Consider the following 72,089-nt stretch of genomic DNA (forward strand, 5'->3'; position numbering starts at 1 on the left):
ATAAATAAACCCAAATCCAAGGTTGAGGAACAAACCTCAACTCTCTACAAGCCAAAATTGCACTAGGAAATTCAAATTGGTTTTTGGCGGGAAACTCCAACTTTGAATTCCTATACTTCATAACTCAAATTGACACAATAAAATGGATCTCGATGGTCCCCTAAGACTTACATCAACCAAAAAAAAACTTGAACAACAAAATTACGAATCAAATGGGATGCTCCTGCATCGAGTTAGGACTTGAAAATGAGATCAAGGACATGAGGGATGAAGGGGAATGTCTCCAATGCACCCCAATCACTCTTGACGGGGATAAACAATATTCATGAATGACACCACCCCATGAGAGGTGTTGATTCACATAACCCAAGAATAGGAAAATGAATCTAACATACATTCTAATGATACCATAATTAATGTTCTCTATAACATTAAGTTCATTTATATCCCAAATCCAAAGTTTCTTTAAGTTTATTTTACTAACACATCAATAATGATGAAATATATATGAAATGACATGCATGTTTGACACTAGCGCCACTATGGAATAAAACAAATGATAATATTATTACCACTTACATAGGTGGTTTATAGTATATTCAATTGCAAGGTTTCAATGTAAAAATAGAAATACATGTAAAGACTTAAATGACATAATTTATACACCAAAGTAAAATAATCAGTGGTGATATGAAATATTTTCCATATTATTTTGATCCTATACCACTCTCATATATTTTATAGTCCCCAATGATGGTTGAGTGCCACCAAACTATGTGGCACTCATAGGTCCACCCCACTATGCTATAAGATAGTTGCATGTCGCAAGAAACACACTCACACAAAATAAGAGAGCATCATGGATTACACATAACACCAAACATTTTGCATACAGAACAAGTAAGAACACATGCAATCAAGGTCTCAACTAAACACAACATACATGGATAGAGATGGGTCTTATATTAGATACAAAGTCCAATAGTAATAAGGATGAGGATTCTAGAGTGAGGAAAATAGTGTCATCATAATAGCTCAAAGTAATTTTTTCATAGCCTTGGGTACACATCCTCATTTCAAGATGAAAGGTACCCAAGAGATATCCACCAACTCCTAGAGTGTGACATGTCCTTGATGTATCATATCGAGCCTATGGAAGTATTCTAAGTATGTTGTCAACTTAACATCTTGGTTTATTTTATTTAGATGATGAAGTTTAATTATCACTTAATTAATAGCTTCTATCCATTGTATCCATTATAGTCACTTTGGTACTCACCACAATGTCGAGAGCCACTCGTTCCTACACCTTATATCTCAAATCCTAGGTGCATCATAGCCAAACACTATTAGAGCATGGCATAAATATTAATACAAAAAATTAGGATAACAATTTATGTTGGCAATTAACACTCATTTGGTTGGTTTCATATGTTGTCATTGATGGCAACATGTTTTGGCTTCATTCTTTGGTTTGGTTGTTCATCGACACTGGTACCAACAAGTATCTTCACCAGTAGGAAGGATTATATGGGTACCGACATTGAAGGCCGACATGACTTACAATAGGGTATCGGTATAAGAGGCTAACATCATTTGGGAGATCTGGCAATCGATAATTCATTTTTATTTTTATGTGTATATGTAATGAGCTAACATATATATTCATTTTGTAATTATCTATGTAAGTCGTCATGAGTCATGAAGGATTGTCAAGGTATATAGGTTTGTTGATTAGATCATTTTGTGATATGAGAGAGAGAGATAATTGTAATGTGAGGAATGTTGATGTTGTGAGTAATGCAAAGATTATGTAAGAGGTTATTCCGGTAAGGGTTTAGGGTTTTCAAAACTGGAACAATCAGAGCTTAAACCGAAATTCAATCAGGCATAACAAATGCATTAAATGACTTCAGTTTTATGTTTTCTTATTCAAAGTGACTATAGTCAGTGAGACTCCTTTGTGTTGAGCAGTGTGCAATAGGTTGTAAGCCTTCCTGCATGTGCAGGCCCCCATATTATGTAATATCTTTTCATATGGCCACTGGATTGATATTGTGGGTCACAAATCCCACCGTATTTTTTCCTCTTTGAGGTTTTCCACGTATAGTTATCTATGTTATGGTATTCATTTGTGTGATTGGCTTATTGATTGCTTTACTTCTTTTATTTATATATGTACCAGTTTACCGGTTGATGAATGCATGTTATAATAAGGTTAAAATTGATTATTCTGGTAGAACACTGTTTCACCCCCCTCTCAGTGTTCTTGGATTTCAACAATTGGTATTAGAGCCTTGTGCCTTGGAGGACGTCTAACAGCTTGAGGGAGATCCTAAATCCAGAATCCATGGATATGAGTTTGGAGAAGCAACTTGAGGTAGCACTTGAAGATTATAATGGTGAAAGGATGAAGAACTTGAAGTTAAAAGATGAATTAGATTCAGCCAAGTAATTCATTCTTATCCTATAGGAGAGGCTACCATCTGTTCAAGCTAGGAGGAAGGAACTTTTGCAAAATCAGGATAATGAAGAGAAAGATGTCAAGCTGAGTCAGGAGAATATGGTCACGAGGAATGAAATGCAAGCCATAATTATGAGGATGTTAAAGGAGATTGAAGATCGGAAGATGAATGAAGAAAACCATGGGAGATCCCTGAAAGATAGATCTGAAGAGTGCATCTAGTTGGTTCATGAAAATGATATGTTGAGAACTGAATTAGTTTAATCCCAAATCAATGAACAAGAACTTGAAAGACAAATGATAATTCTAAGAGATGATCTGACTATCACAAGTGAGTACAAGGACAAATTCAAGGTTAGTTCGACACAACTTGATGAATAATTGAAAAGTCAAAGACATAACGGAGATTCCAGTGGACTTGGATTTGAACGAGGTCAAAGCTCTGGTACTGCAAATGAAGATCAAAACCAGAAGACGCCAGTAAGGCAGCTTAATGCTTATAAATTTAATGGTAGATGCTTTGTTTGTAATAAATTTGGTCACATGGCTAGGCAATGTAGAAATAGAGAAAATCAGAACTATAATTCTACTCCCGGTCAATGTTCTAAATGCAATAAGTATGGTCATAAGATAAAAGATTGCAGAATGAATGTTAAATGTCATGCATGTGGAAAATTTAGACATATGGCTAATCATTGCAGGTCAAGCAATTATACTGGTTATAACAAAGCAATTCAAAAGAACAATGTTACATGTTATGCATGCAACAAGATTGGACACATAGCTAAGTTTTGTAGAAGCAAAAATCCATTGGTTGGCAATGATGGATCAAATGATAAAGGGAAAGAGAAGGTCAATGAAATCCGACAAAGATCGTATCAAGTAATGGGTTAGGAAATCAGATGATCAATCAACATATGGGAATGCTCTAGTTAATCAACCAATAGAGGAGGTAACTCCTACACCGGTAGGAAGCTCGTCAGGTAACTAAGGTAGATGCCTTAGGGGTAGGCAAAATACATGAAAATACTGCTTAAGCCCCGGGAAGGAGTTTTGGAAGATGTTCTAGACATTGGATAATGTTTATCCAGCATGGAGATGTTCGACCGAGATCCAGTACGTTTCACCAGAAGTCATTCATATCAATGACGAATTAGGATTTCTTGAAGGTTAAAAGGTTGAATCCACTTCATCAATTTGCATTCAAAGCAATTAAGATCAAGTCTACGGTGATTCAGTGCAATCATATATCTTCTTCAACGAATCCACTAGTGATCAGAAGAGTTCTTTAGGGTTTCACCGACAACCATTTCCTAGGTACTTATTGAAATCATCTTTCATCATGGAAGCGTGATCATCCTCTGCACCTACTTTCATTGCAAATCCAACTTTTGTCGAGGTTAAGGGTCATCCTAGGCCAATTTTCAAGCAATGTCCGCATATTTCCACCTTGGATGATTCGATTGGTGCATTTTCTCGTGTTCCGGAAGGAGTTGTTTATGTGGAAGATGTCAGAGTATACATTCACCGCCACATTGAGGAACTGGGTACCGGTGACATCAAGATCATGTATTGAGCAGAGTTCATTTGGTTGGACAGATCTTATAAGATCACGAAGGAGGCCATTAGGGCCATCACCAATTTGTCACAGATTGGTCAACATTTGGAGAAAAGGGTTTCTAATGATCAGGTTAACAAACTCACCGGTGCAACTTCAGACTGACGATCGATGAGGTTCAACACTATCACTGATAGAGACATTAGATTTGACAACATGATCATTGGGTATAAGGGAACTCAATCCAATCGTCTCAATTCCGTTTCTACCTCCTGCATATATGCCGCACATAAGATAATGAGGGAAAATGAAAAGATAGATCTTTGTGGATGGATGTTAGATGAGTTGTTAATTAACCTTGGGAAGATTAAAGGAGAGAAAAAGGGGACATTCCAGTATGGGAATCTTATTGTCTGCTTGATGCAATTTCTCATCAATGAAACTCCTAGTTCTGGGAAGAGATAGTGGGCATTTGATATCCCAGTAGGAAGACAACTAAAACAATTTATTGCTAGTCTAGGTAGTCAGCAAGATGATAAGGTTTGGGGTTATTTCAAAGCATTCTAGAAGGCAATGAAATCTAGAGAGAGGGTTCCTAAATACATTGTTGAGAAATACTCAACCGAGATCTGCTTTATGGTAAAAAAGGATGAAGCCTTGATGGAAGCAGTTAAACCCCGGAAGATATGGATAGAGGAAATGGGTTATGAGGTTGATGCTCAGATTCTGGATGCTTATGCCAAGATGTTGATTGATGCACCTATTGATGAGGTTGAGAAATCCTTTGGTACTACAAAACAGAAGAAGCAAGAGGTTCAAACTGAATTCAACAGGAAGAAGAGGGAGAAACATCAAGGCAAGGCCAACAAATTTGTTGAACAAGTATCCCAAGGCATCAAGGCCTTAATGGATGTTGTTCCAGAAAAAGGAAGGAAGAGAAAAGAGCCTGAAATCTTCATTGAGCCTATTTCATCAGACTCTGGAACTGAAGATGACACACCTTTAGCATTCAAGAGGGTATTGAGGAAGAAAGGTGAGGAGTCTAAGGATGAAGCAAGGAAGAAACCGATAAGGAAGGTCACAATCAAGGTATTGGCAAAGAAAAGAGCTCCAAAAGAAATATCTCAAACACCTTCTACTCCATCCGGTACTGATAGAAGAAAGAAGATGGATGCCATATTTATTGCAATTGTATTTGGTAATGTAACTATTATTCCACCTAAGACTTGTGCAAAATTGCTAGATGAAATCACTAAGGATGGTATGTTGAAAAATGTACAATTCTATTATGAGCACTTAGATGATGATGAGCAGAAGAAATTGAGGAATAAATTTTATTATATCTGGATATATATATAAGAAAGCTTTGTTGGAAATTGAGAAGCAAATACCAGTACAACTATATGACAACCTAGATGTTAGGAGATTATCAGCTATGGAGGAGGACAAGCACATAAAGATTCAAGAGTTATTAACACTTGTGAATCCATTACTCCAAATGAGTTGGATATGACACTTGCATTTGTAGATAGAACAATCTTTCGAAGCAAGCACAAGATAGTTAGTCTTATGTTAGGAAGGGTTAATGAGATAATCAGTGAGACCCACAAGGCATGGGTTCAATTCTTTATTGACAACCTTGGTTTCTACACTTCACCGAAAGCTAAAACTGAGACTATTGACATCCCGATTGAAGGGAAAGGCAAAGGTATAGTAGGTACCCCACCTACAATTTTGAAAGATAATAAGGCATTGGATGTAAAGCCCCTAGTAGAATCTAATGTACAGGACACAAAGGTGATACTGGTAAGTGCAGATATATCGGTAGATTCACATAGTGTACATGTTACAAATGTTGAGGACAATAGTCCTCTAGATCAAAATGTATAGGTTGAGGATATAGTTCATAAGGAGGAAACGACAATAACTGATACTGCACCAAGTGGTGAAGCCACCGGTGCAAAAGAGGAAGTTATTAAAGTTAATAAACCATCAGAGGAGAAGGGAGAGGAATCCGACAGGGATTTGATAACAAGCACATCATTTTTGTCAATTGACACCACCCTGGTAGAGTAGAAAATCATAACTGAGATGAGTTCTACTGAGCTCATGATGATGGTTGCACAAAAGATGTTGAAGGAAGGATCAGTGGACAAAGGAATTATTGATCAATCAATCCCAATTTTGCATAGATTTGTCTTAGAGTGCCATTTTGACAAAGGAGCAAGCCCATCTGACAAGCTCAAAATAATCACATAGCACATTTCTAAGGATTTTCAATATCTGCAGCAGATATCTAACCAACATGCATTGGAGAGATTCACACAAGCTAAGAGAGCGACTTTTGATCAGATGATTGAATTAGAGAATAAAGAAATTATTGATAAATTGAAGTTGATTGATAATGCCTTAAGGCAATGTACTAATATTTACAGAGTATGCGGCAACACAGGTTTACTTACTCCAGATATAGATAAAGGGATTAAGGATTCACAAAGAAAATTGTAGGTATAGTCAATTCTTTTGATGGCTCCAATTCTTTGTCTACATCTATTGATGTTCAAATTTTGGTATTAGAAGCTCAAATTTCCACTCTTGAAAGGGATAAAGACAAAATCATAAGGAGAGCTAAAGGGCTCGGAGGATTGGTGAGTCCCCGGTTAGACTCCTTGAGTGTACATTAGAAGGAATGCATTGATATGGTTGGTAGAGATTAAGGAGAAAGAGTCCTATGCTCACATGCTTAATGGACTTTTATCTGTTTTCAGCACATTCAAATCCGATTGGGACACTTATCTAGAGCTTTTGGAGAAAGCCTATCCGAAAATTTTCAAGTATATTCAACTCCGGTAAGATATTTTGGGACACATTCTTTGTACATACTTTCATTCTTTGTCCCGGTTTTTGGTATTTTTTCTGGCATTGATGTCAAAGGGGGAGGTATAGGTGAAAAATATATTCTCGACATCAGGAGATATGGAGTATTTGTACAGATCATGATCTCAGATGGATATTCAGCTCAGGGGGAGCAGTCTCAGGGTGAAATCGATAGATGAAAATAATTATCATTTTTCACATGAGTGTTGCCATCAATGCCAAAGGGAGATATTGTTGGAAATTGCCACTCATTTGATTGGTTTCATATGTTGTCATTGATGGCAACATGTTCCGACTTCATTCTTTGGTTTGGTTGTTCACCGACACCAGCACCAACAGGTATCTTCACCGGTAGGAAGGATTCTATGGGTACCGATATTGAAGGTCGACATGACTTACAATAGGGTACCAGTACAGGAGTCCGTCATCATTTGGGAGATCCAGCAATCAACAATTCATTTTGATATTTATGTATATATATATAATGAGCCGACATGTATATTTATTTTATAATTATCTATGTAAGCCGACATGAGTCATGAAGGATTTTGTAAGGGTATATAGGTAAGTTGATTAGATCATTTTGTGATATGAGAGAGAGAGATAATTGTAATGTGTGGAATGTTGATGTTGTGAGTAATGCGAAGATTATGTAAGAGGTTATTCCAGTAAGGGTTTAGGGTTTTTAGAACCGGAACAATCAAAGCTTAAATTGGAACTCAATCAGGCATAGCAGATGCATTAAATGAGTTCATTTTTATGTTTTCTTATTCAAAGTGACTGTAGTCAGTGAGACTCCTTTGTGTCGAGTAGTGTGCTCTAGGCTGTAAGCCTTCCCGCATGTGTAGGCCCCCATATTATGCAATATATTTTTATATGGCCAGTGGATTGATATCGTGGGTCACAAATCCCACCATGGTTTTCCCTCTTTGAGGTTTTCCATGTATAATTATTTGTGTTATGGTATTCATCTGTGTGATTGACTTATTGATTGCTTTACTTCTTTCAATTATATATGTATCGGTTTACTGGTTGGTGAATGCATGTTATAATAAGGTTAAAATTAATTATTCCGGTAGAACACTGATTCACCCCCCCCTCTCAGTGTTCTTGGATTCCAACAATTTAAACATAGTTCAAAAATATTCTTAATGGAAAGTAATGAATGTAAAACCAAATAAAATCAAATGCCACCATTAATGAATGCTTAAAATTCAACTTTTTAATAAATAAGCATCCTTAAAAACTAATAATGCCCTTTTTATTCAAATATGAACATCCGCCTTTTGCATTAAAACTCACATTTCTATTTTCTTTAATTTATTTATAATTATAACTTAAAAATGAACATTTAAATTTTTTACAAAACAAATTAATTAAACAAAGAATTTAATATGAAATTAAGACCATATACTACCATTGGAGTGGGCATGACACATAAATTTATAGAACTCAAAAAAATTAAAATAAAATAATTTCAATTTTGATGCTCACATAGATAAAATTCATACAATTGATTTAAAATTTGATATACAAATTGACAATTATTGTAATCTCACATTCATTCCCTTTCCTTTAGTAGACATGATTTTGAAAGAATATTTTTGTACGAAAAAATGGAATAATGAAAAAATGTCATCTTCTTTTTCTTTTCTAACTTTTTAAATTTTAATTTTATATTTTATTTCTATTTTTTATATATTTTTATCAATTAACATTTATATATTATTAACTTAATGTTTAATTTCTTGAATTTAACTTTTAACCAATATAATATTTTAACTAATTAAAATAATTGACATATAATTTCCAATGTAATAAACTTTATGATTCTCCTTTTTTTTTCTTTCTTAGTTTCTTGATTTTTCTAAATGTATCAAACATCATTCGCACACACTGATTATTAAATTAAAATATAATTAAATGCAATGAAAGAATAAAACACAAATTTATGGTTTAACCAGAATACAAATGAACCCTGAAATCTGCACTAGTTAGGATCCACATTTGCATAGGATCTCATACAACATGTCTTAGGCTTGATTCAAGTATGATGGGGTTAGTAAACAAATTAGGCCCAATGCAACATATTTGATATAATTTGAAGAAATAACCCAAACTTGTAATACTTAGATGGAAAAATACAAGTCATATGTCAAACATAAATAGATAAGAATACAATGATTGTTAAACATCCAAAATGACAACATAATGATGTTAACACCCATCTATGAACAAGTATATATGTTTATATATTTATGAAGATAAAATAAAATATAAACACCCAAATCTCCACCGTCCCAAAATCCAAGACCAGAAAGCAGATATAAAAAAATCAAATATGATCAATCTACATCAACATATGACACATTTATGGTAGGCCTATATAAAATTAAAAGACATAGTTATCCAGTGATCTCCTCAAATGACAACATATTTCATCACGACGGAAACATCATACCCCTTCGAGAAGATTGCCGCTACCCTTCGAAATTCACAGTTATCCAGTATCCAAAACTGTACCGGGTCACTAGGGCTTTTTTTAACAGGGAAGTGGAGCAAATTGTACACAGTTTCTTTGAATTATGTAAAAATTGACCAGGGGCTTGAACCCTGCACCTCTTGATCTTCATTATATGAATTTCTCACCACATTTTGCAAGGTATCGTCCTCTACGTTTTGCCCTCTTATAGTTTCTGTTTTCAAATCCTTTTACAGAAAAGCTAAGGGTAATCAACCTAGTTAATATATATTTGTTCGAAAAAACATAGAGTCACAAGGTTAGGGAGCATTAGGTAAGTTTTAACGTTAGATTTGGTATATTTCATGATTTTCTTAAAGTAGCTATGGGTTTTGTTTTGTTATGGCGACCTCTAGAGTCGACTGATTTAAACAATACGTGGGTTAGAATATGTAGGATTGGCAATTTTGTCAGTTTTTCACTGGAAGTTGTGTGATGTAAAATCATAGTTTCTGGTAGAATGTTTGAGATTTATAGTAATAAATGATCTACTCTGAAATTTGCCTGATTGTAGGTAGTCAATTTTTTCTAAACGTTTTAGTTTATAATATTTTTTTTCCTTCAACGTTTTCAATCATTTACTGAGCAACCTGGGAGCATACCTTTTGGAGCAGAGGGGATTGAATCTGATTCGGGCTTTTACAACTGCCCTCCGTTGTTTACACGACAACCGTTGGGTCTCATTTTTTTCATGGTTGTTTGTAATCTTTCCGTTTTTCTTATAGTTGGTACAAAAGTTCTTATATAACCAAAAAAAAAAGAAAAGAAAACAAGGCAATTGCCAGGGATCTGAGAGATAAATGTTCGCTGCGGCAGCCCTAGGCCATGCATACAGAAAAAGCTCGGAATTAACTCGTGGAAGGAATAAGACACACTCCAAACTACTAAGGACCAGTATCTATAGTGGTACAACATTCCAGCATAACGAGCATGGTCATGGTCATGGGGTTGCCCAAGGTTTGAATCCTGGCAGTTTTCCTAGAACAAGCTTCTCTTATTAAGTCAGTGACCAGCTACAAAACAAAGGTAGAACAATGATTGCCAAAACCAAAAATATAAATGATCTGATAGGAGAGAAGCCCCAGGAACCCGGAGCTCAAATAAGGAGGACACGGCAAACTAATTTTGATGGTGCATTATGATGCGAGCTTCTGTGGCTCTTTTCCAGTTTATCCACTATTTGGGTATTGCAGGTACCACACTTGGCATTTTAACTGTGTGGGATGTCTGATTTTCCTTTAAAATTTTTCCTGACAAGGCCATTAACATCCTCCATAATGTCTGGTAGTGGGTCTGATATCGAATTATTAGATAATGGAAGGACTATAGACTCGAAGACATCGGATATGGGTACCCTGTGGAAGTGTAACTAATGCCTGAAACTTTGTTTTCCTTAACCGTAATATTCTGATGCTTTTTAGTCATTGTTATGCCGTGGAAGATGAATTGCTGCGTTATGCTGGCTTTGATCATAATCAGATTGGCACTTGAGATAGAAATTAAAAGCAAAATTCACATATAAATGGCATTGGCTCAATTATATACCGTACTGTTTTATCCTGTATGTTAAGTTGTTAACTACTTGTTTCAAATATCAATTCAGTGTTACTGATTTACTTGATAATCAGGTTGGTCTGGAAACACATCTGTTTGATCCCTGGCATTCAACACATCAATATGAAAGCAAATTACAGCCATCGAGAGCTCCCAAAACAAGATCCTCCATTTTTGTAGGGGAGAAAGGTAGCTTATGTTAATAGATTTGGGGCTGACGTTCATTGTGACTTTCTGTTCCACCCACTGAATCAGATTAATTGTATGCTTAAAATTTGAAAAGGACCAAAATGAGCAGCCATAAAGAGCATGCACACATATACACATACAAATGTTAGAGGTTGCAATAGTCAATATATGCAGGATTAGAACTGAGACGTGCCATTAACAGGGCCACCCTTGGGGTTCAAGGACCATTGAAGACCAAAGGAAGAGCAGAAAAAAAGTTAAATGGACTGATTTTCCTTCATGGACGTTCCTTCTTGTGCTTGGGTCCTCCATAATGGTATACATACACACCACATGATATCCAACTGGGCACGCAAAAAGACCTGCCTCACATGCCTTTGCTTTCATTCTCAAAGACACAGGTTTTGTTATCTTAGGATGAGAAGGGAGATATAAATTGGAGATGGCAGGAGTTGTGATTGAAATATCCTAATGAGTGTCGAAGGTCTTCCGAAATGTCTCTCTTGTGCTCAAATCATATCTCAGAATTGGAAAACATCCCTAGGGTGAGGGGATATGTCTCCCAGTTACTATGATTATCAGGGGGTTATCGCTGAGGCATTTCTCATTGAAGCTAAGGCAATCCAAATGCTTTGCTATAAGCTTGTCTCTTGTTCTGAAGGTCTTCCAAAATGTCTCTCTTGTGCTCAAATCATATCTCAGAATTGGAAAACATCCCTAGGGTGAGGGGATATGTCTCCCAGTTACTATGATTATCAGGGGGTTATCGCTGAGGCATTTCTCATTGAAGCTAAGGCAATCCAAATGCTTTGCTATAAGCTTGTCTCCTGTTCTTCCATTCTACCATGTGAAAATAGCTTTCCTTGGGTTTGGCATCCCAAAGGTTGTGAGTGGTGATTAAAATCTCAAAGTGATCATTGAGAGATGAGTTGGAAATGTCTATTTTCTTCTTTTGATCCCATAGTTTAGTCAGTGTTTTAAATGTCCCTCTATGACAGCCATATACCGTGAATTCTGAAGTGTGAATCTTTGAGATTACATTGGCAGTTCCATTCTTTTATCAGCCAGAACTGTAACATACAAACAGAAAGCCACAAGATAAAATTTCTACTTGGCATTGATATTTAATACCATTCAATGTTTTTTGGATTTCAGAGGTTGACAGTTAAGTTTGAGGGGATTTCAGAGGATGGCAATTTACTTGGATTCTCATCTGCACCTCAGCTGTTACTTTCCAAATCACTTGCAACCAGATATTGTTTCTCTTTTGAGCATTTTGTTTCCTGTAAAAGCAAATTGTCTAGTTTTCCTAGACACTTGAGAAATCTTCCTTTGAAGGGAATATTTAGTCTTAGCATATTCTATGAGATGACAATCATTTCTTATTGAAATTACAACATGAAGGAGAACCAGATGCTTAAACACCACAATCAGTCGGTCATCTTCAATACACTATAATTGCATTACAATGGCTTTATAAAGCTTTTCTTCTTGTTAACTACCGCAATCACCACATTGTTAATACATATTAATAGATTAACAATGGTATGTTAATTTATTTTTTATTCCATTAACTCAAAGTTGCTGAATCGCGGGGTTTTCCAGGCGATTCTGAGTACGAAACGTACTGGAATTGGATTCTGAAACGAATCTCCTGTGGGTACATCCAGGGTTTGCATTTTTAGATGGCAAAATGTTTCTGAAATATTAAGTGATTCTAGTTTGATCTTTTTGATATTCGTAAGACCTACAGTGCTGATTAGTGAACTCAAAACTTATCTATCATGAGATTCTAGTTTGATCTTTTTGATATTGAAAAACCGAATTTAAATTAGTATGTTATGTTTCAAAATTTGAAATTTGTAATGGTTTTGTTTAGCATATGTATTGGTATATGACATTCTAAACTTAATTCCATTTTTTTGCTACATATATATACATAATACAATAAATGTACCAAAAACATACCCAACCCCCAAAACAATTTTTGCAATACTGGCATTTCGTACCCACGTACCCATGTACCCGTTCCCGTTCCTGTACCCGATTTGGCAACTTAACATTAACTATTAACCTCTAATGCTGTAATTCCTAACACCTCCCTTTAATGCTAAGGTAGGTTCTTTATTCCAGAGCTGCATCAACGGTTGGATTTGGTCAGTTGTTGCCTCTGCCTTTTGCTACAATGCAGAGGTTCAACTATTTCATGTTGCCCCCCTTAAATGAAATTTTTTCCTGGATGCTGGTTTCCACCAATAATGCATCCTTTTACTAAACAAATTGCCACATTTCCACCAATAATGCATCCTTTTACAAAACAAATTGCCACTTGGAGAAATATATTCCCTCTTATACAAGTGGCCTATGTAATGCAATGGACACATATATTATCGACCTCAAAATATAATGGCATCCGGCAATATAGAAAACAGTCAAACAATCTCCAATCCATATGATGCAGTAATGTATATTATCGACCTCAAAATATAATGGCATCCGGCAATATAGAAAACAGTCAAACAATCTCCAATCCATATCATGCAGTAATGTTTAGAAACAAAACAAATAAAAAAACTTCCATTCGTGCCATTGTAACTTTCTCCATTATTTCATATTGGAATTGATTTTTATTTTTATTTATTTTGTGTGCTGAGAGTGGCAATGACTAAAAGTTTTGCAATAGCTGGAAGTAAAATGGCAGCAATGATATTCTGCTAGGTTGATGTTACGGTGTGTGCACTCCAAACTCCTTTGAAGAAAAGAAACAAAAGGTTGCTTAAAACGCCAGGCTCTTTGGAATGAATCTGCACCTTACATGTCTGGAATTTGTGCCTAGTTGCTTCAGTAAGAACATCATTGCTTCTGGACCTCGTTATGAGGGCAATGTTGTGCTTCTGGACATACAAACCTTGATCTTGGTGGTTTTATTGAGGCATACCCAAGAATCCAAACCACACCAAAGCAAATGACAAATCTACTTTTCATAAAATATCCATTTAACCTAGAAATGTGAAACTGAAGCTTCCAATTGTTTCAGTTCATAACTTATATTCAAAATTTGGCACAGGCATACTGTGACTTTTGCTCTGTGTGGTCTTATTCTTACCTCAACAAAAAATTTCAAACCAAGAAAAAGATTCTCGCACTTTGGGCACTTTGGGTTCTCTTAATTGGGTGTATAGCAGGAATCCCTTTAAAGCTGGGGTTACAAATTTATAAGGTATAGCAGTTATTACTTTTGCAATGACGGATGCTTAATGAAAAATCATGATCTGAACATATTTAGTCAGCCTTGCCAAAAATGAATTTGATGCCATGCCCAGAATTGATACAAAAGCGAAGTGCTCTATTGTACCATGCCACAACTTCTTGTTGCTCTCATTTGAATCTCAAATCAGGCTCATCACTTTCTCATATTCGCTTCAGATGATATGTCACACAATGATCAGCACTTATTGCTGTTCACAGTGTATGATCTGGGAAGCAATTGCCAACAGACAAAAACTTAAACCTCTTTTTTTTCATTTTTTAGTTTATTTTTTCTTTTTTGGCATAAAAATCAAAGAGAATGAACCTAAAACAACGAAAAGAAAGAACAAGCTGGAGAGGAGAGAAACCTAATACAGATGGATGATGAATATAACAGATTTGTATGTTGTTCGGATTGCACGTCTATTGACAAAATGCAGGAATAGTGGATGGGCAAAACGATGGCTGCTGCACACGGTCTTACTGCATCACTGTTGTATAAACTGCTTTGAAGAAGGAAGGACGAGTGAATGGAAGGTGAACAAAGAGGTATAGAAAACCCGCTCTGATACCAGATTGAAATCACAACATGAAGGAGAGCCAGAGGCTCTAACACCACAATCGAATGGTCATCTTCAATGCACTATAATTGCATTACAATGGTTTTATAAAGCCTTTGTTCTTTCTAACTACCCAGACCACCAGATAACAGTTGACAGTAGTATGTTAATTATTATATATTAACTGTTAATTCTTAACATTGTATTGAATATTTGGCGTTGTCAACGCTTCCCTATCCAAGGTTAATTTCTTATTTCTAACAAATAGTATCTTTATTGTTTGAGCACTTTGTAATCCATATTTCTTCCCCTTCATTTGGGGACTTTATTAATGTTCTTTTATAAAAAAGTTTAATGTTTTTTTAGTTTTTTTCTATGTTTGCATTTATTGTTTTTAAAAAAAAAATTCCTGTAGTTTGTAGTTTGACTATATTGGGGCATTTGTAGATTAAAAACTTGCTTGACTCGCAAGTTCTTGTGATACAAAACTTCTTCCAAGTCACCCGACCAAAAACTTGGGGGCTTTTTTTTGCATAAAATTGGTAAGTTAATTGCGAAAGATGTGGCAAAGCTTGGCAAAGAACTTGCTTAAATTTGTGAGGACATTGTAGGAATTGTGCTGAGTGAAGATAATACTACAAGAATTATGCCATGTGAAGACACCCTCAACAATGCACATGCCAAACACCAAAAAATTGCAATCCTGTGTGCACATTTCTAGTCGTAGACTGTTGGGGGCACATTGCATGATTGTGAGTGGATAATTAAATGTCTGTTGTTTGTCTATGTGCAGGAGGGTGTTGGGCATTTCCAGTTATGAATGGGTGGCTTGCAGTCATGAACAGGTAATTCACAATCACTTGTTGGGTTTTGGTAGGTATTTGCCGAGTCATCAAGTTCATGTCAAATTTAGGCCTGTTGAGTTTTGCCAAGTCATGAGTTTGTAAACTATCTAGGTAGTTTACAATCACTTGTTGGGTTTTGCTAAGACTTAGCTAGAGGTCTACCCTAACTTTCCCAAAATTCAACTAAAGAGGTGTTGTGAACACAAGCATGATGCCACGCCTCCCACCACCAATGCCAAATCTCCCTAGAATATTGACATTGAAAGAAGAGATGTGATGTACATTCTTCACTATTATAACAGAGAGCACAAATGGAAGGATTGTGGAAGCCTATCTTTCGCAAATTCTCCTAGGTGAGGCACTTATTTTGAGCCACCAAACATAAGAAAAAATTACATCTAAGCCAAGAAAATTTATTCCATACTAGCTTCCACCAAGGCACCCCAACCTGATCGTGTAGTTGCCTATCCAACTCTAAATAACTCGAGGCAACAGAGATCTTTCCTTTTGGATTAGGGCCCCAGGTCAGAGTATCCCTCCCCTCAAGGGAGCTACATAACCTACCTGACAAGATCTTGGCAAGTTCTTGTCAATCTTCCATAGTACCACCCAAATGCCCCCGAGGATCTTTCCAACGAGTCACCAATTGACCTATAATCTTAATAGTTTTAAAGTCCTTAAGGGAGCTACATAAGGGAGCTACATTCTTGTCGATCTTCCATAGTATTACCCAAAGGCCCCAGAGGATCTTTCCAACGAGTTGCCTCCAATTGACCTATAATCTTAATAGTTTTAAAGCCCTTAAGGGAGCTACATAACCTACCTGCCAAGATCTTAGCAAGTTCTTGTCGATCTTCCATAGTACCACCGAAATGCCCCTGAGGATCCTTCCAACGATTCACCTCCAATTGACCTATAATCTTAATAGTTTTAAAGTCCTACACCTTATTCCAACCCGTTTCAAACAAACATTGCGAAGGGCTTGAAGATGAGGGAACTTAGAATGGGGGGATGATCATCTCAAGAATCTAGCTAGAATGGAGCATTCGAACCCTTATTACAAATCCAAAATGGGCCCTCCTTGATAAGCTTTGCTCCTCTTTTTAGTGTGTCCCAAATCATAGATCCTTTCCCCACAAAGCTATGCTGAGGCACATCATAGCTATTCACACCCTGGAGGTAGTTATGAGTAAGAATTCTAGCCCAGTCCCGATCCTAACAAGTGTACCACCACTAACATGACTTAGCAGCTTAAACCTAACCAATTATACTAACTGGCTGGAGGCCAAGACCTCTCTCTTGGTTCTGCATGCAAACTAAATCCCACTTGACCATGCTCCAGTTTGAAGAAAGAAAATTACCAAGCCATAGAAATTGGTGGGTGAGAGCATCAAATTCCTTCACATAGCTAGAAGGGGCCACTTGCACAAAACATTTGTAAATAGGCAAAGCTTGAGCCTTGAACCACTGCCTTCAAAAGAGTAATTTTCCCGTCAGACAAAAGCTATCTACAATTCCAATGGCTAACTTTCTTATGAAACTTATCCAAAATCTTCTGCCAAAACTCCCTACGTTAAGATCGCACCACGAGGAATCCCAAGATAAAATGGAGGAAGAGAACCAATTTGAAATCTAAGAATCCGAGCAATTATGCTTTGGATAAGTTGAGGGGTATTAAAGAAAAAGATATAAGATTTAGCTTCTTTAATTTTTTGGCTTAAGGCAGCCAAATAAGTGTCTAAAGCTCTTTTGAAATTCACCACTTCATTGATTTTGGCCATGCCCATCAAAGCAGTATCATCCACAAACTGAAGATGAGAATGAGGAGGCAAATAATTGCACCAGCTCCAACCTTGAATCAAACCTTGTCTAACACAGGACTTAATGAATTTGCCCAACCCTTCAACCATGATAATAAACAAATAGGGAGAGAGAATGTCTCCCTACCTGCTAAAGACAACGAGAAGCATTGAACTACTCAGATGGCTCCCCATTGATAAGAACTAAAAAGGAAGAAAATTTAACACAACTCAAGATCCAATTAACCCATTCACCCCCAAAACCAAAAGCCAAAAGAATTCTTTTTAAGAATGACCATTTCACTCTGTCATAAGCTTTTGCCATGTCAAATTTGATGAACATTGCCTTCTTTGTAGGGATCGCCATAGAATGAATGGCCTTTATAGCAATCAAAATCCCATCAAGAATCTGCTTACCTCCAATGAAATCACTTTGCTCATCAGATATCATAGTTGAGACATGACTTGAGTCTTTCTGCAATCAATTTAGTGATAATTTTATAAGCCAGATTACACAAAGCAATGGGCCTAAATTGATCCAGACTATTAACATCATTTTTCTTAGAAATAAGAGCCAAAAATGTAGAATTCATGGTTTTTAACATTTTTTAATTATTTTGACCCATGAACCACCTCTAAAGATCCAATTTGATAATCTTCTAAAACTATTGATAAAATTCAATGGGAAAGCCATCAAGGCTTGGGGCTTTACCTTTTTTCATATGAAACACAACCTCCTCCAATTCCTACAACGAGATGAGACGAATGAGAGCCTCATTCATCTCATTAGAAATCGATGAGGGAATGTAATTGAAAATAGATATTTCCTCATCAATAGTTGGGGTGTAGTCCTCAGTAAATAAAGCAGAAAAATATTGAGCAGCCTCCCCAAAGATCTCTCCCATTGAAGATAAACGGGCCCCTTTTGAGGACATACAAGAGGTAAAAAGATTACCATTCCTTTTGGCCTTAGCAAATTTATCAAAAAAAAGCAATGTTCCTATCCCTTGCTTGAAGCCAATCAATACGAGACTTTTGCTTCCAAAAAATCTCCTCACGAAGCTCCCACTCTTCCAACTCCTCAACAACTACCGTTTCCTCTCTACTTAGATCCTAGGTCAGACCTTGATACCAGATCAAACGAGTGATAGTATCCAACCAAGATGGAGCTAATGTTTTATTGAAGGGAAGATTTCCAAAACATTGTCTGTTCCACTTCTTGAGCTTATGTATCACATACTGCAATATTTTAACAAAAGAATACACCCTACCATAAGCAGGTTTACCTTCTCACCACCAATCAGTTATTAGCTCCTGAAGAGAGATTCCGCAAGCACATGAGTTGAAACTTGAAAGAGAGGTTTTTTGAGGCCCCGAAGGAAACAATTGAGAGTTTGATCAGAAATGATCTTAACCTCTCCAATCCAAGATCTTTGAGCTGGTAGTCAACCTATCACCCATCCAATAGTAGGAGACAAGAAACCTATCGAGCCTTTCTGAAATAGTCTTTTCTCCACTTCTTCTGGTGTTCCAAGTAAAGATACCATACCATTATTTGGTTTCCCATCAATTAAGTTCAACAGATCAATATTATCTTTAAAGAGGCTAGCAGAAGGGTCTAGCCTGGCTAAGCTTCTTTTTTCCTCCAAACTAGACACGGCTTTGAAATTGCTAGCCACAATCCATGGAAGAAGGGGCACCATAGACTTGACAAATCTGATGTGAGATCAAAGCTAGTGATTTATCCAAGAGATTAGTAAGTGCATAGATATTAGTGAATAGACAAGTTTCACTAGAATCTAGACTAGAAGCAACCAAAGAGATAGAAGAATGACTTAATATCCACCATAGAGGAATTATCTTCTTTGGGTTCCAAAAACAAGCAATACCCCCAAAGCTACCATATGCCCCAACACATTGACAAAGACCTCGAGACCAAATTCTAGGAGCTTTATTTAACAAACCATCCATAGTCAATTGATTTCTTGAATAAAAGCAATATTAGAAGAATGAGAATCAAATAACTCACGACAACCTTTTGTCTAGGGATGTTATTCATACCCCTAACATTCCATGATATGACAATCATTTATGAGAATGGGAGAAGTGGGAGTCAATGGTCTTTATTGACCCAAATTCCACCAACATCTCAGCAATTAACTTCACCTTCACTTGGTCAGGCTTACGTCTTGCTTTTGAAGATCTCTCTGGAGGATCCTTTTTTAGGGGTTTTTGATGCAAATCCAAGGCCTAAGGAGTCCCATTAATTTTACCAAGGTCTAAACTCTTAATCACTAGAGGAGAGACCAAAACCTGCACAACATTAACATCCCTGTAAACTAGAGAATCACTTAGTGTAGGAACATCTGGAGTTTGAGAGGACAAATCCATACCCATCTGCCCGTCCTGGAGCACCACCAAAGCCAAATTCTGATTATCATTCCCACCATCTTTTGACAAAGCTACTCCCAAGGGCCGAGCATTAGAGGACAACTCTATGGGAATTCCTTTTTAATGGACCAAATCATCCAAAGCATCAAACCAATTGAAGGTTTCGTCATTCTGCCTATCCTTAAAAGTTCTCTTTTGTCCTCTTCCCCTATTCCAAGGCTTCACTGGAAGGGAGGCTTCTTTATCTACACCCCCCTCAACCATAGGATCCTTACCCTTGTCAATATTAGTAGCATAATTGGAAGGAGCACTAGCTGCAACAGCCGCCGGATTAGAATGCGGGCATTTCCTTTGTAAATGCCCATACTCATGAAAGATACGACATCTGAATGAAAGTGTCTCGTAATCAAGCTATTGAATCCAAGAAGAGAAGCCAAGGCATATTTCCACATAATTTGGCAAAGGGTTATTTACATCAATTTCACTGCAAATTCAAGCATAAGTGATTACCTTCCTAAGTTGGGTTTGCATAGTAGAGCCAATAGGCTTCCCAAGTAGCAGAGCAATCGAGTGAAGAATGTTACTCTGCCAGAACTCAAGTGAGAGCCTAGGGAGACAAACCCATACCGGCACTCTCGAGGGGAGCTCCTCAGCATAGTTGAACCCTACATGCCGGGGCTTGATGAAGAGCCCAACCTGATTATAAAAATAAGGGTCACCTTCAAAGGTCTTATTTCTATCTGCCATGCACAAGAAAACAAATAGAAAGTAGTTATTTGCAGCCATCATTAATTCCATATCTCCTTCAGGGTTCTAGACTCATCGCACCCAAGACTCCAAAACAGGCATAGAAAGTTGAAGCCCCATAAATTTGCAAATAAGAGCATGATTGCACAAATAGGTAACATCCTCTGAGACCGTGTCGGGTTAGATTACCAACACAAGACAATCCTAGGATCTCTCCAAACAACCACACTGTTTTGATTCTGGAGAGCCCCTCTACCGAAGAAGAACTATCAACAGATGAAATCTTGTTCAAATGCTCCATGGCATTTGAATGCAAAGAAGAAGTTGGCTCTACGGTGCCCTGCTACCAGAAATAAATTTGGAGAAACACCACTCTCCACCATAACCAGAATAGGACCAAAAGGTCACAAAAAACACAAAGTAAAAAGGGGGTGCCACCAATACCAAACTCCAAATCACAAATCCTAACCAAAGCAAAGGCAGAACAAAGAAAAACTTGCAGCTGAAGAATGCTTCACAAACCCTTACCTGCAGCCAAAGAAAACCCCAACAAATTGTAAAGGACAAGCACTAGTTGCAATAATACCCCCTCACAGCCGCAACAACACCCTCCACGCTCTGGCACTAGTCACAACAATGCCCCCACGCTGATCCCAAACTCTCTCCCAAACAGGAAAAACCAATGCAACACAAACAGAACAAAAAAACGCAGCTAGGGCATAGGCCCTAGCCTGCGTACATGCATCCAGCTCCGACTCCGTCCACCATCTCCATCCAAAGGCATAAATATATTAATACCACCGACATGAATAAATTTTTGAGCAGTTTTGAAAGATAGAATCGACAGATTCAAAGGAGATCTGAATTGAATCCAGGAAGGATAAATGGAATGGAGATAGAATAGCATCGGATTTGAAATAAGGAATAGAATGATAAAGGAAAGAAGTTCTGATCTATAATATAAGAAAGTCCTGATGGAATGGAAGAAGCATTAATCTAAGATTGAATCAGTCAGAGAAGTCAATTGATGCTTACTAGATATCTGGTTTCAGAACTAATCAAAGGATAGTCAGCAGACTTTGATAGGTGCTTGGCCTTAAATCAAGACTTAAAGCTGGCAATTTGCTTTTCCTTAATACTTCATGCCTCATTTGGTGATTCTAGTTCAAAATATAAGAATATCCCTATACTTATAGGGGACATTACAGCTGGTGAGTTTGTTATGGATTACTTATTATGGATCAGATTATTATTGGAGCAGTTGTGTTTCCTGGTTTTGTGTTTTTCTTTGTGGTGTGATTTTTTAGTAGATTGATGCCCATCGTTAGAACAACTTGTGCAAAAGTTTAAGGGAGCTTGTTTCCATTGCAGCAGGAGAATATCTACCAATATGTGAAATAAAGAAGTATGCTCAAAGAAGAAGAAAGAATGCCTCAAGATGATGAATTAGATTCATCAAGTTGGGGTAAGATGTAGAAGGTATTTTTCAATCGGTTGGGGAGCCTGACTTGTTAGAAAACAATATGAAGTTTCTCATTGGGAAGATGATAGTTTCCATGAAGGTTGTTAAAATAGATGAGAATTGAGCAAAGAACTGGTACAGGCCCATGAGAAGTAGCATCCTCATACCAGCTTGACACCTCCACCTCCATCTCCATCTCCATTAGCAAAAGCCAAAATTAAGATCTTGTCATATGATGGTGATGCAAATGTTGAGAAACTTGAACTTGGTTGGTTCAGCTTGAGGTATATTTTAAGTTACATAATGTTAGATTAGAGATACATGTCCATAATCAGACATAGAACACCTCCACGAGAAAAGAAATAAGACAAATTTGTGCTGGTGTTAAGAAACACCATATGCGATATGGTAAATTAAATAGAATCACATTGTAATTTAATGTGTAAAATAATGAGTGAGTAGATGGGATTTGTGGCATCTTATTTATATGCCTATCCTTAAGAAATGCAAAGTAGGTTGACCCACAAAGGTACACATCTCAATATTGTGTAACAGTTAACCAAAGGTATACCAAATGGTTGGTAACTTAATGGTACAAACAAGATGGCTTTTATACTCTAAAATTCCCCTCTAAAACACAAGTTGGGAGGGTCAAAGGAATGTAGCATAAATAGGCCAAACATTTTTGGAAGAAAGCTTTCACTTTGCATTTTCCGTTATCTGGTCATTGGTTTAAAGACTTTAAACACTCCCAAAACTGAACTTTCCCTCTTGAATTCATTGCTGATATAGTGGTGATGAACTTTTGTATACTTTTTCCTCTCATGTGCAATATGATAAGGAGCTTTTTGAACGGTACTTTGATTGCTGTTGAAACAGATAGCTGGCTGCCCTGTAGAAGAGAAAGCTCTTGTAGCAACTCTTGGACCAATGCCACCTCTTGGGCCACCTCCTTTGCTTCTCTATATCCTCGCATCCATGTTGGACAAACCAACTGCCTTTTGCTTCTTGTGAAGGCCAAGTTATAGCACTAGAACTAAGATGAACCATAATTTAGAAGTAGACTTTTAGTCATCTACACAACCAGCCAAATGGACATGGATATGGCCCCACTAGCACCAATGTGCCATAACTTTGGTTAGAAACATAAGAGTACATGATTTCTATTTGAGCGGTACCTTGAATGTACAACAATATCCTGCATGAATCTGCATAAAGGACCTTTTGCAAAGGAAATATCTAGTCAAGCACTATAGAATTCCCATAAGTTGATATAACAACAATATATTAATTTTTCAAAACTTAACTAAGTACAATAGTAATATTAAAAACTTAATTTTCCACAGCAATAAGACATGCAAGATCTAGCAATTAGGAACACAAGATGAACACATGATTTACTTGGAAACCCTTGCGGGAGAAAACCATGGCAAAATATTGCTTGCATTAGAAACTTCTTATAATCTTCATAGGCACCAACCCACAGGAGGTACCAATCCCCTTTAGATGATTTGTAGGCACCTACCCAGTGGAGACATTAATCTCCACAACTGAGCACCAACTCAGCAAGAGACACCAATCTCTTTGAATACAAGGCACAAACCTCTAATAAAGTAATTGAAAAATTATTTGACCTTCTTCTTGAATCAGTTCTAATTCTCTTTCATAAATCAACTCAAGACTCAGCTCAATCCTCCACCAAAATCTGCCTTAATATATCTCTTAATCTGTACCAAAAACCTCTTTGTAGAGTGTTAAAACTCTTTCCAGTCTACTTCTCAAGTTGACATTGCTTATATGTGATGTTTGCAGGCTTCAAAATCTTTGGCATGTCTCTCACAGCTTCCTTACAACTAATCTTGACAAGATTGCCAAAGTTTAGGTGCCCCACTCTCTTGTGTCATTATTATCTTTCATCCTTTTGACTCATACAACATATTTTCTTTTTGATTTCATTGAGGATGTGGAGATTATTCGTTGTTCCATATGCATCTGCTATCAATTTCCCAACCTTGATTTCACATCCTTCAGAATGAAATGTGAGAGTGTGCCCTTGGTCACACATTTGACTCACACTTAGGATATTTTGCTTCAATTCTTTAACATATAGAACATTCTCAATTTTTGTTTTTCCATCATCCAGACCGTTCAAAAGATTTCTCCAACTTCTTTCTCAGAGAAACAATTTCAAGCTCCAACTTTTCACAATCAGATTCCTTTGCCTTAAGTTGAACTCTTATAACTTCCTCAATCCATTTTGCCTCTTCTACTTGCACTTTCAGTTCTACAATCATTTTTTAATCTGATTTTTGAAGACTCTGTCTTAGTTTTTGTTGGGCTTTACTATCCTCTTGAATTCATAGTTTTCGTTTAGAAATTCTTAATTCTCTCTATAGGCTTAATGGAGTTCTTCCTCAAGATCTACCTCGACTTCGTCCTCATCGCCCACCTTTAAATTGTTTTCTTCTTTCTTTTCGTCTCTATCTCTTTTGCTTCCAGTGCCATGAAGAGTATTTCTTCTTTGTCATTGCTTGACCTTTTTTCCCTGCTTCCTTCCGATTGGTCTTGCTTGTAGCTCTTCTTTTAATGATGTTTTCTTCCTTTCTTTACGGAGTGATCCTGTTCATCCTCGTGGCTTTCATTCTTACCATGCAAACATTTAGAAGCAAAATGATTTATTCTACCACAATTAAAGCATTTGAATGATAACTTACCTTGCTACTTCTCGGATTCTTTCTTTAGCTTTCTTATAAAGTGGGCTTCTTCATCTATTTCATTGCTAGAGCTATCTCTTGGTTCACGTACTTTATTCTTTCCATTCCTTGATGCTTTGAAGGCTGCCTCCCTTTTTGATGGCTTGTCTTCAATCTTCATTTCATAAGCGATAAGAATCCCATGAAACTCGTCATTTGTTAATTTGTCTATATCTCTCATTTCTTCAACTGCCAAAACTTTGGAATCAAATCTTAAAGGCAAGGACTTTAATATCTTTTGTACAATCACATCTTCTTCAACCTCTTCATCAAGACCTCTTATTGTGTTCTTGATCTCATCAACATGAGGCAAATAGGAGGCTATGTTCTCTTCTTCGTTCATCTTAAGGCTTTCAAATTGTCTTCAATAGGTTTGAAGCTTTGCCTTCTTCACTTTATCATCTTCTTGATAGATATTTTTCAAGTTATGCCATATGTCCTTGGCTGATTTGCAATGCATAACCTTTACAAACTTTGATTCAGATAATCCACACAAAATCACATTCTTGGCTCTCGCATTGTTTTCAGTTTCTTTTTTTCTTGCTTGGTCCATTAAGGGAGTTGCAGGGGCTATGTAGCCATTTACTACTAGTTGCCAAATATCATACCTTAGGGCATTCAAATAGGTTTCCATCCTTATGCTCCAAAAGACATAATTTGTTCCATCAAATAATGGTGCCTTGTTTGATGGGAATCTATATTTCTCTTGTCCATCTATATGTGATCTTTAAAATCTTCCTTTAGGTGGTTAGGCTAAATTTGAAGGAAACTGCTTTGATACCAATTGAAGAGCACTCAATTATACTGAGAGGTGTGGGGGCGGTGCTGAATCAATATAATAACAATCTTTTACTTTTTTCAAAACTTAATTAACTATAGTAGTAATATTTCAAAACTTAATCTTCCGCAACAATAACACATATGCTAGATCTTGTTGGTGTTGGAAATAAGCCACACCCAGACCGACGATGGACTGGTCCAAGAGGGGCCAGTAGCTCAGTGGTAGAGCACTCCAGCAGCGTATGGAAGGTCCTAGGTTTGAGTCCTAGCTAGTCCATGTCTCAACATGGTATCAGAGCCAGGTCCAGGCTAGGAGCCCCAAGCACACGAGAGGTGTGGCTTAAGGGGGGGTGTTGGTTTTGGAAATAAGCCACACCCGGACCGACGATGGATTGGTCCAAGAGGGGCCAGTAGCTCAGTGGTAGAGCACTCCAGCAGCGTATGGAAGGTCCTATGTTCGAGTCCTAGCTGGTCCATGTCTCAACAGATCTAGCAATTAGGAACATGAGATGAACACATGATTTACGTGGAAACCCTAGTGGGAGAAAGCCACGACAAAATTGTAATGCCCCCTTTTGGGATTGCCCTAAATCTTGCCCTTGTAAATATCAAAGTCAGCTGACTTTCTCCCATATTAATTATGAAATCAGATATTTTTCCCTTGATCCATTGACTTTCTTGTCTTCTTCAATCTTATGGATGATTCTTCCAATTCCACCTTCTCAATTGAATTGATCTCTTCTTTATACCTTCAATTGTGGGAAGTCACACCTCTTTATAAGAAATTAGTCACCACTCTTCATTGCTGCCCTTTGAGAATAGTAAATTATTCTCCAAATTGATCTCCCTTGGATGTCCTTCTCAAATGAGTCCTCATCCTTTTTATATCCTGTAATGGATGGAAAATTAGGGTTTCACAAGTTATGCTATATAAATTAGGAAATGACCTATCTTTCACATGCATCACATTAAAAGGAGGATGAACACGATAGATCCAACCTCAATTCTATTAGGAAGAGGGTTAAATGCTGATTGAAGTCTTATTCCCCTCTTGTTTGAGTTGAAAATGTAATTGAAAGGATGTAAATTGAATGCTAAATCTAAGGTAAGAAGGTACATGCATGAACTAGCAATTTGGACTGATTATGCTAACTGATAATGGAACAAAAACTTCACAACAGGTACAAAAATGGAAGGGGAATATGATGGCGCACTTGTAATTGAAATTTGGAGGTGAACTGATGGGACCAGGGTGCCCAAGGCCTTGGTCTTTTAAGCTATGGTTTGAAAGTTTGAATCCTAATGCAATCTGGAAGACACCTGTCGAGCGTTCAAGTTAAGCTGGTTTTAAGAGGCTCATACAAGATACTCTCTTGTTGTGATGAGAAGTTGTAAGAATACATAGATGTATCAAACAATGAAGGAGGGGATGCAGACAAAGGAGGACTTGGGAAACCTAAACCTTCTTTGAAAAAGTGTGATGTAGATTTCTCATAACCGTCAAAACTTTGTTGCACACATCCTAAACCATGTCCATTGTATCCATTTGTAGAATCAGAAATATGCGTTGAAATGTCTAGAGGAGAGGGTTCATTCTTAGTGTCAAAGTCTAAAGAGCCCCCATCATCATCAAGACGTGCTGAAAGGAGAGGTGGGAATTGACTTAGAAGAAGCTTGGATAAATGACACACAAGGCGCTTTCAAGGCTTCATTCTTAGATTGAGGGATCTTATACCCATTGAAGGAGGGTGTAAAGTCTAATGTACGCCAATTCCTTGGTAAGAAAGCATCATTGATAGGAGATTGTGCTGTTGAAGGAATCATAGTATTAAAGGAAGAAATGTATCCCACTTCATCATGACTAAAATCATAAGGATTAGGATCGGCCTTGATTGTGTGGAGTTCATTGTTGAATATGAATTTGATTGTACTGAAGAGTAGAAGGGGTTGCCTTCATAGCATGAATCCATGGTCTACCTAGAGGAAGGTTATATTTAAGATTGTTGGGCATGGCATGAATAGGAGTAGGTAAAGTTATGGGTCCTATTTTGATAGGTGATATGATTATACGAAGTGACTTTCTAGGAACATTATCAAAGCCACGAACACAAAGATGATCAGGTTGAATAGAAGAATAATCCCAATTTATCTTATCTAATAAGTTAATACAACAAATGTTAAGTGTTGACCCATTATCAATTAAGGTACCTCTTATGTTTTGTTCATAAATGCGAGGAGTAACCACAAGGGGATCATTTCTATTTTAAACCTCTATTGAAGGCAATTCATCTTGTAGACCATAAGGGGATCTTGTTGAGAATGTAATTTGCTGTTCCTTGATATAATGTGCCCACTTTGAAATATAATATAATAATAAATAATAATGATAAAATTAAAATACAAAAAGAATAAGAATTAAAATATAAAAGAATATAATTAAAATTAATGAATGGTCAAAAGGCATGAAATGATAAGTCGTGACTCCCCCAAATATGAGTTATAAAATGCAGAAAAGAATAAATTTGAAGGGGGGATAATTTGGAAATCAAAAGTGCAGATCTGATTTAAATAGGAAGTGCAGATCTAATTGTGAAAGGTTTCTTCCCTTTCAAAGGGGTAGAAACAGTGAAGAGTTGCAGTCTTTCAAAAGGTGCTAATGGTGAAAGGGGGTGTCTCTTGCCAAAGGGCATACATGATGAAGAGGTGTGACCTCTCCCTCACATTGAGAGATATAAAGGAAAGGAAACAAAATCATCCAGTGGGAACAACATCAATCAGATCAGATCAGAATTGTTAATAAGTTACAGGCAGTAACATCCTTGTTAGTGGTAGCCTCCAACTAGGAACTCGAAGATAATCCAGGAGGAAAACAATCAGACCAAGGCAATTAAGAGTTGGAACATAAATCCAAGAACAGAACGAATAGATCAAGGAAACACATAATAGAAACAACAAATAATCTGGGAAAAGGGGAAATTCTGGAAAAGAGAAGAATAATTAAGAAACTCCAATATGAAAAACATTCGAACCATAAAAAGACCTCAGTTCGGATCATAGCAGAAAGCCATCCACAACAGATCAAAGGCATCACTTATGCCAGCAACCAAGCATCAACACAAATCGTATTAGTCAAGTCTGCATAAGCAAGGACTAAGGTACGAACTGACCTCATGTGACAAGGCGTTTACTACAAATCTGCAAATAAATATATAACTGGATATGTTTGTAAACACAGTAGCAATATTTATATAAGATTATTATATGTAAGATATATGCACTTGAAGAAGTGGTCCAATCTATTTGTTGCATCTTGTGGGAAGAGGGTAGAGGTGTAATCCAGTGGTGACGAGGGGGTCATAAGAAGTCTTGGAGTCAAGGAACTAGTTACACTCTCTATGCCAGACTCACAAGATAATGTGTGTATAGGTAATAGGCTTGGAGGGACAACAATATGGGCCACCAAGTCTAGCAAGGAGGTTAGAAGCAACCATTCCTTGGGCTTGGTAGATAACAGACCCAAGCAACCCTTTCATGTGTGTGTATAGGTAATGGGCTTGGAGGGACAACAACATGGGCTGCCAAGTCTAGCAAGGAGGTTAGAAGCAACCATTCCTTGGGCTTGGTAGATAACAGACCCAAGCAACCCTTTCATGCGTGTGTATAGGTAATGGGCTTGGAGGGACAACAACATGGGCTGCCAAGTCTAGCAAGGAGGTTAGAAGCAACCATTCCTTGGACTTGGTAGATAATGGACCCAAGCAACCCGTTCATGTCTCATATACCCACTCTTTCTGTTGTTACATTAGAATAGGTTATAACGGATTAAGAATGGATATGCTTGTAGGTGTTTGCCTTTCCTTTTGGGTGCAGGTTGTCCTTCCAAGACTACATTCATCCAATATAAGGTATCTATCCAACTTTAATCCCACTTATTTTCTTGATTAAGAAATAATCACATCGTAGTATTGAAATAATGGTTTGTTTCAAATAATCAGAATAGTAATTGTCTCCTAATTACTCAATTTAAATCATAAATGTATTGAAATAGGTTAATTTTATTATTAAAACTGACCTATATCTAGTAGGGGACATTACACTTGAATCAGATCTGCTCTCGAGGAAGAAGAATTTCTCTTGAATTGATGATAATGCTAGCTTAAGATGTAATTATGAAAATGAATTGATAAGGATGCCTTATTAGGATGACTTAGATTTGGTATGTTTCCGCATTGAGCGGGATTTTGATTACAAATGACCGCCAAATTATCCTCCCGAAATTCGAGGGAAAAAGTGTGGGACCAGGGCGAATCCTAGCAACTTGGTCTCTAGGGATGCAAGATAATGGGGATCTAATATGAAATCCAGCTCAGTGGCTCAAGCCATAATGCATAGGTATGCAAAATATACTTTGAGAGTTGAAATTAGGGTAGGATCAAGGATAAATTAGGATAAAATGATAAAGGGCACACCTAAAATTAAGGGCCCAAATAAGAGAGTGATGATGTAATAAAGTGGAATAAGACGCATAATATTGAATTAAATATTAATTAATTATAATAACAGGTCCTATAATACATAGAGGAAAGGGAAATACTGAAATAGGTGCTAGGAGAGTGTGAAATTGGACAGACTAATAAAGGTGTACAATTTATGACACTACATATCCTCCAATGTGAGGGAGAGTCACACATCTTCACCATGTCTACCCTTTGCAATGGTCACACCCTTTCACAATTACCATCTTTCGAAAGAGTCAACCCTTCATTACTTTTGCCCTTTGAAAGAGTCACTTCTTTATTTTCTTCTCATCCCTTTCTTCTTCCATTTGTACTTCCTTAATTCCTATCTTCCTCCTCTTTCTTTCTTCCCCCATTCCATTTCCTTTATACTTAAGTATTTTATTGAAGAGAGAAATCTTTTTTGAAAGTGACTTCCATTTGAAGGGTTATGTCTCCTCATTGCTATCTTATTATATTTACCAGACCTGCACCTTTGATTATGGATTAATAATCCCTTTTCAAATGAAATTCTCTTCTACTTTTTATATCTCATGTTTGAGGGAGTCACAACTTTTTATTTCATGCCTTTTGATCATTCATTAAACTTAATTACTTGTATTTATAGTATATTATATTTTATTATTTATTTATATTTTAATTTAATTATTATTATTTATCATTAAATCCTATTTCAATAAAGGGACATTATAGTCCACCCCACCCAAGATTGCTTGTCCTCGAGCAATGATCATGGAGTGTTCAAAATGATTCCCAATATGGAATAGGTTTCCAAACACACATGGAATAAACTTGTCGAAAACACATCAAGTATGAACCAAACACAAAGAATACACATAAAAACACAAAATAGACACATGATTATATGTAGACATGGAGTATACACACAAATACATATGTTGTTAGATCCCTTATTTTTTTTTGTTCTAGAAAGTGGGCCTAACCCTAATTTTGTTGCTTAAAATCTATTTTGAGCGAAAAAATGGGCTTAATTCCATCTTTCTGCTCGCAATCCATTTTGAGCCAAAAAGTGGGCCTACCCCCATCTTTTTGCTCACAATCTATTTTGAGCCATCACAATCTATTTTGAGCCAGAAAGTGGGCCTACCCCCATCTTTTTGCTCACAATCTATTTTGAGCCATCACAATCTATTTTGAGCCAGAAAGTGGGCCTTACCATTTTTGCCCATAATCCATTTGGAGTTGGAAAGTGGGCCTAAACCCATCCTTCTGCCCATAATCCATCTTGAGCCAAAAAGTGGGCCTAACCCCATCCTTCTGCCCATAATCCATCTTGAGCTAGGAAGTGGACCTAATCGTATCGTTCTGCCCATAATCCATTTAGAGCCAAAAAATGGGCCTAACCCCATCCTTTTGTCCATAATCCATTTTGAGCCAGAAAGCGGGTCTAACCCCATCCTTTGCCCATAATCCATTTAGAGTTAGAAAGTGAGCCTAACCCCATCCTTTTGCCCATAAGTTATCTCGAGCCAAAAAGTGGGCCTAACTCCACTTCTACCCACAATCCATTTTGAAGCCAGAAAATGGGCCTAACCCCATCTTTTTGGCCATAATCCATTTTGAGCCAGAAAGTGGGCCTAACCGTATCCTTATGCCCATAATCCATTTTGAGCTAGAAAGTGGGCCTAACCTCATCCTTTTGCCCATAATCCATTTAGAGTTGGAAAGCGGGTCGAACCCCACCTTTTTGCTTCCATTAGCTAGAAAGGGGGCCTAATCCCACCTTGCGGCTCATTAGCCACTTAGAGCCAGAAAGAGGGCACAATTCCACCTTTCTGCTCCCATGAAGGTCCTCAATTCATTGACCATCTGTTCACTCCTTGTATTGTTGGGTGCAGGGTTATTGGTGGATGCAAGTTTCTACCTTTCTCTTTCCAAGGCCCTTTGAGCTCTTTGGCTAAGTTGCATCAGCTATCCTTGGCCCCTCAGGCTGGCAAGAATGGTGCTATGATACCAATTGTAATGTCCCCTTTTGGGATTGCCCTAAATCTTGCCCTTGTAAATTATCAAAGTCAGCTGACTTTCTCCCTTATTAATTCTGAAATCAGAGATTTCTCTCTTGATACATTGACTTTCTTGTCTTCAATCTTATGGATGATTCCTCCAATTCCCCCTTCTCAATTGAATTGATCTCTTCTTTATACCTTCAATTGTGCGAAGTCACACCTCTTCATAAGAAATGAGTCATCACTCTTCATTGCTGCCCTTTGAGAATAGTAAATTATTCTCCAAAATGCTCCCTTGGATGTCCTCCTCAAATGAGACCTCTTCCTTTTTATATCCTCCAATGTGAGGGAGAGTCACACCTTTTCACCATGTCTGCCCTTTGCAATGGTCACACCCTTTCACAATTACCACCTTTTGAAAGAGTCACAACCGTTCATTATTTCTGCCCTTTGAAAGAGTCACTTCTTTGTTTTCTTCTCATCCCTTTCTTCTTCCATTAGTCCTTCCTTAATTCCTATCTTCCCTCACTTTCTTCCTTCCTCCATTCCATATCCTTAATGCTTTCGTATTTTATTGAGGAGACACATCTATTTGTAAAGAGACATCCATTTAAAGGGTTATGTCTCCTCATTGCTGTCTTATTATTTAAATCAGGTCTGCACTTCTGATAATGGATTAATAATTCCCTTTCAAATGAAATTCTCTTCTCTCTTTTATACCTCATGTTTGAGGGAGTCACAACTTTTTATTTCATGCCTTTTGACCATTTATTAAACTTAATTAACTTGTAATTATAGCATATTATATTTTATTATTCATCTATTTATTTATTTATTTATATTTTAATTTAATTATTATTATTTATCATTAAATCCTATTTCAGAAAAGGGACATTAAAAAAACATTGCTTGTATTAGAAACTTCTTACAATCTTCGTAGGCACCAAGCAACATGAGACACCGATCTCCTTTGGATGATTCGGAGGCACCAACCCATTGGAGATGCCAATTTCCACAATTGAGCACCAACTCAGAATTGGTTTTAATTCTCCTTTATAAATCAACTCAAGACTTGATTTAAAATTTTAATTCTCCATCAAAATCTACCTTACCATATGCTTAACATATCTCTTAGATCTGCAACCAAAAACCTTCACAGAATTGCTCCAATAACTTATAAATCTTCTCAATAGGGCTTCTTTACATCTGCATATAATCTTCAATATTTTCTGCACATAAGTCTGCAATACAACGCTTTCTGGATCTGCTCTAATGTAGGAATGATTTTTGTTAATTTCTCTTCATCTATTTCTCAATAACATCTTCTGTAAATACCTCTTCTGAAAATACCTTGTAATGACACCTCTTCACCAAACGATGCATCTCTCCAAAGAGGTTGGCCCCAAGCACAAAATATATTTTGTTTTATTTAATTTTCTTCCCAAGAAAATGGGCGCTTAAACTAGGAGAGGCCGGCCCCTTTAAGAAATTTATTTCCAAATTTAAATTGCCCGGGCACCACAAGGTGGGAGGTCAGCCACATCAACAGAAAAAATATTTTGCAATTTTTAAATTACTTTATCTCCTCGAATTGATGCTAGGTGTGGGTCGGCCCAGGCAAGAGTAAGTGAAAACTTATTTCTTTGATTAAATGCAAATTAAGACTTCCAAACTGAGCACCAAAACTGATTTGATTTCTGTATAAAATTCCATGGAATATCTCAGTGATATTGCCTCGGTTTGACCTTTGACCTAAGTCACCAGGTTCGGCCGAATTTCATCCTTGAAGTTCGAAATTCGCCGAACTTTTAAATTTTTTTTTTTTCTTAATTGTTATAAATTTTTGGCCTTCTTCTGTTAATATTTTTTAAACACATCTTCAGTCTGTCGTGAGTCGTGGCCTGCAATTTTTGCCTGTCGTTCGTGCCCTAGCATATGTTTCCTATGGTTTATATTTTATAAATGTCATCTTTTTGTAACGATTTCAAATCTATTTATCAATGTTAAACTATTTAGGCAATTTTATAGATATATTACATATATTTATTAAAACAATTTAAAGATTACATACGGCGAATTTAATTCGAATTTTATACATTTCGAATTTTTCCCTCATCGAACTTCATTCGAATTTTAAAGTTGTCGAACTTCGAATTCGAATTCGAACCTGGTGACTTAGCCTTTGACATCAATGACAATAATTTTCCAATAAGTAGCATCATCCTAAGATGTAGGGGTGTCAGAAGGAAGGGTGGTGGTTACACTTGTGTTATGGGGTTTTTGCAGGTATGTGGCTGTTTAGTCCTGATTTACATGGCAGTTTTGCTCATGTTAGTGAAAAGAGAAAAAAAAATGGTGTCTCCATTTCTTTTTATTCACTCTCTCATGCTAGGTTTAGAGGCTTTTAGTTGAGAATTCTAAGGAATTGTGTCCAGTTGAGATTGCGAATTTGTAACAAGTTTGGAGAACACTTACAAATGGAGGATATTAAAAAAGTGTTCAATGTATCTTTGAAGGCCTTGTGAAAGTGTAGAGCTTGTAAAAATTGCTAAGGATAGCGGTAAGAGAAGGCAGCAAGCTTATTCACTTGGAATTTCTGCCCACATTGGATTCTCTCATTTGCAGCACATAAACAATTTATTTCTAAGCACTAATTCAATGTTAAGCTAATTTATGAGGGAGTAGTCAATTAATCAACTAAGGTTTCATAAAGGATCGATAAGATTCATATTGGTAGTTGTGGAATATCTAATTAATTACAGATCAGTAATGTTTTGACTAGTGAAGCTAAACACACAATCTTGCACAAAAGAAGAAATGCCCTTACCTCGTAGAAGAAAGAAGAATGACAAATTGTGGCAAATGAGCTCTTTCATTAAATACTAACCATTTTGTAGACTTCATTAAGAACAAGCAAGTGGGTGATGATGAAATTCTTGTTAATTTCGATGTAGCCTTGCTTTTACTAAAGTCCCTGTCAAAGTGATTGAGTTGATAAATAAACTCATTGACCATAAGATAGCTGCTCTTTGTTGAACATTGAACTTAGCTTGAGTTTTTTTTTTTCTTTCACAGGGATTTCCAATGAGAAATCTGATGGAGTTGCTATGGGATCTTCTCTTTCCCCGGTAGTTGTCAACCTATTAATGGAGCACTTTTAGGATATAGACCTCAATTCTTTTCCTTTAAACCAAGGTGGTGGAGCAGTACATTAATGATACTGATCTTAATTAGTGGCATGGTCTTGACAATCTGGATTTGTTTCACTTCCACTCAAACAACATAATGGGAAACATTAAATTTATGGAGGAGATAAGAGAGTGGCAGAAAATTACCTTCCTTGATATCATTTTTTTAAAAAGAAACGGTTTCATCTCATGCTAACCTTCATGCTTCCTCCTATCATGACCTGACCCTAAAAGTGGGTGTCCTCAAAACTCTTTGTTCAAAGGCCTTATAGAGTCTCCATAAATAACATACTGGCTAACATATTTTGCGACTGAGAATTTTTTTAAGATGAATGAGTAAAATAATAAACACATTTCGAAAGTGTTTAGATATACACAAAAATGATGATGAAGAAATAGACAACCCTTTGGCATTTCTTCCTTACACTAAAGGTATCTTAAATAAGATTTTAAAGATTCTAAGGATGAAAGATATCAAGACCACCTTCAAACCATATTCGTTACTAAGGATCATAGAGAACCACACTTCTTAATCTTATTGTTTACAAAGTTGATTGCTTTTGTGGAGCCCCTCACATTTGTGATGGAAGTTGTTCTATAAGCACCGAGATAAAGAAACAGGGCACAGACATCAACCATTGATGCATCAATAAATCAAACCTAGCAGGGCATTCTTTTAACACGAGGCACGATATCTACTTAGTATAGGAGAAAATTAAGAGAGGCTGTTGAGATCAACAAACACCCACACAATGATAATAGAAATGACGGTTGGGGTTTAAGCCATGCTTGGAAACCAATCATTAATACACTTAAGCAAAATTTGAACTTTTGACTCCTTGCCCACTATTGTATTGTTCCCTCTCTCTTATTGGCCTTCCCTTAGTCAAAGCTTTCTTCCTCTCCTCAAGTGCTCATCTCTTACATTTTTCCTTCTTCTCCGTGCTTTTCATTTGTTCCTTTCTTGTTTTGGAACTTTTCTTTTATTTTTATTTGTTTTTTTATTAATAATGGAGTCTAGTGGGGCCCTTACCCATGAAAATTAAAAAAATATACTAAAAATACTGAAAAGATCATACTGGCCAGAGAATAATAGACAATATCAATCCTTACAGTAGGCCACAAAAGATTAATGTTTTGAGATTTACAATTGAGTTTGTTCCTGCCTTCAATTAGACGATTCAGACATAAATTGTATGTGCCCACTTGTAATAATTTTTATCAGCATTTGAGTTCATAGTTATTGATAGCCATTTCAATGTTCACAATTGATACATGTTGCGTCAAAAGTTTGAATGATTTAGGCTGAATTTTACATGTCTGTATATAATAGTTTTTGCTCCAGAGTTTGCAATAAAATATATTTTTTCAGTTAGTGGTAGAAATCTAAATTTAAGATTAATTATTTAAAAAAAATTGAATTCATTTATATCTATATCATCTTGGATGTCATCTATGGTATAATGTTTATGGATTTTAGTTTTTTGTTTGATGTAGGCTAGGGATTGCTTGTAGTATATAGTACACACTGCTCTAAATTGTACAGTGCATCCAAGGATATTGTTTGAACAACAAAGAATGACATTTACATCTAAAAAGAGGCAGCGTGTTGGCAGCAGCAGTCGGCTGTCATCATTCAGTGAAGAGAAATTGAATATTCTGAAAAATGAAGAAAATGAAAGGCATTTTCATTCTTATAAGATTGGAGGATTCAATGATGCTACCAGTGCAGATGTTGTTTTAACTCTACAGCGAATTTCAACGTCATTTGATAAGGATCAGGAAGAAAATGTGGAGGTTGAGCAACCTGCTGTTGTTTACTTGCATTCTAATGTTTTAAAAAAATGTAGTTATTTTGCTGCTCTCTTATCTGAGAGGTGGCAGACATCTGTAGATAATAAAATGGAGAAGCCGATACAAATTAACTTGAGTGTGCCTATTTCAAGAACAATGGAGACGTATTATATTCTCTTGCAGCTGTTTTATTCGAATGATTTTTCTGGAATAATCAAGGATGTTCCAAGTGCAACAGCTCTTCTACCTATCGCGTCAGAGCTGTTGTATGATGAATGCATACGTTATTGTGTCCAGTTCTTGGAGGCTGTGCCATGGACTGAAGAAGAAGAAAGGGACGTTGTGAAATTGGTCCCTTTCCTACAACAAGGAGAAGCTGCAGAGCTCCTTGCAAGAATCTCTCCTGTGAAAGGCAGTGCATTGGAGGATATGCTGAATGGTTTGATATATACTGCAACCCATAGTCATTTAAATGGTGCAACAGTTAAGGCATTTGTGGCTAAGTTACTGCGGGACTATTCATCTCGAGATGCTGTTCGTCTTGTTCTGGATAATGCATTTGCGACAAGTTTGAAAAGCGTGAAGGATTCTTTAGAGGAGTACTCTAGCCCCAATCTGAGAGGCGGTGATCACGATGAGATTGAAGCTATGCAGCGGATGAACCTCCATACGGCTGTTGTTAATGGAAGGCATTTGCTCTGGCTCATAGAAAGAATGATTGAATTAAAAGTTGCAGACACTGCAGTGAAAGAATGGAGTGACCAAGCTACATTTGCTGCAAATTTACACAGAGCCTTTAGAGATGATGCATGGCGGAACATAGCTCCAGGTCTCCCTGCCCTTGTCCTACGTTGTACTTGTCGTCTTGCCAATGCAGTTGCTTCTGGGAGTATCCTTGCTCAGAGAGAGGTGAATTACTTAACCATCTTTAAAAATATTTTTCATCTTACATCTTTTGTTTAGTCTTTAGGCTATGGTTTGCGATAATCTATTAAATGAAAATGGTAAAGACAACGTTAGATGTATAAAATTGAACATTGAATAGTCTGACTGTTATACATACCATATATTGTTTATTGATGTTTCACAACCATTCGAATACCAAATAATTTTTACTGATTCAGAATCATAAGCTCTGTAAATTTTCTGGTTCAGGCATGTGTCAGATTGCTTGAAAATTTTGGGGCCTCTAGGAGTTGGTCCACAGTTTGCCAAGAATCTTTCCTTTTTTTGTTGGCTTACTAATGCCAAAAGGCTTAAAATGATTGGGTCTAGTGAACTTTCCCTTCAATTCTGTGTTCAGTATGCAATTTAGTTTGCTTTTGGTCTGCCTATTATTAATTGTTTATGGTAAAATTATGATGTCACTTATATGTTTTCCCTTTCTATGTTAAATGTTTCACCGTGTCAGCAGCTGCAGCCATATCTTTATTTATATCCTAGGGAGCTCTTGTAACCCAAAATCTTTTTCGAGAGGTTTTTGATTAAATCCTAGCGAGCTCTTGTATACTAGTGGTTTATTGTGTTTGTTTTGAACCTTTGCCTTTGTAATCTTTCTGGCTATTGGGGAATAAATACATTGGCAAGATGTGTGGATTTTATTGTTTCCAGGCAGGGACAATATGCCTGTAGTAGCGAGTATGGTGGTCGGAGTAGTAATTTTGGTAGTTTGGGATTAGACAATTGTTGGTTTGTTCACTTGTGTGTAATGTTGAACATTCATGCAAAGTATCATTTGGGTATGAATGCATATTTTCTATCAACATCCCATCAGCATGCAAATAATTGGCCTCATCATTCATGTAAAACCTGAACTGCAGAGAAATCTGAACTGGATAGAAATTTTTTCTGGATCCATAATCACACCATACAAATATTGCTCTCGTTAAAGGAACAGTTTTTTCTTTTATTAATTTTTGTACTTACATTTTGCACTTGTAATAAATTGTCATGACACAATGTGATTAGGGTTTTAGATGTTTGGTAGGTGGACAGTAGTTATTTTCAATTTTTATAATTTGAATTTTGGATTGTAAAATTTCATTCTTTTACAGTCATTTTTTGGACTTGTTTGATCTCTATTTTATCTGATTTCCTAGATTCTCTTATGTTTTATTATAATGAATAGGGACTTCCTCCTTTTTTTTTTCAACTTCCAGTATAGAGCATAAAGAGGGTAAAGTCTAGATTTTTGAAAAATTAGAAAGCGGTAGATATTGAGATGCCTGTTGACCCTATCTGTGATATTTTTTCTGTGAAACCTGTCAAGATATGAATTTCACAAAATTTTTTATTGCCTCAGTTGGGAGCATAAGACGAATCTTTTGCCTTTAGTTTCACAGTAGTATTGTTAAATGGATCTGGCCTCAGAATGCAAGCCATACTAGCTATGGTAGGCTCAAATATTGTGTTGATCATATACTAGGTAGTAGGTAATATAGTAAGGGTTATTATGCAGTAGTCAATGATTAAAGAATTGATCGGTCATGAAATTTCTACATTGTTGCAAACTCTGAACAAGATTTCATTTTTAAAGAATTCTTACTCTTTTTGCTTTGATAACTACATATTTGCTGACACTTTCCTTTTGTAACAAATATTTCTTGTATATGTGGAATATCAGTTACTAGAAATTTCCATTCACTTGTCAAGTTGGTCTTGGATGGAGTTACCTAATGAGGGGGACATGTGCTGGTATTACATTTTTCAAAAACAATGGGAGATGGATACCTGGAGACAACAAATAATACAAACTATTTAAATAATTAAATTTTGACAAAAATACACAATGGCTATACAACTCCAAAATTATGGAAAATGCTTAATAATTCAAAAATTAATATTTTAAAGTACAGAAATAAATGTCAATGAAAGTAAAGGTTCATTATATTAATAATTGATAATCATCATCATGACATAAATAGTTAAATTTTAAACCATAATCATCGAAAGGCAGCAGATGGGAGGCAGGATAGGAATACCATTATTTAAAAAAATGTTATTAGGCTACTTGGAGATCATCTATATTTTCAATCAACTGATAAAACTAGAGTGCAGATAGAAATCTTAATTCTTTTATTGTCTCTCTCCTTCCTAGTACCTCTTTGTCATATATTTTCATGTAAAATTAGAAAATTGGAAATGCTAATGTAGTTCTTTAATTCTTTTAGCTCGTGTCAATCAATTATCATCACTCAAGGAAACTGACCAATGTAATTTATGTGCTATACATAAGAAACTCCTAGAGGAGGTTTCTCAATTTTCAAGGGAAATTTTTTGGAGACATACGGAGATGTGAAGAAATTTCATCTAACGTATCCTGATATTTGCAGACGTCCTAATATGTATCTCTGAGATGGATATGTAATCCAATTCAGGAGTCAAGAACCAGGGGTCAGGGTACAAGTCTCCAAGTAATTGTGGTCTTATAAATTTTGCTACATCTAGTAGCAGGGTGACTTGAACTATGATTTCATGGTGGATATCAAAAACTCAACAATATAGTGTCAATTTAGTTGTGTTGAACTTACAAAAACAAAGAGAGAACATTGACATGCATTAATGTGAAACTGATAAAGATCAAGAGATTTAGAGGAGAAGCATCTTATACATCTGTTCTGCACCTAGAGTATCCTGGAGGTTCAGGATGGGTGTGTATACCCCAAGGACACGTTGTTGAGGAACCCTACTAATGACCAAGTCCCCAACTTCTTGTGTAGGAAGGACTTGTGGCATGAAAATAACACGGGCTTAAAACATTTGTGCCATGAGACAGTATTTGTACATATTAATGTGTCTCCAGAAGTTCTTGTTATGATTCTTTGAAACAAGGTTTAAATGCTGGGGGAACAAGGTTTAAATGCTAAGGGAAACACAGTTGTTGTAACAAAAGCCTAAATATTGTGCATCTTTTAATAATTTTGAAGTACAATTATGAGCAGATATTTGCTGAAAATGACAATGGAAAAAAGAAGACAGAGCAAGATGATAACCTAGACATCAAGCCATTGCATGATAAATTTTGGATCGGCATGACTGCTATTGTTTGTGGCAGGCAATCAAAGAAAACATCATCCTAGACATTAAGCCATTACATGATAATTTTAGATCAGCATGACTGCTATTGTTTGTGGTAGGTAATCAAAGAAAACATCATCCCTATGAATTTAGTCAATGTTGTTTGTGTATATCATGTTGTATCAGTGCTGTTATTGCAACTTGGGAGGAAAGAATGCATGAGATGACTGGAAGAAGTGAACCTGAGAATTGTTGTTTATTTGATACATGTGCTCAACCAGTGGTATATGTTATTTCTTTCAAACCAAAATAACCTCTTAGGGTTTTTGAAATCCCTATGGGAGGATATATGGTGAAGAGAAAGTTTCATCCATGGAAAAGAGAGATTTTCTTGCTTGTTTTTTGTGAGGAAGGAATTTTTAGGGTTGTATAACAAAACCTAATGTGTTTGGGTTGCAAAATATGATTGCAATAGAAGGAAATTTAAGGCTGTTAGTGAAATCAATGATGACAACTTACAATCATAAATTCTGAGCATCCTAAATAGGTAGGCCATAGAATTGTTATGATCCGAGAAGTAGTTCAAGAGTTGATAAAATTACTCCACAAGAACCTCCCCAAGTTGTTTGTGCCCTAGGTGGTAGCTGTCATTTCCAAATCAACTTTAGTGGAGTTGTTTAGAGTGTTTGACATACCACGACTACTGCTCGGATGACCAGTAGATCCTTTGTTAAGAGACAATTGTAAGGGCTTTTGTAAGTTAACTTTTAAATTTAAATGCAATTATGGCTAAATTTTTAAACAGCAATGCTCTAAACAGAAGACCCATGAGATTTTGCACCAACTGATTGCAAAATTAGAAGATGAGGATGCTGATTCCAAAAGTTTTTGTTGACCATTGTCATTGTCAGGTCCTTGTTGGTTGACTTCTAGCAAGGACATGCATCAATAGATCCAACCTTTGATCAGATCCAATGGATGACCTTAGTGAGTTTTCCTAATAAAGATAATACTGCTTGTAAAGATATTTTAGCATAGTCTTAGTTATTGTTGACCAATGTTTCCACTAATTGGAAAGAAAGAGTTTATTAATTGTTGGACAGAATTGAAGATGTATCAATAAATATTCTAGGCAATCGGAAGTTTATTAGAAACATAACTTGGAATTCACACTACTAGAAGAAACAATACTTGCCGACTACATATCACTAGTTCTCTCAGTAATTGTCCCCACCCCCACTAGTACACGTTCAGGTTCACTGCTAGTTTGCTTAGGGTACTGCCTGGGAACTTGAGGTGCTTAAGTGGGGACCTGCAGCACCTAGGCTGAAAATTTTTAAAAAATAAGAACACTTGAAATACAATTTATTTAAACAAAAAAATAATCAAAAGCTCAGATTCACCTTAAAGTAAGGGCATATTACTTGTTTTCATTCATTTCACAAATGCAGAAGACGAAAGCAACATTTTTTGCCTCCAAGCTGCCATTGTTGGATTTTGAAGGTTGCTTCAGTTTTCTTCAAATGTGAGGGCTATAGGAGAGTCAAACCCTTACTAATAGGGGAGAATTAGCTACATGAAAATTTAAACAACAAAGCGAGTAAATCTTTCACCACTTTTCAAACTTTTTCAAGTTTTTTTTGGAAACTTTTTATGCAGAATAAGGGATTATAAAGTTTTTTTTTGCAGGGTTGTTAATTTGTAATGCTTTTTTTTTTTTTTTAGGTTAATAGAAAATGGCTGGTAGTTCTGGTTTAGTTGCCCCCAATGCAAAGGGTTCATTTGAATTTGATGTAGAGTCACCTCCTTGGTGACATACGCCAATGATTGAACACCTTATTGGTGGTGGTTGTCATCATTAGCATTGTAGCCAATGTGGAACTAAGCATAAGAGATTGTATAATTGAGTGAAAGCTCACTTTTGTGCTATTCTTGCCTAGAAAAAGAAGTTTGTCCTTGGCCAAATAAAAAAGGGTTGCCAAAGCCATAGATAATGACATATATTAAAGAACAAAAGGATGTCGACATGGAAAGTAGTATATCAAAGGAAATAGCATATCCTCTTGCTAAGAAAGTTTGTAGGAACCTGTTGATGTGTGTTTTATGCACATGCAAGCATCATAATAAAATACCAAAGTACTTTACCCTCTCTTGAACAAAATCACCTTAGATGCTAAGGGTAAGATCAACTAAAATGATTCCAAGGTTTCTACAGTCAGGTCTTGACGAGTGGGTAACTCAATGGTCGATGTGAATTGCTGTTTTCACTTGGGGACTTACACAATTGTTCGAATCAACTTTGCTTATCATGAATATGGAATGGGTATGCTGATAACTTTGGATTTGGCAATGTAGTTCTGGACTTAATTCTAAGAAGACTTTCTAAAAAAAGAGGGAAAAAAGGGAATAGGGTTCTGGAATTCTATTCTAAACCTAGGAATGTAGGAAATGATGAACAAATTTAGTGGAATCAAACTAGGCAAGGTCTCACCATCAAGTCAAATAGATCTTGACACGAGCTTAGTGCAATCATCTAAGGTGTATTTCATAGATTTTCAAATTACTATCATCAAACATTGAGACCATCCAAGTTGATGCATAACAATGGATGTATAATAATCAAAGTTAAGCTTGTATAAATTTCCAGTTGACCACGCACGACGCACTTATAACCAACAAGAGGCTAGTGGTATGGATTAATAGATTCCACACAAATACATTCAACAATTCTTTCATCCAATCTTACAAACATGAAAGCAAATTCTAATCTAAATTCTAATCTAAATTCTAATCTAACTTGGAGGAATTGAGAACCTTGAATGCAAGACAACACCTAAACAAAAATCACCATCAAGTCAAACAATGATTTATATTCAAATCTACAGCATCTACCAACAATTCTCAAAATTTTCTCTCTTACAAATGAGAGGAAATGAGGTATATATAGAGTCTCAGACAAAATGGATGGCCAAGATTAAATCAAAATCAAGGGCCAAGATCATGCCAACATAGCCCTAGAGTTGCCCTAATTAGAGTTTACATAGAAAGTGGAGCCACCAACATATGGCCCAATAGAAAGATACCTAGTCATCAAATAGCGAATCTTCTAGAAGATTCCGTCCATCTCTTTCTCTCACAACATAATCCAAGAATCTAGCTAATACATAATCTAACTCCTCCATAGAAATGTTGGGTAAGGTATCTTGCTGTAAATCAATCACGTCCAACGCATCCGAGCAACAATCCAAGGTGTTCTCCCAATCTGGCATGAGCTTCTGTGAATTGTGAACATGAATCAACAAAGAGACCAAGTCATCTATTTGACTCTTCTTCAAAGAGTCCAATTGATTGAAATAAATGAACTTCATTTTGTCTCTCAATTCTGCTAAGTGTAAACCACTGGCTTCACTGACATCAACTCCCAATAACTCCTCAATTGAGGCAAGGATCTTCGACTGAATATCATGAATTGATCCTTCCATCTCTGCACAATTCTTTGTGCGCTCTCATAAGTTGATTTCTTCATGGCTAATGAACAATACCAACCATGGAAATCGTATCTATCTCCATTATGCACAATATTCTCTCTGATCAATGTGGACATAGGAATCTTCTTCAAAGCTCTGAGGCGTGGAATAGTCTTCTCCTGAATAGGTCGAAATTTCTCCCAAACTCCCTCCAAATACTGTATCCCAAACATAATCCGTGTTGTCCTGTCAAAAGCCTGGACAAACTGAGTAACGAAATCATCTGCCTGTCTCTTTGTATTTTCAATCCATTTCTCCACCTCCGAGAGTGTATCTCTCATTGCCTCATAATGTGAATGTAGTCCATGATCAATTGCAATAGGGGAAATAAGGGTGGGATTCTCACGCCTTATCCTTGCAATGTACTCTCTAAGTCTGATATTCTCATCTTCATACTTCTCTCTCTTCTCTATCTCTCTATCCAATCTCGCACTAATTGCCTTTAGAGTATCACCAACCTCCTGGAATTCCTACTCTTTTGTTGTACGACCAAGGGCAACTGAAGTAATCTGGAAATCCATAGGAGTAGCAATGTCCGTTGTCACATCTCCAATAGGAATAGCCACCTACGCAATCCGCATTCCTGTCTCATCTCTAGCTACGTGTGACAAAATCTCAGCTCTCTTAGGTTCTTTCTCCTTGTTGCTCCCAGCTAAGTAGTCATCAATGTCATCAATAGGCTGTGCCTCTACCATCTTCTTACTTTTCTCCATACTCTTCATCAGCCAATTAGGAATAGCGGCCATCTCCATACCATCATCGAGACATATCTCTCGATCAAGCTCTCTCAATGTTGAGATGACATCATCGTCATCATCAGGATCATCTATGGTCAAATCGTATACATTCTTTCCCAAACTAACCTCCAAAAGGATAGTAGGGGATCTCGGTTGATCATCATCCTCATTAGGTGGAGCAGATGTAGCTGTGGTATGTAAATCTTGAACATTCTTTGGTAATATCACTGTGTTGGAACATTGCTTAGCCTCTTTGTTCTGTTTTGGCACTTCAACTTCCTTGATTGATGAGACGCTAAAGGAGGTGAAGGAATGATAGTCTTTTGTTTCTTCTTCTTTACCTCCTCAATCTTCTTCCCTCTAGCCTTGACTTCTCCTGGTGTGTTCTTTCTTTGCTTGGGAGTTTGACTCTCCTCATCCGCATGAATCTTGATATCACTGATAGTCCTTTGATCATCCTCGGAAGCGGATTCCTCCGGTTTCATCCTTTCATAAGTGAAGGTAACACCCATGTCAACTAACCTGTTCATCTGATGGTCTACCCATCCTCAGGAGAAACTCAAGAGCTCTGTCATCAATACGTTCAAATCTGTCACTTCTTGTTCTGACCAATTAGGCAATAAAATAGCCTTTTTTATTTCATTCTCATACTGTGGATGCGTATGATCCTTGTCATCTAATATTTGATCAGGAACGAGGAAAAGTCCACACTTCCTCATGAAATTCACTGACATTCTGGACCACATTCTTCTTTCACGGCTTGCTCCTCCTTTAGGTTGGCCCAATAATCTTCTATGTCTACCTTGTGGATGAACCTATCTCCCCTGATCCTTCCAACTTTCTTATCCGGATCAAACCTTTCTCTTTTCTTATATGTTGCAAATCGATAGAATGCAAGTTCTTCAACTGCTGTGCTAGCTGCTGTGACGGATTGGCAAAGCTCCAATGTTTTTCCTACGGAAATAGGAAATGACATGCCCGTTCTATGTTTATCCTTCTAGATAGAATCAAACTCCAGAAGCTGTCTCACCACCTCCAATAATATCATTTTGTCTATAGGATACCTAGGAAGCCTGTAAGGTTCGGATTGAAATCCATGAATCCTTGGGTATGTGAAAGTGGGAAACTGTATGTACCATGATCCATATTTCTCTATCAGCTCTGTTGCCTCCTTGGACAACCTCCGGTGGATCCGCCTTGCAACATTCGTGTTATGTACATAGTGAATGCATCATTCACTCTCTTATAATCTTTAATTTGATACATGTTCAGCTGTGGATAACATTCATAACTCCTGAACTGTCCTTGTCCATTACTGACTTCATCTCTGCATATCAATCCTTTGTAGGTAACAAATCGTGCAAGCAGGTACACCAAATAGGAAGTCATGGCGAATGACCCGGATCTCTCCACATTCCTCAGTTGAAAATCCATATTGTCACTTATGGTTTTTGACCAATCAATCAATGTTCCTTTTAGACAATCCTGGATGAAATAGAACATCCATCCATCATATATTGCACCCTGTGGCATCCCCATCACTCGGTTAAGCAGAAATAGTAAATCACTATATTCATCTTTGAAATCTGTGCACACGAGTGTCTTGGGAGCCTTGGAATGATGAGACCTAGGTTCGATCATCCATTCCTTGTTCACTACGGTCTTGCATGCATCCATCTTCTTCTTATATCTTTCTTCATATTTATCCTTGGTTCTATCTTTCATGTCTGCTCCACGTGGAATTCCAAACACCTTAGCAATCGCATCCTCAACAAGGTAGGCAATGATGGCACGCTTAGGAGTCTTGATCATTCGGGAGAGAGGATCATAACATCGTGCACCCTCTAGGATTAGCTTGCTACACTGTATGGACTGTGGAAATCCAGTAGCCTGTTAAATACCACTCTGCATAATGTTCACATAAGCTGGGAAAAAAATCTGGCTTCCAATTCTGAACATCCGCTACCACATTTGGCCCATGTTCAGGAAATGCATGTTCGTGTCTGTAATCTCCTTCCATCTGGATGACATCTTGGATTCTGGATAGAATCCCCTCTCAACTATCTTCTGTTGTTCCCTCCGCATGCTAATCCCCGACTTCGACATTGTACCTATACGAAGCTGGAAGTTAGACACTTTGGAAAATATATCCTGATAACAAGTTCTGATTTTCTAATGATTTAAACAAATTTAGAGATGGAAATCAGGAACTTTATCCACATTCTCAATGAAATGACAAGGCTAGGGTATGAAACCCTTATGGAGCTCATTAAAATCATAAATTTTCAGACTTAGCAAAGTCTGAAGACACCTCCTTATACTTAGAAATTTTATCCAAATTAGAGTGCAAAGGAGTATACCGGATTAGGAAAGGAGTGAAAAGTAGTGTTTTTACACAAAAGTTGTATGAGGACACCTTTCCAAAATCCAACAATGGTTGCTAGCAAGTCTGAAGACAACCTGCAATTCTATAAATCAGTCCTTAAAATCATGTTGCAATCACTTGTTATGCAAAATTATGATGAAAAACTACTTTCCCATGGTGAAAACAATCAATTCCGGTCATAAATGTGTGGCTGGTAAAATAAATTTTTCTGAGGACAAGTCTGAAAATGGTGGTTTCAGATTTACCAGCACCTTGCAAAGTGACAAAAAACCCTGAAAATGATCACGAAAAGTCAAAGGAATGAGCTCCAAGCAAAATCACCAAGGTAGGTAAGTGGCTGGAAATGGTGAATTTTCTGAGGACAGCCTGCAACAATGGCGTCTCAGACCTGCAACAGCACTTAGAAGCTCTGAAAAGTGACTGAGAACACCTCCAATCAGCCCTTAGACAAAATCGCGTTAGGTGGAATTTAGCTGGAAATGAAAATACAAGTCTGAAAATGAAGTTCCAGCTAGCAATGGAAGTAAGAAATCTCAGTAATGAAGGAAAATATCAGGTCTGAAAATGTCGATCAGCAATCTCCTGGCTAAGGCGTCACAAATGGTGAAGAAAATCACCCCAAAATGGAGGGAAATGACCCTCCAACAAAAATCGCCTTTCTACAAAATGGCGCCACCTCTAGCAAAATTGCCAAAGTCTGAAAATGAAGCTTCAGCACCCTCCAATGGCAGCCAAGGAAAATCGCCTAGGGCTGGGAATGAATAAAAATGCACAATGAGAATAATCTTCAGCCCAATGGTGTCAACTTGACACTTGAACAAATTCGCCAGCTGGAGGAAAAAAATCGCCTAAGTTTGAAACACACTTGGCAAATATAATAATATTATGTTGCTGTCCACCTTCCTTTAAACTTGTTTTCACCTTGAGTCTTCACCACACAAGCAATGTGGGATAAAACATTTGTTACTTATACTTGCCTAGGGACGATTTGCTTCTAGAAGGTGAAATTCATTAAATGCTCATTGCAAATAATTTATTAATTGTTTTTATTTTTTAAATAATCATCAACGTTTGTAAAAACAATTAAATTTTGGGTCACTTTATTAAAAGTTTTGAAATTTAGATAAAAAATGACCACTAAGGGGGAAATCGATTTTAACTGGGATAAAAATCCCAATAAAAATAATTAAAAATGCCAATTAGGGGAAATTCGACCCCTATTAGGATAAAAATCCTAACAAAATTTCATCAAACTCTGCAAAAAATGCCTCCAGGGGAAAATCGATCCAAGTTTGGAGTCATAATCCAGACTAAATTACGTCACTTAGCTCAAAAAGTCACCTTGGGGGAAAATTGACCCCAGTCTGGACAGTTATCCGGACCCAAAATCATTAAATTCATCCCTAATGGAAATTGGCCTAAGGTCTAGAATCATTATCCGCATTAAAATCCATGAAATCTCGTCATAAATGTCCTGGTGAAAAATTGATAGGCATCAGGAATCATCATTTTTGTCCTCATTAAAGTCATTCGTAGTCCTGGTGGAAAATCGTGGGTTGTCAGGAAAAATTCCCACACTTAGTCAAATTTTGAGCATTTTGGTGGAAAATCGCTCCACGTCTGGATAATGAATGGGGGAAAAATTAGGTCCATCAGGAATCCAGTGGAAATCCACTAACAGTCAAGATTTTGAGTGGGGGAAAATCATGGGTCATCAGGAATATGGGGGGAAAAGCATCTTCAGTCTGGAATTTTGACATTTTGACCCTTAGAACATGGATTTTCATCCAGAATTTAACAGTTTAACCACTCAAAATCATCTGGACACTTAAAATTTCAATAAAATGCGTCGGGACTTGGGCAAATTTACCAAAATTTGAGTGAAACAAAATGAAACCTATCGGGATAAAGTGCAAAATCAATAATTTTATAGGAGTGAGAAAACAACTCCAAAAGACCTTAAAATACCTCAGCAGTTAAAAATCACCGACAAGGACGTTCAAAACACGTTAACGCTCAAAAGGTCTACACTCGGACAAAATTAGGATCATTTAAAATCTCAACTTTACGCACTTGATCCTATAACTTCAAAAAATCCTAAACGACAATTAGGCATGATAAAAAATCCGAGACTCGGGCATGAGAACTCAAAATTGCCCACTATGTTGCCAAAACCCTAAACTAACCAACGCAGAAAGCAGGAAAGAGGGGGTCGCTGTTTTCAATGGGGCGATGTGTGAAAAGGTCACAACAGAACCTCCCAGTGACTTATCACAATCAGCTGGCCCACATTCTTTCATGTCGTTGCCACCATCTTCTTGAGAAGAGAATCTTTTGCATAAAGAGGCCAATTGCAAAGGGCCTTCAAGAATGAAATAGGAGAAGTTGCAAATGGGACCATTTCTTGTTGCATTTATGGCAATAGATTTCTTTCCAACCTTGTTAGATCACCATATTGACGGGATATGGTGATGGCCATTGTCAATGCAATTGCTGATTATTTTAGTCTTGGGTATGAAAAGGTGTAAACCACCTTATTGGCGAAGGAGAAAGCTTTAATATAGAGGCATCATTGCGAGCAATCAAGGATACATGGCCCAAAATAGGTGTGTCCATCATTTGTAATGGACGGAAAGATTGCAAAATAGACCCCTAATCAATGTCATTAAAGTATCACTTAGAGGGGCAATGTATTTGTAGGCATTGGATCTTGAGGGGCAAACAGAAAATGCAATTTTCATTGCCAATATCCTCATAGAATCCATCAAAATGGTGGGCCTCAAAAATGTTGTACAAGTCATAGTTGACAACGCAAAAAATTGTAGGGTAACTGACTTTTTCCATCATTCACCCATTTGAAATAATAGTGCAGCCATACTTTTTCTATTGCTTCTTTTGTTCTTCCACTAGTAGCCTTGCCTTTTTGGTTGCATTAGTGAGCAAACTACACATACAAAGTGAAAGTACAAAAAAATTTTTTTTAAACACAAAAAAAAGCCTAAATTCAACATAAATTATACTATAAACTGATAACATAAATTTAGCGTAAAATTCAACATAAAGTATTGTAAGTATAAATTAGCATAAATTAATCAACCTCCCACGTAAGTCTTTATGAGAAGGTGCCTAGTAGCCTTTTCTTGCAGCCATCAAGGTAGTCACCAAATTCTCCCAATAAGGACTACTCACCATAGTGAAAGGAATGTTGTTGAAGTACCAAAAATTAGCACATGCCATATTTGCTTGTTCATGCACCTCACCATTCCACCATGTAGCTTCCAATGATGGTTGTGCTCTAGGTGTGTTTTTGGGCACAAAAAAACTATGTAGTGTGCGTGTAGGTGTAGGTATTGGCACTATACTTGAATTGATGAAGTGGAGGCCAATGTGCTTTGGATTTGTGGACCGTAAAGAGAGCCCAATATGCCTTGGCATGTTGTATCTTACATCTAATTCTAGTTGCACTTGAGGAGCATGACCACTAGCAATGGATGTTGCTATGGCTGCTCTTGTCTTCTCCCTTTGCATTTTTTTGTCTTTTGTCAATGCAAGGTGGGCATTCATCTCTCTTTTTATCGCTTCAGTGGTGTTGACACAAGGTTTGGCATCACAATGAGTAATGCTTGCAAGATGGTATTTGAGACGATTTATGCTATCATGATTAGTTTGTGCATCTCATGCAAACAATTGTCCTAGGTATCAGTTCTTATACGACATATTTTCAGGTAGGGTCTCTAGCTCCAGCAAGGCAAGTGCTTGTAACCAGCCGTGGCATTGATTGGGTGGAGCCTGAGCTTGAACCCATTCTCTATTTTCCATTATATGATGTATTTAGCCTATATGTACAAAGTGAAAGCACAACATTTTATTTTTTAAATACAAAAAAATGAACTTAAATTCGACATAAATTACTAAAAATCTATGCTCCCCCAAGTTTTGGGACGGGGACGATAGGAGATGATAGGACGTGTTTTTGGTACAAGGATACTTTTTGGCCATTTTTTAGGGGACAACAAGGGACAACTATCAAAGAATAATAAAACCTAAAAAATATAAAGAAATTTCAAATATTCGCATGATAACATTGATAAAGCATTCATTGTAGACATTATAGAACCTTTGTGAGCATGGGTAATTGAATAGGAATTATGATCTTTATATATCTTCATCTGAGGCTCAGAATGGGAGCCGGGATCGCCCCCAGTTCATCCAGGGTGCACCAAGTTGTTGATTTGGTAGGGAATTTTTTTTTGCCTTCCTTTGTCTGTCGTCCGCCCATGGCATGGTGACCCTCTTCCTTTGCCTCCTCCGTCTATGGCGTGCCGACCCTCTTCCTCCAACTGCAATTGATGCAGCTATATTTTGTTTTAAATTTTTAATGCTTCGACTAAGTTTTTTTGTTTTTATTTTTATTTTTCCTTTTTCAAATAAAATTCAATTTATTTATAATTTATGTTTTAAACCTCATTCAATTTGATATTTTTTTATTCAATATGTTAAAATTCAATATTTTAAAATATTTAAATTAAACTAATATTATAATATTTTCATAATTTATATTATTATATATTAATAATATTTTAAATTAAATGTTTAAACATATATTATTATTTATTTTGTTTTGTGTTTAACTTTATTAAATATTGAAACATATTAGTATTATTATTCTATTACTTATTTTAAATTTATTACTTATAATTTTATATGTATGTATGTATGTATGTATGGGCATACCCATACCCAAGGAATTTTTTTTGGTTGTAGTTGCGAATCCGTATCCGTACCCAAATTGATAACATGGTTATCTATACATATGAGAATGAGTTCATATTTTTCTAAGAATCTAAAGCCTTCAAGACTGCATTTTTTTTTGTCAAACTCATTAACAAAGAGGAATGGTTAAGTAAAACAATAATTGTTTATGTTCAAATTTGACCTTAAATGTGATTTTTTTGAGTTGTCTTTGCAAATACATTTTTGCATTATGAAAACGACATTTCATGGCAATTATGACTTAACTACAATTATATTCTTATTCAAAAATATAATTAATAGAGCATTCCAACTTTGTTTATGGAAGTCCTTGTATACTAAACAAGTTGCCCATTTTATGAAACAAGATAATCCTGGATTTTGGCTTTTGACTTGGAAGATTTAGAGATTTGCAACAGGGGATGTGTATTTTGCGGATTTTATTATGATTCATCATTGGTCTTATAGTTGGTTAGACTTATAGTTTGATGGGGTTTTGGGGGCAACTCCACCAACGGGGTCAAGGGGCAGCACTTTCACAACCACTCAGAACTTCATGGGGAAAAACTTTTTTTTTTTTTTTTTGTAAATTGTAGTGGACATGTCATAAACCAAACAGCATTGAAAGGTTGTAAGGTTTTTTTTTTTTTTTTTTAAAACTACATAAAATTGTCCCTGGGTATGTTTAGGGGACAACTGACCATCGTTGGGACAAATGGGGGACGCTTGGACATCCCTTGGCCGTCTTGGGGATGGTTAGCTGTCCCCAAACATACCCTGCCATTTTTTTTGATGTCTCAGGGACGTTTTCTAATTTTTGACAATAAAGGTGTCCCCGAGTCCCCAAAATGTTTCCGGGGGGGGGAAAGTTAGGGGATGTGTGTGTCCCTTGGGAGCATAGCTAAAAATAGTATAGAAGTAGTTTAAAGTAAAAATTTATTATAATCTAAAGATTCTAAACATTTTATTCCGAAAAAAAAAGGTTAAAATGAAAAAATAAAGTTGTGTATGCATAAAACAGTGAGTTCATTAAAAAAATAGGAAAAAATTAAAATGATAAAAAAATGGTGATGATTCCAATTTTTTGGAATTTAAATGCAAAAATACTACTTAGTTTTAGCAAATGATGAATATGTTCTAATCTAAATGCTGGATTCTGCATCCAAAATGTAAGAAAAAAAACAAAAAAGCAACTGTTCCATGCTTCAAATTTGCCAAAAAATCCTTTTAGGTCGTAGATGCAAGAGTGTTGTGAATGCTGTGTTCAAAGTGGGAGGGGCGTTGGAGGTTTTGTCGAGCAAAATCATGTTTTTTGAGCTCTTTTGGTAGTTTTGGGTCTGTTTTTGACCCGACGTGCTTTTTGGACATTGCCCATGAGTTTTTTCATTAGACTTGCTGAGTTTCTGGCGAGTATTTCTTGCAGCTACTTGGTGTGAAAAAAGTTAGTGAGTACTCAGCAAACCTGCCATCTATGCAAGAACCTATTGTTGGATGTTTGAAATCTGCTAGACATATCTGGTTACCTTTTGATTTTGTTTTTAGTATGGGGTAGCATTAAGGGGGATTCTAGTAGTTCGTTAGAAAAACTAGCCACACCAAACCATATCCAACTCTTCTTGGAAGGTCCTTTGATGGTCACAATTAGTGTTATAAAACCTGCAAAATAAATTATTGGATAGAAAGTTGCCTAGGTGTTATAAAACCAGGCAAATAAAAATTTAAGTCTACTGTTTGAAAACTAGAAGTAACCTGGGTTTGCTTCAATGTTCAGGGTAAATTTCCTTGGAAATTGAGCACAATCCCCAAAATAAGTATGGGATCCAAATCAAAAGAAGAAAACTGTAAGGTTAAGACATACAATAGAATTTGAGAAGAAAGATGGCCGAAGATATAATCTAATTTATATTCACCGACAGAAATTCAGAAAAGAAGGTACCAGTGCAGAAAATAAATCAACAAATTCTCCTCTTCAATGGAGGTAAGTGAGCTAGCAACCATAGATCTACTGAATCATACTCCTTAGATGAGGATAAAATTTGTACACTAACTGTTAATTGTGCTAAATACCATGTAGAGGTGTGAAATTCTCAGCTTTAATATAATTCATAGAGATTACTGTTAGGGGAGGTAGGAGTACAATATTCTTTGGCTAGTCACTTATGATTTACTAGATCCTGTTCATTATCATGCAAGCTGACTCAGACCATGCTCACCGCAGTCTCAACAAAGAGAAGACACTACACTGCTTGTTATTACTCATCCATGCAGGCTCATTTTGCTTTATTTCTGTCATTTTCACTCTATACATCAATCCTTTGAATGCTATTTCTTATGTTGACAACATTACAGCAATCCTTTGGATGCTATTTCTTGTGTTGACAACATTTCCTATCAAAGTATCAGATGTAATTAAGCTGTGTGGCAGATGTTCTGTTGGAGATGAGAAAGTATTTGCCATTGCCGTTGCTAGGGTTATCACTGTTCTAGAGTGAAACAAGCAGGAGCAGATTTTCAGGTTTTCAATCTCCAAGTGCTGTTGTAAAATTTTCAAGTTTCCGCGGAATAGTCCTGTTGCTATTCTGGAGCGATTTTTGTTTTTGTTGGCTGCAAGGAATTTTTTAGTGGCTATATGTCGCCATCTTGCTATTTTTCAAATTTCTGTCTACCAAATTTGGCTATTATTAGGTTGCTTAGAATCATCAGGTTGATCCATATTTGATAGATTTTCTCTAAACTTGAAATAAAGTTGCCTCAAGATAGAAATTTTAATTCTGATTTATCACTATCAAGTTATTGTATATAAAAATTTATGCCCTAATCTCCCAATTTATTAGAGGCTATGCTTATTCTCTATACATGGCCCATTTCAACATTTTGTTTAAAATTCATATATACATCGAATCACCTTAAAAGCTATATTTCCAATATAGAAATTTAGTCAATCGATTGCAAAACAATTGGTATGAGGAAAAACTTTAGCTGTTCACTTTAAAATTTCATTTTCAATATGAAAAAACTCTTCTAGGATATTTTGATTCTTTGTAGTGGGATTCACTAGGGTTTTTATAACATTTTCAAATGATGATTTTTTATAATATACCCTAGATGGCTGTTGTAGATCTTTGTACAACAAATTTGTTTCTGATTTCTGCAAAAGTTCATATGATTCTGAGTTTTAATTCTCGTTCAATGGAAAATAATTTGTTAAACGTTTGTCCAACAAAAATTACATAGCCTTTTTCGCTTCATGCAAAATCTTAAAAGAGGCAAAAGAGCCAAAATGGCAGGGAAAGATATAAACACACACCTATTGATTTGGCTATATTATTTTTGGGTAACTTTTTTTGATCTTCCCTAATCTTTTGTGTTGATATGTGGTGCAGTAAGAATACCGTATAGAATTGTTTGAAGGCTGTTACTTGTTTCTACTTTGCAATATTTTCTAATCACTATGGAACTAGCGATTGGGCTGTAAAGGTGCAAAGTTTTTTCTTTTGAAACTCTTACACAGATGTTTAAACTACGAAATGGAAAGCCCTTTTTGTTCACCTTAAGGAATGTGGTAGTTGCGGTGCACTCTAAATCTGTATTGTTTCAATCATGAATAGTATTTATTGGGAGTTAACAAAAGCATCTGAGGCCTTTATCTTCTATTGCTGTTTGGGCTTTGGATGTCCAATGAACAATTGAACCAGTATATGTTCTGTAACCACTTCCTCAATTGCATGCCTCTTAAGAAAATCATTGATGTTGTAATCAGGTTTCTTATAGTGATGTCCCTTGAACTAAGGGAAATGCTTTTGGATATTTGACAGTGTGTAAAATGAACCCACCAATGCTACCAGCGAGAAACTTTATTTTGAGGGCAAAACATAAAATTGAGCTGCCATTTGATTGTTGCTGAACTTTAGAGAGCACAGGAATGTTTGATGAACAGAAGTCTGTTTTGATCCAAAAAAGATGATTCTATTGATGTATATCTTATCTAGGCCTGGATGTATCCAATGAATTGGTTTTGCTTCTTGCTTAGTTGCCAATCTTGTACTTTATCCCTTTTTAATGAAGCTCTTCTGAGACTTGAGAGGGCCTTGCTTCTTTATTAAAGAAGTAGGCCACGACATCTTGCTTGTGAACTATCATTGCTTGAGAAATTGAAAATATAATGGAGAACCTTATGTGCATTCTTAGAGGAATGCTTTATATTCAATGTCTCCATGTTCTCTCAATCTGCAAAAAATTACTAATTGATTCTCATAAAATATTAACAAGCTATTGAGTTTTTTAAGCTTCTATCATCTAATGTCCAACTCTATTTTTGCTTCTAAATTTTGCATTTGTGCTTTCCTATTTGATTGCTTTTTGTCATGGACAATGCAATTGATGAATACATGATCACACTTTTGTAGGTTAGGATGAAGCTTGTCAAGGACTGGCTTCCGGTGGTTATTGCCTGCAAAGACAATGTTTCTCCAATTCCATCAAGCCAGAAATTACTTTATCAGGAGTTGGAAGATGTCTTTCTTCAAATAATTTCTACGTTACCAATGCTTGATGCTCAGGTGTTGTTACAGCAGTGCCTTAATTTGGCTACTCGTAATGTGGATGATTGTACTCATTTGGTATCTGCTTTTAATACTTGGTTCAGAAGGGCAAGCCATGCTCCATATCTTTTCAGCGATGATTAAGCTTTGTAACTAAAGCAAGGGAGTAATGCAGAACAAAAGCGTGGAACACTTGAGTGGCTTCATGGTTACTGTGAGGTTTTATTCTCTTTGTTTGCTCAGGACTGGTTGCATGCACCGAAGGAAGGTTGTAGAATTTAAGAGGGAAAGTTTTGATTCTATGTGAGCAGAATAAAATATATGATCTTCTCCCACAGTGCTCATTTATTAGATAAAAAAATTGAAATTCAATGCGAGGGACACTGTATGTATATTTTTGTATGAAGCGTGCAAAGGTCATTTTGGACTTTTGGTAAATATTTCAATTCACCATCCATTTTCAATTATCTGATGAGCAGATGGATTGAGTTACACAACTCATGTAACTTTGTATTTAATTCACTGTGGTCTTTGACTTTTATTTTAAATGTGAATATCTGTTAATTATGTATTTTTCCTCTCTGACTTCGACAGTGACTGTGTGACTCATTCACAGAATGTGCTTTAAGTGGCCTCATAAAGTTCTGCATCATCTTTTACATAGCTGGAGTTCCCGTTAATACAAATCATGAGATTTGTTGCATATCTTAGAGTTTTTTATTTCTATCTAAAGCTATATTATTCATAATAAGGCAGTGCGATTTTTTAGAATTTTCAGGTTCTATCATTCATTTGTGCAGATGTTTTTGCTGTTGGCCATTTTAGCAGTATATCCCAGTCCTTGGCACTAACCAAAGGAATTTGACGATTCATGCACCCAATGTCTACGGGCTGCAAAAGCATCGGGACTTTTATTCTCCCCCACAAAAGAATATTTCCAGAATACATGCAGAATATTCTGCAGGGCTTATACTAACCTTGAATCTTATTCATCAAATACTTTGGGCACAAATAAAGGCTGTGCCTCAATATGTTTTACTTGGCATCATTGACAGAAGGGGAAGTGTACCAGTAGCGGTTATAGCTAACTGTGTGCACCCACAAATCTCCAACGGTACATCGGATTTTGATTTTTTTTTGGTTCTCTGTATGCACTTAACCGCTTATAGTTATTGTTCTGGTTTCTAGGTATTTATAACACACACTGTGAGATCCGTTATGCATGTAAGAGTCAAAAAGTGTTCTGGTTTCTGGGTAACACACACTGTGGGATCCGTTGTGCATGCAAGAGTAAAAAAGTGGTCATTTCAAAGTGTTAAACTTATACCTACTTAAAGATATCCCAATAACCGTGCACTACCTCAAAAATGACCAATACTTATGCACAAATGCCCTAGTAGTCGTGCACTATGGGTACCAATAAAGCTGCAGTACTCCTCCAATTAAAGTCCAAAAATTCTAACTTTTGGAGGTAAAGTGGGAGGCTATTGATGCATGTGAAATTTATTAATGAACTTTCTAGTTATCATTTTTTTAGGTTTCTATAAAGTTAGTAATTGGGGGATTGGTTTAGCAAGGAGTGAACGTAATTAGAACAAGGATGGTAATTGGTGCTCCTCTCCTAGTCAGCTGAAATTACACATTCATCTATGGGTTGGTATGAAAGTATGCGCTTTGAGCAATTGCAAACATGAAGGATTTTACTCTAATTCTATATTCTTTCGCCTTTTGACCCTTTTAATTGTTTGTCATTATCGATGTTACATGGTTTGAAACAAGTTGAACTACCATTTCTTGAGGGAGCTCACTTTTGGCTTCTCTATAATTTTTCATCTTTACTCCAAAAATTGATGTTTTGCACAAATAGTTGGACAGCTTGCTTCTCTATAATCTATTTGACATTTTTAAATCATCACTCCCCTTTATAATGAGGGGGTGAACGAATCTTCGTTCATTTTCACATTAAATGTCTAAAGCTCTCACATTGGAACCTTGTGAGTTGAAAGCTATTTATCACAAGTCAGGAGTTATTGTATGTGATCTAATAGTGATGAAAGTATAAATGTTTTATTAATTGTTGTGGAAATATTGAAAACCATAAATATTATGGTTGAATATGTAATGTCTTCAATTTTGATGAAGTGACATCAATTAAATTTATTAAGTTGTTTAAAAATAAATATTATTTCAAAAAGATAATTTAATATTAATGAATTTAGTTAAAAGTATTAAAATAAAATATAATTGTAATTATGTTCATTTCAACCTCAAGCACTAAATGTAGGTCTATTTTCTAGAAGGCTGATGGGAGTCTGGGAGTCTTTATAATGAAGGGTTGTGGATGAATTGGGTATGTTCAGATTGTTATTGAAATAAATTGATATGTAACTCATTTCCTTTCTTAGGAGTGAAGGTTTTGCAAATCCATGGAGCTTGAAGCTTGAAGGTTGGGAGAAAACCTAACCATGCTTTGTGGCGTGAATCACTATAGAATAAATTTGTGTACTCTTTTTGCAAGACAAATTTCGGTAATAAAGATATTTCCAGAATTGAAATATTTTTGTGTCAATGTTTTATTTGGGGATATAGGTTATTTTCTGTTGTCATTTCTTATAACAAGGCTTTAACTTACTTTTGGCTGTGATTAAATCATTTCTGCGTCGATTCAATGGGGCTTGAAAATTAAAAGGAGAGGCTAGTGTATTGCTTCACATTTCTTGGGCATGGGCATGGGCATGGGCATAAGGCGAGTTAAGTCGAGCACCTTATTCTGAGCAACTTCATTGCATATGATTTGATGACCTGTATCTAAGGGGAGGGGACAAACTGTAGAATATAGATCTGGGGGCCACTTTTAAGTAGGCTGTTGCCAAAATCTGAAGATTATTCTCTGTTACTATCCGTTTGGGTTAACCATGGTGATTATCATTCCAATGTTTGGGAATATTTATCTGTACTAGCACGAAGGCCTGCTAGTTTCAATTGATTCATTTTATCAGCAATGGCAGAATTTCTATTTGGTAGGAGCGGCTATCCATAGAGTGCATGATACCTTTATTGCTGAGTGGAGCTTCAGACTTGTCAGGTGATATCTTTATGTCAACGCAGGTCCCTGAAAATTATCCGGAACCTAATGAGAAGGGTGAGCAAAATATAGCTCTACAACTGTCAAATAGACCAAAGGTTCATGTAAGCAATTTGTGCTCGCCTTGTCACTTAGTTGAGAAACCTGCTCATAAAGCTGCCTTGCATAGTCAAATCATTGAGTAGATGAGATATTATTTACTGTTTGCTTCTTTTGTGGTTGAAGTCTTTCCAAAATAACTTGGGGTTATTTTTACCAAGGAAAATAAGCTCCTTTCTCCTTATGATCATGTAATCAGCTTTTATTCTTTTTAAAATTTGCTTGTAACTTTTAATGCTTAATTCTGATTTTTTCTTTCAGAGATTTCCTTGTCTTTTTACATTCTTTGTCAAACCAAGCATTGACCGGAAAACAATTTGTATCTGATTTCTTATTTTTTGCTCTCTTGCACTCTGCTAGTGTACTATGAATTAAATTGGTTAACTCATGACTATGCAGCCTGAGACACGAAATTTTCTCCTCCTTAAAAAGCCTCTCGAGAGTTATCTTGAAGATATCACAGTTTTTATGGGTCAAAAGAATTCTGCCCTTTGACTGAGATTGAGGAAGAAATTGAGAGTTCATCCCCTGTCGCTGTTTTTCAGCCCAAGAAAAATTTAAGAGGGTTCAATCAGCTCTTTGAGGGAAGAAATTGAGAATACAAACCCATAAGAGGGTTCCAAATAGTGAGCGACATTGGATGCCATACTCCCAATTTGCTCTATTGGAGAGCCACATGAAGTACAAGTGGCATGTCCCATTATACACTAGCATTTTGATGCTAGCCTAAAACATCACTGAAATAGTTCAATATATATTGTAAGATTTGGTTGTGAAGCAACCCAAGAATGCAGATGTGTGAAATGAAAGCACTAATATAAACATAGAAATGAATTGTATTTTGTTCAATAGGTATGTGAAACATACAAACATGAGTGATTATAGTGAGAGTAATATATCTAAGAGACAATCAATATGGGGTAAAATTAATTTTTTCCAAGTAAACTAAGTGTGAAAAGGATCTAAGTGGAGAAATAAGAAATCGACTAGTTAGGAAAAATATCTCACCCACACTAAAATCCCTCTTATGTGCAACTTAGGATGAAAAGAAAAATCCTTGAGAGATGGGTTTCAACGACAAGACCTAATAAGACATCCACGTACACCGGAATTTCCCCATAAAGAAGAGAAGGAAAAGAACTAGTGGTAAAAACTATCTCCATGAGAAGATGAAGCAAGAAAGGCTAAGTAACACACTTTGAAGGAATGATGTCGTAGAAACCCAAGAGATCTTGTAGATTGACACACCTATTCTCAAAGAAGGGTTTAGTGAAAATATTTGCAACCTACTTTGTTGTAGTTCAATAGGGCAAATTAGTGGCTCTCTTTTATCAAATCTTGAAGAATGTGAATGTGGATTTTGATGCATTTTACCATTGATGATGGAGTGGATTCTTTGAGATTTGATAGCACTTTGGTCATAGTAGACGACCGATGGCTTTGATAATGGCAAGCTCAATGAAAATATTCTTAAGCCAAATAGTATTAGTGGCAACATTGGCAGCTCCTTGATTGTTAGCCTTAGTTGATGATAGATAAGTGGCATGTTACTTTTTTGTTTTTCAATAAATTGGATCCAAACCAAGGTGAAAGCACATGTAGACTTATGACCTTCAAAATTGCTAGCCCAATAAGAGTTTGTGTATCCAATCAAATCTGGATTGGCGTTTCTCATATAGTGAATGTTGTATTCATGAGGGCTCTGTATGGTGTAAAATGCATTTGCTTGTGATCCAATGAAACCCATGACATTCTATATGAAGCATAAAACTATGTTGATTGCAAATAAAAAATGTCAAAGGGAGTTTAAGTCGAGTAGATGAGGTTTTCAACAAGTTGGCATAAGGTAGCATTAACCAAGGAAGTGGAAGATTGGGCCACAAGTTTGACCCTTGACATAAATTGAATTGGCACATGCTCATAATCAACCATATGAAATTCGAACAAGGAGATCAAGGGCATACTTAGGTTGTGCAAAAGTGATCCCAAAAGAGGATCATTTGTTTTCATTGTGAGGAATTAGTGTAGCACACCCAAGTTAGTTATGGTAAGTCTATTCTTAAAGTAGTCTCGACTTTGTCAATGATGGATGCGGTGTTTGATGTGACAATAAAATCATCAACATAGAGAACCAAAAAAAGAAGAGTATGACATTGAGAGATTTTGATGGAGAGAAGAAATGAGTCCATCTTGGCATACCAAGCTTGTGGGACCTGCTTGAGGCCATAGAGATGTTTCCTCAATTGACAAACCAATAAAGGATCCTCAATGACCCTATGGTTGTTCTATAGAAATCTCCTCTTGTATTTCTCCTTGAAGAAATGTACTTGTCACATCCATTTGATTGGCAACGTAACCATGAATTGCAAGAATGGAGAGATTTAGGTGAATATAGTTAATCTTGGCAATAGGGGCAAAGGTCCAAATGTAGTAAAAACTAAGAACCTATGAAACCTTTGGTCACTATTTGTGCTTTGTGCTTATTAATTTATCTATTCACAACATTTGGTTTGATACATTCACTTACACCAAACTAGTTTCTTTTACTTAAGAAGTGGAACAAGATACGATGTGTACTTGCTCGAGATCTATACTCTTCCTCCTTGATTGAATCCCACTTTAAATATACCAAATACTTCATGAAAGTATTATGGTATGAGCTTGTGGTGGTGTAGGAATGTGAAATATCCATTTGTTGTTGCTAAGCCTTTTGAGTGTCGAAAGGATCCCCAACAAGAGTGCTTGTGAAATAGAGTATGTTGAGCTCATTTAGGCATAAAAGAAAGGGATGGAGGAGGAGAATTATTAACCTCTAGATGTAAACTTGGTGAAGGGGAAGGTAAAGTCTCATGATTAACCCATAGAGTAGAAGAAGTTGGAGGAAAGTCTTTTGTGTTGATATTAGTAAATCCACTATGGAGGAAAGAAGCGTGAGTGGACAAGTTGAGAGAGATGTCCTCAAATTGAACACTTCTTTAATGACGAGCTTATGAGTGCTTCTATCTAAAAGTCAATATTCTTTGACACCATTGAGGCACCCAACAAAGAAGGAGGTTTGGATTTGAGGTTTCAAAACCCTCTTTGCAAGAATTTAAGCCTATGCAACACAACCCAAAACTTTGTAATGCCACAAACCAATTTTCTTATTGTACTAGGCTTCAAGTGAGAAATGATCTCTAAATGCCTTATGAGGATTTTGAATGTGATGTAAAAGCATCTTGGTGCTAGACATTGCTGCTACTAGGATATGTTGTTGTCATTTATGTGAACATATTCCTGTGATTTATTGCTCCAGTGATTGCAGATTGGTTTATTGTGATCATGGTTTGGTGTATGAAGTATTTATAGTATCATTACATCTTTCTGTATTGGTTTTGATGATCCAGAAAGCTTAATTGATCATATCATATGATCCGGTTTGCAGTTTATTTTTCCGATCAGTGCTTTGCAGAGTTTAGTATTTCCTTCGATATATTTCGTTGTGATCAAATATTGAGCTGAGTTTTTGGGAGATTGTTTGGGATGGTCTTGTGTATCTTTATTTTAGATGGTTTGTGATTTGGTGCTCCACAAGTTATCTTTCTTCATGATAGTTGTCGTTGTTTGAGTGTTCTTGAGGTTCAAATGTTGATCGATGAAGACTTGATAAGTGGTGTTGGTACATTTGTTATTGATGATTTTGATGTGCTTGCTAGTGTTTCCTAATTGTGTCCTACTTGTTTTGATGATCCACATTGATCATTGTGCGAGTTCTTGGTGATTTTGTTGAACTGGTGATGTTCTTCGTGTTATGCGGTCTTCCTGGTGGTGTAGCGTGTTGCAGTTGATCTTGGCATGATTTTCGGTGGTGTTGCATATTTGGAGATTTGAATTAAGTCTATGTTATATCATGTATATCATTATATTGGTCTAGTGGTTGATCTTTGTATCGTGTAATGTAGTTTTGTAATTGTGAGTTGAGGTTTAGCTGACCTTGTTGTGAAGGTTGATGATTTGTATAAATAGGTGGTATAGTTATGTAATTTAGGTATCAAGGTTGTGTTTGCATTATCAGAGAGTGATGTAAGTGCGAACAAGGGATTCATCTTTCAGTGTGGTGTAGATTGGTGTTGTAGAGCAGACAAATATGCTTAACTGAAACTATCATCAGGTATTTGCAGATGCTGTTATTGAAGTTCATTTGATTCTAGATTGTTGTCCAAACATTTTGTAAGTCAGTGAGACTTCCTTGTAAGGTAGTGAACCTTCCCTGATTGTTGTAGCCTTTTGGGTAATTGTATCTTGATTTGTAAGCTCTAGGCAGTATGCTTGAATTTGGTGCATTCCCCATTGTAATATATACACATACTACTGCAGAGTATCATCTTATTATGGGTAGGTTCCCACCATGGTTTTTCCCTTAACCGAGTTTTCTACGTCAAAATGTTGGTGTTGTGTGTTGTGCTATCTATTTGCTTATCTTTGTTGTTGTTGCAGTTTATCAGACTTGTGTTTGTGGTTAAGATTGGTAGATCCGGTGAAAATTGATTCACCCCCTTCTCAGTTTTCCTTCATTGTTGTTGCCAACAATTGGTATCAGAGCTAGATCCTTCGGAAGAAGCTTAACCACTTGAGGTGATTCGGGATGGCAAGTGGAAGTGGAAGTGTTATCTTTAAGAAGGAGAGTCCAAGATTTGATGGAAGTAACTATGCTATATGGAAGAACTAGATGGAGGTGCACTTGAGATGTCTTGGAGAAGATTGCTGGAAGATTACTAAGAATGCCTATTTAGTTCCTTTGAATGTACTGGTTACTCCTGATGTGATTAAGGCAGCTGGAAATAACATTAGAGCTAAGGAAGCATTGCTGAGTGCCCCGATTGATTTAGAGATGACTAATGTAATGGGACTTCAAACTACACATGAGATTTGGGAGAAGCTTGAGACCTTGTATGAAGGAGATAAACAAGTCAAAGTTGCTAAGTTGCAGAGTTTGAAAGGAAAGTATGAGATGCTGAAGATGGGAGATGATGAGAACATAAATTCCTTTATGGCTAAGGTGAATGACCTTGTCCTAGGTATCAGATGTGCTGCTGGAACCCTTCAAGAAGATGAAATTGTTGCTAAGGTGCTAAGATCATTGCCTCTTGCTTACAAACATAAGGTAGCTTCTATTGATGAGATCCAGAGTGTGACTACTGTGACAAGAGACATGTTGGTTGGAAAGATTGCTGCATTTGAATTGAGCGAATTTGGTGAATCACATGGAAAGTCCGAGACAACATTTAGAGCATCTGTATCCGGAAAGCAGAAGTATGATCCTGAAGAATGTTAAATATCTAGATATGAAAGAGAGAGAAGAGAGATGGAAGAGCAAGAAAGAGAATTGGAGGAGCTTGAAGCATTGATTGCCCGAAGGTTGCCTAAAGGAGCCAGTAAGTATGATGGAAAATTGCCCTTGAAATGTTTCTCTTGCAATAAGGTAGGACATTTTGCTTCTAGATGCCTAGAGAGAATGCCTAAATATGGTGGGCATGATAAATTTGATAAGAATGATAGGAATGATAGATATGAGAAGCATGAGAAGTATGATAAGCCTTACAAGCTGTAAAGCGGAAAATCGCGATCGAACCCTAGTTGCTCTCCCCTCTTCCAACTCCAAGGAGAGAGAAGGGAGGTTCACTAGGGTTGATGGTTTTCACTTAGGGGAGAGACTTTACATTCAAAAGAGGGGTTGAAAACCCACAAGATCCAATCCCACGCAATGCAAGATTGGATGCTAAATGAGTTTCAAGGGTTATGACAGCAAGGCTACCCTCTTTTGTAAAGAATGTGCATAGGAGAATTAAGCTAGGAATGCATAGAAAGTGAGAAAGATTCGCTTATAAACTGAGATAGGAATACAGTATGAAGCTGCGGACCTGGAATTAGCAGTAAAATGTCGATACGACGCTGTCCTACAAATTTGAGCGAAAGTTGCCGGGACGATGGCGCCCGAGCGCGACGGTCCTCCGAAAAATCCGCGAAACGAAGGGGGATCTGTTCGTCTCTGCACAAGGATTCCAGATCTTTAATTTCAGCCGCGTACCTGCAACCTACACACAGAAAAGCGAAGACGATTGGGGGGTTAGAGATTAGGGGTTTGCCTTTAGGTCAAACCTCGGTTTTGGAATTAACCAAGAAATGAGCAATGCTGCAAACGTAAATGTCTGTAATGTAAAACAAGTACTAATACCTTGTTGTAAGGATGTTTGTATCCTTATGTGCGAAGGTATAGATGTTGTATGTTGTATGTTGTAGTAGTATGTTGTATGTGATCTCCTCTTCAATGGTTGAATCCTTGTCTTGAATGCAACACTTAGCCTTGAATGGAGACTTGAAATGATCAATTGCTTGAAAGAATGCTTGAATGCTTGAATGCTTGAGTATAGTTTCCACGCTTGTACATATATCACCTTCTTACCCAAATGGGAGAGAAAAATGTAGTTTATATACTTGTCAATTAGGGCTGATAGACTGATTTTCCCGACCTTAGGCCGACCAGGAAAGATAATTTTCCAATTTGCAAACATAAAGACCCGAAGTCCAAAAGAGACCGGGCCCAAAATAGGACCCAGGGACCAGGGCGCTGGGCGCCATGGTCCTGGGGGACCAGGGCGCTGGGCGCCATGGTCCTGGGGGACCAGGGCGCTGGGCGCTCTGGTCCCACCTCTCGGGACAGCAGGGTGCAAAGGAGGTTCAGGCCAGGGTGCAAGAAAATGCAGTTTTCAGTGTCATAATCAGGTTTCGGGGTCTCCATTCAGGTTGCGTGTTGCGTCGCCATCGTGAAGACCCAAATGCGGTCGAAATTGCAAGTGTCGCAATTTTAGGACGCTACATTTAGCCCCCACTTTAGCGGGAGTATAGGCGTATGCTCATACTTCCGGTAAAGTACAAGGAAACAACATTGAAAGACTTTCACCACGTCAAGGAGGCAAGACACACCAAGCCCCCAGTGGACTAAGGATCTTACGACTTCGATTGACAAAGTAAAAGGGAAGATCACGAGGGAGAACCATGACTGTCAGTAGTAAGGTTCCCTCACTATGAGTCATGCAAGAAAGATATCAAAAATTTTCAAGTTAAAGCTAAATTTGTCAAGAAATTTTCAAGTATCTTGAAAAGATATGAACGGGATGTATGCCCCCCTATGTTAAAGCGATCGCACACGCCTCACCGGGGGTGATTGCTTTAAGGTAGTGATACATATAAGAAAATGAAAAAGGGAAAGGAGCACGTTATCACAAGGATTTAGCCCCCAAGTGTGAGATAAGCCCAAGGATAATAGACACAAAACACAAAGCACGAGGTGACTTCACTTTCCTCGGGGTCAGTATGCTGTATGATAATTCATGTATATATATCATATGTATGTATGCATAATTGTTCTTCATTCCCCAATCAAGGAAGGTCACCTAGAAGAAGGGAACACATGTGTCTTTTGAGTCAACATGAGAGAGATCGAGAAATCTCAATGCTTTGCATCGTCCTCAAGTAGACAACACCAAGGACAACAAATAGAAGAATGAGAATAACGTATAGAAGAAGTAACACAAGAGAGGAGGAGAGAATCTGCTATGCTAATGTAACTAGTCTAGCACGTCATCTACCCCCCGATCTTGCTGATCAATGTTTCGGGAAGGCAGGGAACACGCTAGAGGAGGAACATCCAACACAGCAGATGGAGCTATCACAAGATCCAAATAAGGGCTATGTTCATGTTCCGAGCCACATTGTTCTTGTCTAGGAGCTAGGATAAGTGCTTTAGAAAATTCATTAGATAAATGGTTATCAATATCAACAAGTTCATATTCACTATCAGAAGCAAGAGGAGTAACATTTTCATCATGAATAACATTTTCATCTATAGCATCATCAAGATTTATAAAAACAGGGTCTTTAATTCGCACAGGATCAAGACCATCATGCATCTTATGTTTTGGAGATTTTGGAGAAAATGGAATAATGCTTGTTGAAGGTGTTTTTGGAGATTGCAAAGTTTGAGAAGCAGTTGCTTGAGCTCTAAGACGACGCTTTCGTCGGCGTTCACGTGCAGAATGATTTCGTCTAGTCTTAGTAGGAAGTTGAGAAGATTGAGGAAGATGAATGTTCTCATCCTTATCACTTGGGTGTTTAGGTTGTGGTCTCTTAGGTTGAATAATAGGAGAAGAAGAAGGTCTCTTCTCTCTATAAAAAGAAGGAGGAGAGACTGCTCCATACAAAGGAGGAATATTTGGTTTAGGAAGAAGACCAAGTCCATCATGACGAGGAGGTATAGGTCTACTTTTAGGAAGTTTATTAGGTATAGACATAGTCACATCCATAGGGATGGGTTGGGAATCTTCTTGAGGAAAGACATTAGTTTTATCTTTCAAAGGAAGAACTTCCTTCTCAAGAATGATAGGAATGTCAAGTTTGGGTGTTCTAGGTTCACTTAGAGATAGGATCATATCTGTTTTCCACTTTTGATAAGATTTGAAAAGATGATCACTTCGCGGAGGAAGAGATTGGAATTGTTTAGGCCAAAATTAATCAATAGGAACGCTAGAAGTTCTTTCAGCTGGTTTAAAGAGACTATGATTGATAGTAACAACTTCACCATTATGGGGAAATTTCAAACACTTATGAATAGGAGAAGCAACAGCTTTCATGGAAGATAGCCAAGGATAGCCAAGCTTCACACGAAATTGTTCGGAAGATGGAATAATAGCAAAGTTCACATCAAGGGATTTATTATGGACCTCAATAGGCAATGTAATAGAACCAATTGCAGGAGAAGAAAATGCATCAAATAGTTTCACAATCACATCTATTTTGTCATATATCACTTGATTCAATTGCAAAGTAAAAAGAAATTCTTCAGTAATAACATTAACCATGCACAAAGGATCAATAAGTACTCCACGGCAAGGTGTATTCTTGACTTTTGCAACTATGTATAAAGGACCATCAGGTGCCCTAATGGTTTCACTAGAATCAAATGTGATGGAAGGTTCTTTAGGGTTTTCTTGCTGCTCTACAAAGTTAATCACATTTGGAGTCATAGACACAAGACCATTAGATGAAAAAGAGGAATCATTAGTCTCAATCGCATTAGAGGTATGAGAAGGTAATGGATCAGTGAAAATCTGAAGATTTTGATTAGGAGGAGCTACAGATGTATTGCCTTTATCATTCACTCCAGAAACAGAAATAGTATTATTATCAATCAAATCTTGAATTTTACCCTTTAAAGAAAAACATTTTTCAGTATCATGCCCAGGCTGACGATGAAATTGACAAAAAGCTTTGTTATCAAAATAAGGTGAAGTAATCTTTGCAGGATCAATTTGCCTTATAGGAGGAAGAGTAAGCACATTTTGTTCCAATAACTTATTCATAATACTATGCAATGATTCATTCAAAGGAGTATACTTTCTTTCTTTCTTGAAAAATTTAGAAATAGGAGGCACACCTGATGCTGCATTCACATTGTTGTTGATGATGTTTTCATTGAATTTAATGGAATCTCTGTTCGGTTTAAACTTCCCAAATGGTTGTTGACTCCTATCACCCTTATCACTCGGAGCCATAGGATGTGATTGTTCCATTTGACTCACAGTCAGTTGATAATTGTGAAGAGTTGCACACAACTGTTGGAAAGAAGTAAACTCAGAAAACAGAAGTTTGTCTCGAATATCTTTTTGTAAATTAGAAATAAAGATTCTTTGAATATCATTGTCAGGCACTGGAAAAGAAATTTGAGCATACAAATGCTTATATCTACCAATGAAATCAGTCACTTTTTCTTTAACACCTTGTTTACAATGCATTAAATCAATCAAAGTAACTTTAGGACTTATATTGTTTTGAAATCGTTGAATGAAAGCATTTGCAAGTTGTTCGAAAGAAGTAATAGAATAGGAAGGCAACGAGCAATACCATTGTAGGGCTTTGTCTCTTAATGTTCTAGTGAACAGTTTTGCAAGCAACCTTTGATCATAAGCAAAATCAGTACATATTGTTTGAAAAGTCTTAACATGCGTTAGAGGATCACCTTTACCATTATAAAGCTCCAAATGCGGAATTTCAACATGTTTAGGAGGGATAGCTCGAACAATGTCAAGAGAAAGTGGGCTCGCGACATCAAATGTGGGCACACTAAACTTAGATTGATTCATAGAGGCAATTTGTTGCTGTAAAGAAGAGACAGTTTGTGCAAGATTGTTAATGGTCGCTTCAGTCAAAGAGTTCATATTAGACATGTTAGATTGTGATGGAGGTGTTATGTTATTGAAAGAAGGTAAAGAGTAAGGTGGTGGGACCCTATGATAATTAGTCATAGGAGATGATTGGACAGGAGGAACACTACAAGGAGGAATGGAATGATTGAATGAATTGCCCCCTTGCATCATGTTCATTTGTGGAGATATAATAGGGACACTCATTGAAGGAGTGAATGAAGAAATCGGATTGAATGAAGGAAGAGGGTTAATTGAAAAGGAAGGATTGCCCCCATGACTGGCGATCACAGGAGGAATGTCTTGTGTAGAAGTAGCCATTATGTTTGATGTAAAGGTAGGTATGCTAGCAATAGGAGTCGTCAAAGGAATAGAATGATTGACTTGAATAGGAGGTTGTGTATAACCCAAATTTTCAGCACAACTCTTCATAGGCATCACATTCGAATCCACAATGTGTGCAATACCACGCAAAATATCAATTCCATTCTTATCACTTTGAAGCATACGTTTTAGACCCTCAATTAAAGGAAGAGCTTGACTATCAGGGTATTCTTGAGACATCCATTGTCGAAAATCGTCAAATTGGTTATCCAATTTCGAAAGTTGTTCTACAGAAACCTCATGGAGAGCTTCTTCATCATTAGGAGGATTAGAGGAATTACCCATGTCCTCGTTAAAAAGGCTATTCAAATTAGGTTCCATCTCCTCAATAATTAAACCTCGGAAAGACTTAATTCTACGGCTTCGTCTAACGGGAATAGTGTAAGTAGGGCTTATTGTTGTGAAACTCATGCACTAGAGAGGGAGAGAAAATTTTGATTTTAGAGGTAACAATTTTCAGTAAAATCAGCCAATCTTCCAGATTTAAGCTGTTAAATACAATCAGGACAATCTCCCGAAATTTCAGAAAAAATGTCAGGGACCGTGGCGCTTCGAAGTGCACACGGTCCCGACAACTTTTTTCGAAATTTGCAGGGATGAAAGTTATGATGATTTTAGAGCTAATTTGAAAAAAGTGAGTGGTTTTACGATCTGTAGATAGGCCAAATTAAAGTTGCAATCTCGAAATTGAACCCTACCAAGATTGTCGAAAAATGCAAAATTTGAATTTTGAAAAAGAGAGGGAAACTGAAATTTTGAATTTTATGATTTTAGAGGGAATGTCAAGAGCAATGCAAATTTTGAAATTTAAAAATTGACTCAATTTCACGCAAAATTCAATTTTGAAAGCGGAAATTAAAGTTGTTGTAATTAAGCACTTAATTTCAAAAGTCACAAATTGTAAGAATTTGAATAAAGCACTGAAATTTCGAATGAATGCAAACACACTTTTCAGATTTAGGACAGTAAGAACACAATTTTGACACAAAATTTTAATTTCAATGATTTTTGAATGATTAGAAGCGTTAATCCAAGCAATCCCTAGACCAACTTTGACTTTAATTTTGAAAGTGTTATAATTGATAAAATCAGTCAAAATTCTAGATTT

General features: G+C 36.7%; 1 protein-coding gene across 1 annotated transcript; it reads left to right on the forward strand.

Moving 5' to 3' along the window:
• Positions 1–9,230: 9,230 nt before the first annotated feature.
• LOC131033251 (BTB/POZ domain-containing protein At5g60050) lies at positions 9,231–57,746 on the forward strand. Its single transcript, XM_057964422.2, has 3 exons — positions 9,231–9,561; positions 36,919–38,124; positions 57,041–57,746. Exons 2-3 carry the CDS (start codon positions 37,000–37,002, stop codon positions 57,317–57,319), a joined length of 1,404 nt encoding a protein of 467 aa, XP_057820405.2. The 5' UTR covers positions 9,231–9,561; positions 36,919–36,999; the 3' UTR covers positions 57,320–57,746.
• Positions 57,747–72,089: the final 14,343 nt, after the last annotated feature.

This window comes from Cryptomeria japonica, chromosome 6 (genome assembly GCF_030272615.1).
Source record: "Cryptomeria japonica chromosome 6, Sugi_1.0, whole genome shotgun sequence".
Lineage (NCBI taxonomy): Eukaryota > Viridiplantae > Streptophyta > Pinopsida > Cupressales > Cupressaceae > Cryptomeria > Cryptomeria japonica.

Excerpts from the sequence above, each read along its gene's own strand:
- LOC131033251 (XM_057964422.2), top strand. The coding sequence starts at position 37,000 with ATGACATTTACATCTAAAAAGAGGCAGCGTGTTGGCAGCAGCAGTCGG. Across the intron at positions 38,125-57,040 it reads GTATCCTTGCTCAGAGAGAG|GTTAGGATGAAGCTTGTCAA; the intron begins GTGAATTACTTA and ends ACACTTTTGTAG.